Raw genomic sequence first — 71730 nt, 5'->3', positions numbered from 1 at the left:
TCCGGACCGTGCTCCACAGGGGGATGGGCTCCGGAAACCGGGTGGCATAGTCGACCAGGACCAGGATGTATTGAAAAACTGCCACACTCCAGGGAAGTGGGCCTACCAAGTCCATGGTGATGCGCTCAAATGGAGTTTCAATTAGTGGCATGGGGACCAAGGGTGCCTTGGGTGTCCGGGCTAGGGCGGCCAACTGACACTCCAGGCAGAAGTTGCAGTATTACTTCACCTCTCCGTCAAGCCCTGGCCAGTAGAACCGAGCCCGAATTCGGGACAGGGTGTTCTCATACTCCAGGTGGCCCGCGGCTGGTATATCATGGGCCAAGCTCATTACGGCCCGCCGATGGCATTGGAGCACGAGGAGTTGCATCCGCAATTCTTGTGTGCGGGGGTCCCGCTCCACCCGATAAAGCCGGTCCCTGCAGAGCTCAAAGTGGGGCCACTGCGTAGCCCGACCGGGGTCGATAACGGACCCATCAATTGCCGCAAGCTGCTCATAGGCCCGGCAGAAGTCTGTGTCAAAGCGGGGCGCAGGGGGAGCTCCTTCGATTGATCCCTCGGCCTCTGGGGTTTCTAGTCCTGCTTCCTCGGTGTCCGTCTCTGTTTCCACCGGGGGTTCTGGGGACTCGGCCGCTAGGGCCGGTATAGACTGAAGAAGCCCGACAAAGGCGGACCAGTCGCGTCCTAAGATGACAGGGTAGGCCAGTCGAGGGGCCACGCTGACGATCAGCGACCGAGTGAGGCCCTTGACAGTCAGCCAGGCCCGAGCACTGGGGTAGGGCCGAACATCTCCGTGGATGCATTGCAGGTGAATGGGCCCCAGACCGGGATCGATTGGGGGCGCTAGGGCCTGACGGACCAACGTTTGACCACAGCCTGAGTCGACCAAGGCCGTGGTGGCCTGGTCCCCCACGAGTACTGGGACCGTGAGTTGGGGGGCTGAGGTCGCCGGGCCCGGCCTTCTCCTGCACAGACTTGCCCAAAGTCACACTCCATCTCAGGGCAGTCCCATTGTAAGTGGCCGGCCTTCCCACATCTAAAGCAAGGTCCTATTTCCGAGTACCTGCGCTTCGGACTGGTGGCCCGAGGGCTTCGAGGGCTTCGGCGGGGCTCCGACAGACCCGGGGGGAGGTCCCCGAACCCACATGCGGGCCAGGCTTCGAGCGTTGGGTTTGAGGGGCCGGCCCGTGGTCCTGTCCGTGGCTTGGCCGCCGCGGCCGATACTCTCCTGCCTCCGCGACTTTGGTCGGGCACCAGGGCAGGTGGCCGGAAGGCCGGCCACACGGGAGCTTCCGCAGCGAGGAAATCCTCCATCAGGGAGACTGCTGCCCCCAGGGTGGCAGGCCAGTGGCGGAGTACCCAGGCCCTTCCTCGAGCCGGCAGGATGTATACAAATTGTTCTAGGACCATCTGCTCGGTCACTTCCTCTGCCGTATGGGTTTCTGGCTGCAGCCAGCGGCGGCAGGCCTCTTTCAGGCCTTGTGCAATCAAGCGGGGACAGGGGACGGTCGGATAGGTTTGGCCCCGGAACCATTGTCGGAAGGTTTCGGGGCTGAGGTCCAAGGCGTCAAGGACCGCCGCCTTCACTCGATCATAGTCCTTGGCATCTTCCGTGGCCAACCCGCGGTAGGCCAGCTGGGCGGGCCTGGTTAAATACGGGGCCACAAGGGTGGCCCACTGGGCTCGGGCCCATCCTGCGACCAGGGCCACGCACTCGAAGGTGACCAAGAAGGTCTCAGGGTCATCCCCAGGGCCCATCTTGGTCAGGCGCAGGGGCGCCGGCAGCCAGGGACCCACGGGGTCTTCCCCCGTGGCCCCATCAGGGAATCGGGCGGCGGGCCCGAGAAGAGTCTGTAGCTGGGCCCTGAGTTGCTGGATGAGTTGCTGCTGGTGCTCCAACTGAGCGGCATGTTGCTGTCGTTGCTGCTGGAGGTGGGCAGCATCTCGCTGCTGCTGCTGCTCGAGATGGGAGGCCTGCTGCTGTTGCTGCTGCAGCAGTTGTGCCGTCTGCTGCCACTCCTGGCTCTCCGCCAGCAGCTGGACCAGCCGTTCGACATCCATGTTCCCGGTCCTGGGGACACCGGCTGCACTAGCATCCTTCTACCAGCCCCTTCTCACAGGGGCAAGGGGTTCAGAAGGTCCCTGGTCAGGTGCCAGTTGTAGACGAGGTTCCGCCGTGGCTCGACCCTCCCTGAGGGGGAGGGGAGCCACACCGGCCTCTGGGCACCAAACACAGTACAATCAGCTCTGGCCCTTTGGAGCAGGGCAGAGCAGTGGCAAAGTCAAAAGGGGCCCAGCCCTTGGTTCGGGCGGGGCACAAAACACAGTACAATCAGCTCTGGCCCTTTGGAGCAGGGCAGAGCTTCGGACCTTAGGCTGGGAAGAGGGGAAGTCTGCCACCCGCTTACGGGTGGCAGGGGGAATGCAGGCCCACCCAATCCTCTGCATTCCAGCCCAGGGCCCTGGTAGCAGCTGTCACCGCTACCGGTGGTCAGTGGGGATCCTGACCGAAACACACTGACATTGGCAAGGTAAGCTCTGCAGCCTGACTGGAGTCAGGTGCCCCCGGGCTACTTCCTAGCTCCCCCTCTACTCCTACCTGGTCCAGGGCCTCCATTCCGGGGATGTCCAGGACCATTGGTTCCTCCCAATCCAGGCTGGGCGGCAGGTCCGGTAATGTTTCAGGGAATGCGGGCCAAGCCTGGTCTGGGGGCTCCTCGGGGCCGTAGTAGGGGTGAGGCAGCTCTGGCAGCTCCTCATCGTAGCAGGGGCGAGGCAGCTCTGGCAGCTCCTCGTTGAAGAGGCCTCGAGAACGCTCCGGCGGCTCCTCGTCGTAGTAGGGGCGAGGCAGCTCTGGCAGCTCCGGGTCTCGGCCTTTGGCTTGGGCAGTCTCCCAGTTACGGGCGTTGGCAGACACGTCTGCTCCTGCCAGTGGCAGACCTGCAACTGAAGGCTGGGGCCCGGCTTTTATTCTTCCGGGTTGCCGCCTGACCCTCTGAGGGGCAGGACTTCCGCTCAGCAGCCCCACCCCCGTGGATGACTGATGGGGCTTGACCCTCCCTGAGGGGGAGGGGAGCCACACCGCCTCGCTACATCCTCCCTGACGAGGGGAGTAGCATTGAAATCAGTATTGACATGTCGGATTAGGGTTAGTGTGACCTCAATTCGACGGTATTGGCATCCAGCCGCTATCCCACAGTGCACCATTGTGGCCGCTCTGGAAAGCAATCTGAACTCGGATGCACTGGCCAGGTAGACAGGAAAAGCTCCGTGAACTTTTGAATTTCATTTCCTGTTTGCCCAGCATGGAGCGCCGATTAGCACAAGTGACCATGCAGTCCCAGAATCAAAAAAGAGCTCCAGCATGGACCACACGGGAGATACTGAAGCTGATCTCTGTATGGGGAGATGAAACTGTTCTATCAGAACTCTGTTCCAAAAGACAAAATGCCAAAACATTTGAAAAAATCTCCAAGGCTATGATGAACAGAAGCCACAACAGGGACTCAACACAGAGCTGAAACTTAAGGAGCTGAGACAAGCATACCAGAAAGCCAAAGAATGAAATGGATGCTCACGGAGGGAGGGCGACTGATGACTGTATCTATCCCACAGTTCCCACACTCTCCGAAAACCATTTGAATTCTTGGCTGAGCTCCCAAAGCCTGAAGAGTCACAAACATTGTCACGGGTGGTTCAGGGTATATGTCATTCCCCTCGTGAAAGCAAAGGGAAAAAAATCATTTCTCACCTTTTTTTAATGTCAACGTATGTCTACTGGATGCTGCTGGCAGACGTGGTGCTGCAGCACTACACAGCAGCATCCCCTTCCCTTCTGGATGGCAGACGGTACAGTAAGACTGGTATCCGTCATCGTCATCCTGTGAGTGTTCCTGGCTGGCCTCGGTGAGGTCAGCTGGGGGTGCCTGGGCAAAAATGGGAATGACTCCCAGGTCATTCTCTTCTTTAATCTTTGTCTAATGGAGATTCAGTCCTGCCTGGAATATCATAGCAGCTGGAGGCTGCGCTCCTCTCCCCACTTTGAGCTCTGCTTGCAGAGGCAATAAAGTCAGTGTTGTTTCAAATTCCTGCATTCTTTATTACTTCATCACACAAATGGGAAAATAACTGCCATAGTAGCCCAGGAGGGGTGGGGGAGGAGGGAAGCAATGGGTGACGTTGCAGGGGCATCCCCTAGAATGGCATGCAGCTCATCATTTCTGCGGGATGTCTGGGGCTCTAACCCGGAGCAGCCATTTGCCTTTCTGGTTCTTTAGTAGGTTTGCCTGATATTCTAGACAGGACTGACTCTCCCTTTACACAAAACTCAAAGAAGGGAATGACCTGGGGAGTCATTCCCATTTTTGTCCATGCACCCCCAGCCGACCTCACTAAGGCTGGTCAGGAGCACCCATGACAGCAGCAGATGGTACAGTGAAACTGGTAACTGTCACTGTCAACTTGCAAAGCAGCAGACAGGACAATATGGCTGGTAACCATCTTTGCTAACTTGCAAAGGAAAGGGGATGCTTCTGTGTAGCGCTGCAGCACCGCGTCTGTCAGCACCATCCAGTAGACATACGGTGACGATGAAAAAAGGCTGAATGGGCTCCATGGTTGCCGTGCTATGGCATCTGCCCAGGTAATCCAGGGAAAATGGCTCAAAATGATTGTCTGCCATTGCTTTCACGGAGGGAGGATTGAGTGACGACATTTACCCAGAATCACCCACGACACTGTTTTTGTCCCATCAGGCATTGGGATCTCAACCCAGAATTCCAATGGGTGGGAGAGATTGCGGAAAGTATGGGATAGCTACCCACAGTGCAACGCTCCGGAAATCGATGCTACTCTCGGTACATGGACACACACCGCCAAATTAATGTGCTTAGTCCATCCACGTGCACTCGACTTTATACAATCTGTTTCCAAAAACTGGTTTCCGTAAAATCGGAATAATTGCGTAGTGTAGACATACCCTGTGATTAACAACTTTGGTGGCTAATTGAAAGGCTGAGGGTTCAAACTCAAGTGAAGATGGAGGTGTTTTTTTTTAGCGATGAGAATCCAGTATATTTTAACAGGCCAAAAAGCTCCTCAATGCTGCTCTAGCCTCACTGGGCAAGCATAAACAGCATTTTTGCCAGATGCATTGGTGGTATAGTGGTGAGCATAGCTGCTTTCCAAGCAGTTGATGTGGGTTTGATTCCTAACCAAGGCAATGATGCAATGTCTTCTTCCCTGGGAATGAGTTTAACTTCAGTCACATTGTATCAATTTATCAAAGGAATGAGACAATCAATGTCCTGCAGGTCATTCAAAACTCAGTGGAGGAAGAAAGGGGTGGGACTATACAATGAGCTTTTGGAGTCATCCTTGTATTATGATGCTTGGTTTATTTTTTTAAAAAAACTTCCTTTACTTCCCTCTCCCTTTTAGACTCAGAGCCTTTAAGGTCAGGAGGGACCAATGTGATCATCTAGTTCGACCTGCTGCACCTTGCAGGCCAAAAGACTCCCCTCCCCTCCTGTAATAGACCTGAGAGGGGAGGCAACTCTGTGCACTGCCTCTACCCCAGGCAGTACATGGATGACCTCTGCTCCCCTCCCCCAGTGGGCGCAGAGATGTGCCAACAGCACTAAGGTGGCTCCCTGCCCACTCTGCCTCTGTCCCTCCGTGCCACTCCCAGAAATGGCCGGTACGTCCCGGCATCCCCTGGGACAAGGGGAGTGTCTCCATTCATTGCCCCTGCCCTGAGTCCCGACTCCGCAGCTCCCATTGGCCAGGAACTGCAGCCAATGGGAGCTCTGGGGGCGGTGCCTGCAGGCAGCAGTGCACGGAGACCTCTGGCATGGCCCACCTAGGAGCTGCTGATGCAGGGTTGTGTGTACCGGTCACTTTGGGAGCTGCACTGCCTGGGGTAAGTGCGACCCCTCCTGCACCCCAACCCCCTCCCCCAGTGCAGAGCCAGCATCCCTCACCCAAATTTCCTCCCATAGCTTTGCTTGTCTTCCTTTCACCCAGAACCATCCTTCTTCTCCTGGGATGCAAGTAGCCATACCTGGGAAGGCAAGAGGCAGGCACAGGATTCTACTTCCCAGTAGCCAACCACACGTCCCCAGGCTTTGCAGAATGAATGGTGATACTCTACTAACCCCACTTAGCTGCACTGAGACTCTTAGCTTCTGCCCTGCCTTCCTCAGCTTGACTTTCCTCATTTCTGCCTCACTCCCTCCTTTGGCAAGTCACACAAAGAAGGCCAGCAGGAAGAGCCAACCTCTGTAGGCCGACCTCCAAGGGCAGAGGAAGCCAAGCCACAAGGCTTCAAAAGGTGACTGGCCAAGATCCTCTAGCTTTCCCCTGCTGATGCCAAGGCATTTTCCTCAGCTCATTTCACCACCTTCTGCCATGCAGGGGTTGGGGTTATCGCAGGTATTACCCAAAATTGGGCCAGCTAGTAAGCTTAGGGAGGACTAGTGACCCACTAGAGTTTAGCAGAAAGCACCACAATTATTATACTGACAGCTAAGCACAAAATAAGCGGGGGAAGGGGTCACACTCGCACTCGCATACTCATGCTCCCAGGACTGGCGTGGCACTGGAGATGTCAGGATCCTGCAAGGTAAGTGTCCCACAGCGCAGCTATGGATGGTGTGATGAAGGTAAGTCTTCCTGAGGCACAATGAAATACAATGCAGAGAACCACTGGCCAGGCGGTCTGGGCAAAGGACATTCACTGGAGGCACAAGCTTGTGAGTGCTCTCCTGAGCACATGACCCCTTCCCCTTTTAAGGGCCTGCACCTCATGGCCTGCAACTAGAGATGACTTGGCTGCCTCTGGTTGGTCACACTCCACCTTGGGCAGCGTCCATGCTCTGGGTGATCGCTGCCTAGTTAGATCCCAGACACCTTGTCTACCTGGGAGCTCTTCTGCTCTTCAACCAGAACATTCATCCCACGAGCAGTCCACGAGGGAAAAAAACCACTTCACAGGCATTTGGAGAGGGAGAGGAGACAAAGTAGAAAGGGGGAAGTATAACAGACCTATTGAGCACAGAAATCACTGCTGCTCCTACAACAGCAGGGACAGGGCAGTAGGAGCTGGGAAAATTAAGCCATTATGTTTCTGCCTGGTTTCAAACCAGGCACCTTTTGCATGTTAGACAAATGTGGTAACAACTACATTACAGAAACTCTGTTGCAGTATTCTGCCCTTCCCTTCATAAGAACATAAGAATGGTCATACTGGGTCAGACCAAAGATCCATCCAACCCCGCATCATATCTGCCAACAGTGGTCAATGCCAGGTGCCCCAGAGGGACTGAACCTAACAGGTAATGATTAAGTGATCTCTCTCCTGCCATCCATCTCCACCCTCTGACAAACAGAGGCTAGGGACACCATTCCTTTCCCATCCTGGCTAATAGCCATTCATGGACTTAACCTACATTAAATGATCTGCAAAAAGAAAGAGGAGTACTTGTGGCACCTTAGAAACTAACAAATTTATTTGAGCATAAGCTTTCCTGGACTAAAACCCACTTCATCAGATGCATGCAGTGGAAAATACAGCAGGAAGATAGATATATATATATATATATATACACAGAGTACATGAAAAAATGGATATTGCCATACACACTATAATGAGAATGAGCAGTTAAGGTGAGCTATTATCAGCAGGAGTAAAAAGCTTTTGTAGTGATAATCAGGATGGCCGATTTCCAACAGTTGACAAGAAGGTGTGAGTAACAGTAGGGGGACAAATAAACATGAGGAAATAGTTTGACTTTGTGTAATGACCCATCCACTCCCAGTCTTCATTCAAGCCTAATTTAATGGTGTCCAGTTTGCAAATTAATTCCAATTCAGTAGTCTCTCCTTGGAGTCTGTTTTTGAAGGCTATTACTTGTAATATTGCGACTTTTAGGTCTATCATCGAGTGACCAGGGAGACTGAAGTGTTCTCCGACTGGTTTTTGAATGTTATAATTCTTGACATGTGATTTGTGTCCATTTATTATTTTATGTAGAGACTGTCTGGCTTGGCCACTGTACGTGGCAGAGGGACATTGCTGGCACATAATAGCATATATCACATCGGTAGATATGCAGGTGAATGAGCCTCTGAGAGTGTGGCTGATGTGATTAGGTCCTATGATGGTGTTCCCTGAATAGATATGTGGACAGAGTTGGCAACGGGCTTTGTTGCAAGGATAGGTTCCTGGGTTAGTGTTTTTGTTGTGTGGTTGCTGGTAAGTATTTGCTTCAGGTTGGGGAGCTGTCTGTACGCAAGGACTGACCTGTCTCCCAAGATCTGTGAGAGTGAGGGATCGTCCTTCAGGATAGGTTGTAGATCCTTGATGATGTGCTGGAGAGGTTTTAGTTGGGGGCTGAAGATGACAGCTAGTGGCGTTCTGTTACTTTCTTTGTTGAGCCTGTCCTGTAGTAGGTGACTTCTGGGTACTCTTCTGGCTCTGTCAATCTGTTTCTTCACTTCAGCAGGTGGGTATTGTAGTTGTAAGAACACTTGACAGAGATCTTGTAGGTGTTTGTCTCTGTCTGAGGGGTTGGAACAAATGCAGTTGTATCTTAGAGCTTGGCTGTAGACAATGGATTGTGTGGTGTGGTGTGGTCTGGATGGAAGCTGGAGGCATGTAGGTAAGTATAGCAGTCAGTAGGTTTCCAGTATAGGGTGGTGTTTATGTGACCATTGCTTATTAGCACTGTACTGTCCATGAAGTGGATCTCTTGTGTGGACTGGTCCAGGCTGAGGTTGATGGTGGGATGGAAATTGTTGAAATCATGGTGGAATTCCTCAAGGGCTTCTTTTCCATGGGTCCAGATGATGAAGATGTCATCAGTGTAGCACAAATAGAATAAGGGCGTTAGGGGAGGAGAGCTGAGGAAGCGTTGTTCTAAGTCAGCCATAGAAATGTTGGCATACTGTGAGTCCATGTGAGTACCCATAGCAGTGCTGCTGACTTGAAGGTATACGTTGTCCCCAAATGTGAAATAGTTATAAGTGAGGACAAAGTCACAAATTTCAGCCACCAAGTTTGCCATGACATTATTGGGGATACTGTTCCTGACGGCTTGTAATCCATCTTTGCATGGAATGTTGGTGTAGAGGGCTTCTATCTCCATAGTGGCCAAGATGGTGTTTTCTGGAAGATCACCAATGGACTGTAGTTTCCTCAGGAAGTCAGTGGTGTCTCAAAGACAGCTAGGAGTGCTGGTAGAGTAGGGCCTGAGGAGGAAGTCTACTTAGCCAAACAATCCTGCTGTCAGGGTGCCTATGCCTGAGATGATGGGGCATCCAGGATTTCCAAGTTTATGGATCTTGGGTAGATGATAGAGTACCCCTGGTTGGAGTTCTAGGGGTGTGTGTGTGCAGATTTGTTCTTGTGCTTTTTCAGGGAGTTTCCTGAGCAGATGGTGTCGTTTCTTTTGGTAACTCTCAGTGGGATCAGAGGGTAATGGCTTGTAGAATGTGGTATTAGAGAGCCGCTTAGCATCCTCTCGTTCATATTCCGACCTATTCATGATGACGAGAGCACCTCCTTTGTCAGCCTTTTTTATTATGATATCAGAGTTGTTGCTCAAATAAATTTGTTAGTCTCTAAAGTGCACAAATACTCCTCGTTCTTTTTGCTGATACAGACTAACATGGCGTCCATTCTGAAACCTATATATTTATCTAGTTCTCTTTTAAACCCTGTTATAGTCCCAGCCTTCACAACCCCCTCAGGCAAGGAATTCCACATGTTGACTGTGTCTGTGTGAAGAAGAATTTCCTTGTATTTGTTTTAAACCTGCTGCCTATTAATTTCATTTGGTGGCCCCTAGATCTTATATTATGGGATCAAGTAAATAACTTTTCCTTATTCACTTTCTCCACACCACTCATGATTTTATATACCTTTATCACATCCCCTCTTAGTCTTCTCTTTTCCAAGCTGAAAAGTTCTAGTCTCTTTAATCTCTCCTCATATGGGACCCATTCCAAATCCCTAATCATTTTAGTTGCCCTTCTCTGAACCTTTCCTAATGCTAGGATATCTTTTTTTGAAATTAGGAGACCACATCTGTACGCAGTATTCAAGATGTGCGTGTACCATGGATTTATATAAAGGCAGTAGGATATTCTCTATCTTATTCTCCTTTTTTTAATGATTCCTAAATCCTGTTTGCTTTTTTGACTGCTGCTGCATACTGCGTGGTTGTCTTCAGAGAACTATCCATGATGATTCAAGATCTCTTTCCTGATTAGTTGTAGCTTAATTAGCCCCCATCATATTGTATGTATAGTTGGGGTTATTTTTTCCAATGTGCATTACTTTACATTTATCCACATTAAATTTCATTTGCCATTTTGTTGCCCAATCACAGTTTTGTGAGACCTCTCTGAAGTTCTTCACTGTCTGCTTTGGTCTTAACTATGTTGAGCCGTTTAGTATCATCTGCAAACTTTGCCATCTCACTGTTTACCCCTTTCTCCAAATCATTTATGAATAAGTTGAATAGGATTGGTCCTAGGACTGACCATTGGGGAACACCACTAGTTACCCCTCTCCATTCTGAACACACCGATGGGCGAACCTGGAAAGAGAGGTGGCAGCCCTTCGATAGGTCAGCTGGTAGAGCAAAGGACTGGAGCCGGCGCTCAGGAAGTCATCCTGATGTCGCCCTTCTGATTCCAGCTTGAAGGAGAACTTCTTTTTCTTCTCCTTGCTGACAAAGAGCAAGAGAAGAAAGAAAGGTCAGGTGTGCCAACTTGGCGCACAAGCCTATGCTGTCTTTTCTTGCTTGGGAGCTTGAAATGAGGGACTCGTGGTGGGTAAAGGCACTGTTGTTCTTCCAGAAAAAAGCCCACTGCTGCACACAAAGAGAATACCAAAGCATAGGAGCGAACCAAGAACCTCTAGATTGTCAGCCTAACACTCTTCCAATTGAGCTAAGTCAGCACCTAAACAGCACTTTTTGGGCCTCCTGCTTCTCTGTCTGGGATGCTTTTGTCAGCCCTGGCACACAAAAAGGGCATATTTGCGAGCGCCCATGAAGGCAAGATGAATTTTGCCTGCCTTGCTCAGCTTGACTTGCTTCCTCACTCCATTCCTGCCTTAGATCCTGGGTTACCTGGTGGCTGAAGATGGTCCATTGTCTCAAGCGTTGCCAGAGCCTGACACAGTGCCCCTGGGCAGCCTTTGCTCTGCACATGCTGGCCGTGCACATTTGCAAATACTTTAAAGCACCTGTCAGTAAATTCTGGGGACAGTTGCTCACCTTCAGAAGAAGCTCTCTAAAATTTTCTTATCACACTCAGTGGTACATTGACCTCTGTTGAGATTGCACCAAAGGAAGGAGGCCTCGCTGCTGTAGCTGCCGCTGCTGTGAGGGCAGCCACTGTTGCAGATGAAGCCATCCTGCAAGCACCTGTAGGGTGTAAGGTGGGAATAGAAGAACACTGGTGGGGGGACTTCCTAATCTCCTAATCAGCAGGTAAGTATGCCCAGTGGTCTGGGATAGGATGTTAGATGGGTTGGTATCTGAGTTACTATAGAGAATTCTTTCCTGGGTGCTGGCTGGTGAGTCTTGCCCACATGCTCAGGGTTTAACTCATCGCCATATTTGGAGTCGAGAAGGAATTTTCCTCCAGGGCAAATTGGCAGAGGCCCTGGTGGTTTTTCGCCTTCCTCTGCAGCATGGGACACGGGTCACTTGCTGGAGGATTCTCTGCAGCTTGAGGTCTTCAAACCACGATTTGAGGACTTCAATAACTCAGACGTAGGTTAGGGGTTTGTTGTAGAAGTGGATGGGTGAGACTCTGTGGGCAGCTTTGTGCAGGAGGTCAGACTAGATGTTCATAATGGTTCCTTCTGACCTTAAAGTCTATGCGTCTTTGAATCTACTCCTTCCCCTTCTGCCACCATCAGCCATCCCATACCTGGTGCTGCATCCGGTGGGGTCAAAAAAAATACTGCCATATCGGAAGAGTCAGTTGGGTTCTTTGCGGTTGCCCACCATTCCCCTGGGGCCTGACCTTCCCTCCAGCTCAGCCACCACTGAAAATTGAAACACAACAAGGTAGAGCTGTACAAGGCTTCAAAGCCCACCAGGCCCAACCCCCCTTCTAATACGGCAGAAAAGCCGCACTTCTCCTGACTAGGTAGGGATGTCCTATTGCCCCACAAGAGGTGGAAGGCCATCGTGTTCAGTCTCAGTAGCACTCGTGGAGCAGGGGAAACACATGGCCGAGGAAATTCCCCACAGATGGGTCTTGAGCATCACAACCTTGTAGGTAATGACAAGGTCCGTTTATGCCACTGGCTAAACCATTCCTCAAAGACCAGCAACCATTTCTCCCAGTTCGCATTCCCCACCATGTCCCCAGCTGAACACTAGAAGGCCCAGCCATCAACCTGCCCACTCTTGCAGCCCTCCTCTTCCGCCCTGACTGATAGAGGGGGAGTATTGAGCCTCCCTCCCTTAAGCCCTTCAGCATTCCTGGGGAACACCAACACCGCCCAAGTGACTTTGGGCCAGTAGATCAACCAATAGGGCTGCCTCCTAGGCCAGGCTGCAGCCCAGCTTCAGGACTCAGAAGAAATGCAGCTTGCATCCCTACCTATAAGACTCCAGGCATGGCCAGGCTTCTGGATCAAACGTCCCCCTTGTACTCAAGTCACAATAGCTAGTGTGCAAAAGACGGCCTTTCATGGCCTTTGAGAAAGCAAGATAGAGTCTTGGAAGACACAGCAGGGTCTATGGCACAGGAATTGTCCTAAGATCCCACCAAGACTTCAACTCAGATTGCAGGATTCAAAGTCTTGAGTGCTGGCCCTTACACCGTGGGACCAATAGGCAACCCCAAGACCTCTGCTGAGTTCTGGAGTGAATGACTCTGTGTAGGCAGCCCTGCATTTACTCACCAAGTTGTTATACAGCAGTTTGCTGCAGCTCCCAGAGGCCTTTCTTAATGCAGACTGAGAGGCCAGTGGGCATGTGAGGTAGTTGCCCCTTCAGTCCCAGGCAGTACATGGCCCTGCCTAGGAAAGGCCAAGTCCTGAGGAAAAAAGGTGATGTCAAGTAACATCCTGGAGAGATGCCTTCTTTCATTCTGAGGGGAAATGGTTCCCTCTTCACCTAACCAGGGACTAGGACCCTCAGATTAACAGTCTAATGCTCTACCAACTGAACTAACCAGGCTCACATGTGACAGAAACAAATTTAGTGCACAAGAGAAACTAGTCATGAAAATGAAGGCAGGAAACAATACAGAAAACCTGCTACTCTCACTCTCTTAGCAGTCCTAGCCCCAGCCTGCTCCTCCATCCGGTGCCCTGAGGCCTTATTCTTTTTTTAGTTAAATATCAAATCCAGGAGAAAACACAGTTATAAAAAGCAAAATGAAATCACAAACAGAAATGTCATTGGAAATACAAAAATTAAAAAGGAAAATGCAATCCCCATCACTTTATCGTGTCTGGGCCATTCCTGTATCGAGAGCACCCCCAAAGGTCCCTGTGTGCTTATGAGAAACCTGGAGGAACTCATACCACAGCCTGAACATGAAACTCAGCTGCTCCCAGGTGCTGCAGTAAAATCCTTTCCCTGCTGTGACATTGCACTCCATGTGATTTTATGAAAATATGCTAATGAGTGTGAATATAAAGTTACTGGATTATGCTCCATGCATAAGGTATCTTGTAAGGTATCATTATGAAGCTTATAATCTACTGTGTGTGTTCATTCTATTTGTATGAACCGATCATTCCTGTATCTGAAACTAGAAATATGAACTATAACTCTGAGGTCCTGTTGTAATGATGCAAAATGTGGGCCATTAATAGTGGCCTGGACTCTTGATGGCTCCCATTAACCAAGACAATTGACTGGAGATGGCTCTGTCCTGCACCATCTGTGAATCTGGCCAGGAAGAACGAAGGCTTGGGGTCTCCCAGGACATGTGACCATGTCACAGGGTACAGGAATCCATCTTAAACCTGGGGCTTTTCCCCAGGAGAGAGACAAAAGATTCCTGCTTTGTAGCAAAGCTGTATAAGGGGATGGAACAGAAGAAAGGTGGGTGCAGTCATGAGACATCCTCTAGCTATCACCTGAGCTGGAACACAGACTATACCAGGTGAAAAGATTGGGTCCAGACAAGAAATAAATCTAGTCTGCAAAAGAAGCTTATTGGAAGATCTCTGAGGGTGAGATTTTATCTGTATTGAGTTTCATACTGTATTAGGCTTGGACTTGCATATTTTTGTTTTATTTTGCTCTGTGAAGAATACAAGCTCCATAGAGAAGGAAAAGTTAATGCCCTAGAAAAGTCTCTGTGTGTGTGTGTGTGAGATGGGTGGGAGGGTGTCCAGAAACCACTCTCCTCTAGTTTTTTTTCTCTGATTTCCTGTAGAAAATCTGAAGCAGGGAGCAAAAGCCATTACCTTCTCTGAGGCTTGAGTTCAGGACCTTCAGATTATGAGACTGACATGCTGCCAACTGCGCTAAGGCAGCTTGGAAAAGCCTTAGGCTCAGTGTATATAGGACCCTGCTATAGCAGTAACTGAGCCAGAGATGGGCTGGAAGAAGCAGGGAGCTCTGGTGACCAGAGACTTTTCCTGGCAGCTTTCACAGCAGCAAAGAAATCAATTCATGCCGCCAGTGGACAATCTACTAGAACTAATGGCAGCACAGGGGGGATGTTTCTGAACTACGCATCTATTTCAGAACTTTTTCTCCTTTTCCTAATAGGGTATTTGACATGCAAATTAAGCAACACAAGTTGGGGAAACTACACAAGGAATAGAAACCTGTGCTCCACATAAGGCTTGAACTCATAACCCCAGCATTAGCCCCTCTGCACTAACAAGTTGCACTACTGCAGGTATTTTTTAGACAAAGCTGGTAAGCAGGCAGTTATCAGTCTCTGTGGGTCACACTTTTGCCTGGCAATTGAAAGGTTGATGCATCAAACCTAACTCAAGATGCAGCTTTTCAGCCATGAGACTCCAGGACATTTTAATAGGAAGAAAATCTCCTCTATTCTGGTTTAGCCCCATTTGACTCCTTCTGCCTGTCTTCTCCCGACCCTCCAGTCTCTTTCCTTCCCCACGGGGGCCATGCAGAGAGGAGCCTCACTCAATCTCTGTCACAGAGTCTGTATCCCATAAAGAGAGGGAGGGGTCGCTCTAAAACACTGATATCGGGGAGGGGAGGGGTGTCTGTGATTAGGGGGAGAAAGGATGGAGAACTAACAGTGGGGCCCAGAGAGATTCCCCCAGACTGGGGAGATCCCCTGCTGCCCCCCATCAGCCAGCTGTGTGAAGAACAACTTGGGATTGCTTGGGGAAGCCACCTTTAAAAACACAAGTGTAATGTGCTAGTTACATTTTAATAAGACCAAAGCCTCCTCAAACCCAGGGTCACGATCACTGGAATGATTTTGTCCTGATATTTTACTGGCTGCAGACACAAAGTGAGTCAAATTACAGTTTCCGTTTGGAGTCAGTGCACACACATGAATCCGGAGGCTTTTAATTCCTTAGGTGCTGCTGCCATTTCATTTCTGGCCTGTTCCAAGATTTATTGTTGTGCAAAGCAATGTTAGGCCCTTGGGAGTGTCCCTCCTGGTCCCACCTGCCACCCCTGGGCAATTTAAAAGGGCCCGGGGACCCCTGCCACCACCAGCAGCAGCACAAGGGGACTAAGGTGGCATCCTGCCCACCCTTGCTCCAGGTGGGACACCACTCCCGGAAGCGGCTGGTACGTCCCTGCAGCCCCTGGGGTGGGGGGGTCTCCACGCGCTGCGCCCACTCCAAGTGCCAACGCTGACAACTGTGGCAATGGGAGCTGCAAGGGTGGAGTCTATGGGCAGCCATGCTCAGAGATGCCCCCTGCCCTCCTGCTTAAGGGCTGCTGCCAGAGGCGGGTGCAGGTTGCTTTTGGGAGATGTCTGAGGTAAATGCTGCACCCCTCACCCTCATCCAAAACCCAGACCCCACATCTGCACCTAAACTCCCTCCAAGAGCCTGCCCCCTGCACACCCTCCTGAAGCACAGCCCCCTGACTGAGCCCAGACCTTGCACCCAAACTCTTTTCCAGACTCCAACCCCTTTCCTTCCCACACCCAAACTCTCTCCCAGAACCTTAAGTAGGTGTGTGTGGAGGGTGGGGCAGGACTTGGTACCATTCTGGGCAACACCAAAAATTATACAAACCTCTTGCCCCTGTTCAGCCCAATCTTCTGCTGATGTACCTCAACCCACACCCATGCAGGTTTGAAGCTTCCATTGCTTAAATTCCAGGACACTGAAGGATTTCAGCTCCCCTTTGCCCAGAGGGAACCTTCACCCCACTCCCAACCAGGTTCTTGTCCATGGGATCACTGTAGGGGGGCTGGGTCCCTCGGTGTCTTTTCTCTCTCTGTGACAGGCCAGGGTGCAATAACTGGGGCATCTGAGCACCCAGGACCTTCTGTGGGGCTGCCATTCCCCTTCCCCTTCTGTGGTCTCATCAGTCATTGACTCCAGCCTTTTTTCTATCCATCGTCAGCACCATTTGAAGCCACCTGCACTCACCTTAAAAAGACAGAGTCCTGTGGCACCTTACACAGTAACAGACATACTGGAGCACAAGCTTTTGTGGGTGAATCCCCACTTCGTCAGATGAATGTAGTGGGAATTTGCAGGGGCAGGTATAAATATACAGGTAAGAATCAGTCTAGAGATAAGGAGGTTAGTTCAATCAGGGAGGATGAGGCCCTCTTCTAGCAGCTGAGGTGTGAACACCAAGGGAGGAGAAACTGCTTTTGTAGTTGGCTAGCCAAGCATAGAATTCCCACTCCATACATCTGACGAAGTAGGGATTCACCCACGAAAGCTTATGCTACTGTACGTCTGTTAGTCTATTAAGTGCCACAGGACTCTGTCTTTTTACAGATCCAGACTAACACAGCTACCCCTATGATACTCAAAAACACAGTGTCCCCTGTTGGGTGTGCATCACTGACTTCCCTCCTCTCTGAGCACTGACTGCCCCTCTTTCCCTTGCCTCTCAGTCTGTGTAGATGGGACCTTTCCCTTCAGTGCCGGAGGATTCACTCTTCTCATCTACCATTGTCCCAAGTAGCACAGCTGGTGGGAATCTTAAATGTACCAAGGTGACTTAGGAGCAGAAACCCCGCTAGACCTTCCATGCATTTGGCACTTGCCCCTCACTCAGCAGGATTAAAACTCAGGCAGGGAGACTGCTGGGCCACATCCCAGCTGGGCATGAGCAAAGCAGCAGAGTGAAAGAGAACCTCGAAATCCTGGGGATTGAATCTATAACCTCACATGTGGAAAGCCTGGGCTCTACCACTGAGCTACATCCCCAGATAGGAAGCAGGTTACACTCAGAGCTGTCCTATTCCCAGAGCATCCAGTGGCCTAAGAGCAGCATAGGGGACACATTCCCTGCTCTGAGGACCAAACCTGTGGTCCTGGAGGCTGCTGGTTCTTAGGGTCACTTTTCAGCAGGGCCAGATTCTATGTGTGGGGCAGAGAAAATGGGTGCCCTGGACTCAGGGTGCAGAGATACACTCAGGCCTCTCCCCTGCATTGGGTGGGAGGGGGTGCTGCCACCTCCAGCTGGAAGGTAATGTGAGGGGAGGGGCGCTGTGAATTGCTCAACACCTGACCCTGGTGGCAGCAGTGGTGTGGGAAGCTTCAGATATTTCTAGGATCTGCTATTGCCACCTGCCTGTGAAGTCCAGCTTTCCCCAGCACATTCACTACAGTGCAGTTGGGTCACTGTTTCCATGGCTGAACAGCAAATAATTACTCTCAGTTTCGCTTCTATCTGCAGGAGGATTAGCCTGTGTCAGTGGTTAATGAGGTGGATCTAGTTGTAGATTGTTATTTATTCCCCACCTTGACAATTCACACAGTCCCTTTCCTACTCAAGTCCCCAGCACCTCGGTGATCCTGGGATCAGGGATTGGCTCCTGAGATTTTCAGGGTCCTTTTTATCCTTCACCTGGAGTGAACTCAGCTTTTCCCCCACCCAGACAATCCATGAAATAACAACAGGAGCATAAAGAAAGAGGGGAGGAAACATCTCACAGCCAGGGCTGGATGTGCCCAGGGCCCCCTGCTTGTCCATTGTTTCCATGGAATTTGGCCCCCTGCTTTGCACAAGGGACAGAGAAAGATCTTGCTGTTCCTGTGTCTGTGCAAGGAAAATTGTGCTTCTGTATGAAAGAGAGGAGGGAAATGGCCCCATGATGGGACAATATCCTCAGGATTAAGACCTAAGGACTCAGGCTGAGAACTGATTTAACTCCACTCATCTGGGATTTAACAAATGGTCTTCCATGGAGCAGGGCCAGTTCCAGCATTTTTGCCACTCCAAGCGGAAAAAAAAATAAAAAAGCTGCAGTCAGCAGCAGCTCTACCTCTGCCACTTTTGACGGCAAGACCTTCCCTCCAAGAGGGACTGAGAGGGCCAAATTGCCACTGAAGCCTCCCCAGGAACCTGCTTGCTTAGCTGGTGCCTGGAGCCAGCCCTGCTGTGGAGACACTGGGAAGATGGGGGAATCAGGAAAAAACATGGATTTATTTACATCGCAAGTGAAGAATAACTAAAGCTTTTTTGGTTTAAAGTCACTTTTCCCTGACTGAGAATTGAACCAAGGGCTTACCAATAAAAGTGTCAAATCCTAATCACTAGACCACCAGGGAGGTGATGATGTTGTTTTTCTTCTCGCTTATGCTACACTTTCTTAGACTACTTTCTACCCACTTTCTGAAACCACTCCACTGTTCACTCCCTGAGGGGCTAGGAGCAAGTACAGGAACCCCTGTACTCAGGGTCACAACCTCAGCCCAACCCAAGCCACTGAAACAACTCTAATGATGCTTCCTCCAGCAGAATCACAGAGCCACACACAAAACCCCATGAGGAACAATCCTCCTCTGCCTTCATTTACCCCTTCGCAACTCTCTCAGCAGCCAACTCTTGCAGGAAGGACACTGAGCTGATAGGAGCTCCGGCATAGAGACCAAGGGAGGGTTATTGCTCCCCCTCACTGTGAGCTGATCACATTCTGACTCCGTGGAATGGGGCTCTGAGCTTTGCCATCTTGTGAGTTCTGAGTGCTGAGCCCTCCGGACCCTTCTGCTGGGAGCATAGTGATTGCACAACAGATGCAAGGCCTTTTTCCCTCTCCTTGTCCTCCACAGCTTCCCCAGACTTTCCCCACAAATGGTTCTATCAGGCCCTGGAGGGATCTAAGGACCTGCAGGTTTTCCTCACCCATCTCTCAAAGCAAACAGTGATTCCCTTCTCTGACACTCCTGGATCTGGGCTTCTTTTGAGTTTTTCCCAAGGAGGGCCTGATTCCCTGTGAAAATGTGTGTGTGGCACCAGCTTGTCTGCTCCGTCTCTGGGAGCTGAGAAACTTTTTCAGATTCTCTCCCACTAGATGAGTCCAACAACACCTCCCCTTGATGGAAGAATCTAAATTCTGACCTTCCGCCTTGGTTACTCTGACCAGCTGATGGCGGCAGCATGCTAAATTAACCCCAGCTCTCTGATCTAGAAAGCAGCATCTAACCAGCCTTGTGACAGCTCCGGTTTGCTCGCTGGAGACATAACAAACCAGGAAAAAAGGCAAATGTCAGACAGGGAACCTCAGCTCACAAATAAACACCCTCAGGGCACCTTCTACGCTGCGACTGGGCAGTTGACGGACTTTAAATCTAGCTAGCTCTGTTGGTAGAGCATGATGCTCTTAATCCCACCATCATAAATTCAAGCCCCATGGTGGGTGGTAGTGACAGCCTGTCATGGTATAATCCCCACTCTGAACCTTAGCATCCAAAAGATGGGGTACCAGCATGAATTCCTCTAAGCTCAATTACCAGCTTAGTACCCGTAGCGCTGCCACCAACCAGGAATTCCAGTGCCTGGTACACTCTGGTCCCCACAAAACCTTGCCTGGGGACCCCCAAGACCCAGTCCCTCTGGATCTCAACACAAGGAAAGTAAACCCTTTCCCCTACCGTTGCCTCTCCCAGGCTTCCCCTCCCTGGGTTTCCCTGGAAGATCACTGTGTGATTCAAACTCCTTGAATCACAAAACAGAGAGGACAATTCACCTTCCTCCCTCCTTCTCTTTTCCCCTCCCAGACTCTTCCTGAGAGAAGGTAATTCTGGCACAGAGAGAAATCAGCCTCTCTCTCCCTCTTCCCTCCTTTCTCCCCACCAATTCCCTGGTGAATCCAGACCCAGTCCACTGGGGTCTCACCAGAATAAAAAAAACAATTAAGTTCTTAAACAAGAAAAGCTTTTAATTAAAGAAAGAAAAAACAGTAAAATTATCTTTGTAAATTTAAGATGGAATAGGTACAGGGTTTTTTAGCTATAGGCACTGGGAACACCCTCCCACCCTAAGTATACAAGTACAAATTAAAATCCTTTCAGCAAAAATACAAATTTGAACTTCTTCCAACCAAATACACATTTGCAAATAAGGAACACAAACATAAGCCTAACTCGCTTTATCTACCTAGTATTCACTAGTCTGAACTTATAAGAGCCTGTATTGGAGAGATTGGAGAGAAACCTGGTTGCACATCTGCTCCCTCTGAGCCCCTAGAGTGAACACAACCAAAACTAACAGCACACACAAAAACTTCCCTACCTCAAGATTTGAAAGTATCCTGTCTCCTGATTGGTCCTCGGGTCAGGTGACAGCCAGGCTCACTGTTCTTGTTAACCCTTTCCAGGCAAAAGAGATATGAAGCAGTTTTGTTCTATTAACTCTTACTTATCTGTTTATGACAGTGTCACTCTTCTGCTAATAGTCATAGATCAAAATGAAACAAACTCTCTATGCTCTTTGGCAGGTCATGTTTTTTCTTCTCTCTGAGCTTCAGTAAAACATGAAGAGAGAACAAATTGACATTTGCATCCTATGTTAAGAGAGTATTTTCTCCTCTTCCATTGTACCCTGGGCAAGAAGAGGGGATAGTAACCATTTAACGGGTGATTGCAGAGGGAAAAGTTTGGTCTTTATAAATAGGACAATGATCATTTGGTCTCCATGTCCACTGATGGTAGGACAAGAAGTAATGGGCTTAATCTGCAGCCAGCGAGATTCACGTTAGATATTGGGAACAGCTTTCTAACTCTGAGTGTACTTAAGCTCTGGAATAGGCTCCCAAGGGTGTCTGTGGAGTCTCTGTCCTCGGAGGCTTTTAAGAACAGGTTGAACAAACCTCTGTCAAGGATACGCTGCATATACTTGGTCCCATAGACAACCTGCTCTGGCTCTGCTTCCCTCCTTCTGCTCCCTGCCTGGGCCAGCTGCTGTGGGCACTTGACCCACATGCCCCCAATGCATCGTCTCTGCTTCACTCTGCTTCAGCAGTGAGGGCTGGATTTCATGACCTCTCCAGGGCCCTTGCAGCCATACAGCTCTATAATTCGATGCCATCGCAATACAACATAAACAACAACAAAAGTGGAAACACCCCAATCTAACATCTAACAATTCAGCGTGAACTGACATTCCACAGCACAAAGTGACAACACGTAGGAGTGCAAAGCCCGACAATTCAGCACCATGCAAATGAACGCCCCAGGGGGCAAAATGATGCACTCCAAAAGAGCTCAGCTCAAACCAGTGCAACACAAGCAAGTGCAAAAACCATACAACACGAAACAGTGCATCAGAGTGCAAAGTGACACTGTGCAAAACAGCTCAGCATGGAACAATGACACAGCACAAACCCACGCAACAGAATCATATAGAAAGGTAGGGCAGGGAGGGACCCTGAGAGTCAGGACCAAGTCTCCCTAGGCTGTCCCTGACAGGTGTTTGAAGAACAAGGAAACAAAGGGCACCACAAACTTATGTTTTTTGGATGAGCAAAGAAAAGGGAGTAGCATTGTCCCCCTTGGGTAGCCCCTGTTCAATTCCAGGTCAGAAAACAAAACTCTTCTGCAAGAATATCCAAAAATATTGTGTTTCACTTTACTTCATAAGTACAGTTGTGTGGCAATTAAATGATGACTCTAAAGTTTCATAAAAGTGTGGGAAATATGGATGTATCTGAGGAAATGGCTTGGAATGAAGGAAGACAAAAACTGATGGGTCGAGAGAACAGGCCCTGTTCCCCCTGGTTTGGAACTTCTCTCACAACTACTGGAAGAGAAAAGCTAAGCAAATGGTGTTCTATTGTTGCAAAGGAGATTAAAGTGAGGCCATTTTCTGCAGATAGAATTAAATGGTCATGTCAGGAGTGGGATTTGAAACCACGTCTCCATGCAAAGACCAGAACACCCAATGGATTGGAAAAGAAGATGCTTATAACTAGCACTTTAGACCAGTCCACCATCCTGATACTACAAAGAATGCAACTTATCAACCCTAGTTTTCATTAATAGTTGATGAACTCTTTAGGGAGGTCAAGATGGCACATCTCTTTCAACTCCTAGAGACCTCCTACAGCACAGCTGATTTTTAGACACACTCACCCGGACCTAAAGTTACACGTTTCCTGGAGCTCCATGAGTTCTGCGGTGTTGGAATCTCCCTGTTCGCTTTTTAAGTGAACAAAAGATGGGTGCTGGCATTCTGAGAGAGTAATGGTGAACCTCAAAATCCTGCCCTGTGCGCCAGATAGTTAAGCAACCAGCACCCACAACCTCTACTATGATAGCATCGTATCTGGCAGGAACTCACTTATCAACAGCTGAGGGTGAAATCCTCATTTCTTTGTTGCTGTATCACTGTAGTCCCCGCTTTCCTATTGCTTGTCTGTATAATCTCTGATTCTGTAACTGTTTGTGTCTGCTGTATAATTAATTTGTTGGGTGCAAACCAATTAAGGTGATGGGGTATAATTGGTTAGATAATCATGGTACAATATGTTAGGATTGGTTAGTTAAATTTTAGTAAAATGATTGGTTAAGGCTGACATAACCTTATTCCCAGATTCTGGACCTTAGCGTCCAAAAGTTGGGGGTTAGCATGAAAACCTCCAAGCTTAGTTACCAGCTTGGACCTGGTACTGCTGCCACCACCCAAAAAATTAGAGTGTTTTGGGGCACTCTGGTCCCACTGAAAAACCTTCCCTGGGGACCCCAAGACTCAAATCCCTTGAGTCTCACAACAAAGGGAAATAATCCTTTTTCCCTTCCCCCCTCCAGATGCTCCTGGAGAGATACACAGACACAAGCTCTGTGAAACTACACAGAGTGATTCCCCCTCTCCGTTCCCAATCCTGGAACAAAAGCCCTTTCCTCTTCACCCAGAGGAAATGCCAAATCAGGCTAGCAATCCAACACACAGCTCTCCCCCCTGATTTCTTCCTCCCACCAATTCCCTGGTGAGTACAGACTCAATTTCCCTGAAGTAAAGAAAAACTCCAACAGGTCTTAAAGGAAAGCTTTATATAAAAAAGAAAGAAAAAATACAAATGTTCTCTCTGTATTAAGATGATACAACACAGGGTCAATTGCTTAAAAGAATATTGAATAAACAGCCTTATTCAAAAAGAATACAAATCAAAGCATTTCAGCACTTATATTCATGCAAATACCAAAGAAAAGAAACCATAGAACTTACTATCTGATCTCTTTGTCCTTACACTTAGAAACAGAAGACTAGAAAGTAGAAAGTACTTCTCCAAAGCTCGGAGGAAACAGGCAGACAGACAAAAGACTCAGAGACACACTTCCCTCCACCCAAAGTTGAAAAAATCCAGTTTCCTGATTGGTTCTCTGGTCAGGTGTTTCAGGTGAAAGAGACATTAACCCTTAGCTATCTGTTTATGACACGCCCCCCAAATTGCAGACAGTGGGGAAGCTCACTGGCGGCAATTTCCTTCTAGAACTTGAAAATAAACAGATCAATACAACACATGCACCTTTACATATACTACTAAGTATATAACTAACAGACTTTTACATGTTAAGAACACTTTTTAACTACTGGATTCTGGGAAACTCTCACGGGAGAGTGCATCAGCAACTTTGTTAGAAGCTCCTGTGATGTGTTGAATTTCAAAATCAAAATCTTGGAGAGCTAAACTCCAACGAAGAAGTTTCTTGTTGTTCCCCTTGGCAGTATGAAGCCACTTTAGTGCAGCATGGTCAGTTTGTAGTTTGAACCGCCGTCCCCAAACATATGGGCGTAGCTTTTCCAGGGCGTACACAATGGCATAGCATTCCTTTTCACTGACTGACCAGTGACTTTCCCTTTCAGACAGTTTTTTGCTGAGAAACACGACAGGATGGAAGTTGTGATCTGTTGCTTCCTGCATGAGTACTGCTCCTATACCACGCTCAGATGCATCTGTGGTTACTAGGAATGGTTTGTCAAAATCCGGGGCCCTGAGTACAGGGTCACACATGAGCGTTGCCTTAAGCTGGGTAAAGGCTTTTTGACACTCATTAGTCCACTTAACGGCATTTGGCTGGGTCTTTTTGGTTAGGTCGGTCAATGGGGCAGCGATTTGGCTGTAGTGTGGTACAAATCGCCTGTAGTATCCGGCCAAGCCTAAGAAGGATTGGACCTGTTTCTTTGACCTTGGGACAGGCCACTTTTGGATAGCATCCACTTTGGCCTGTAGGGGGTTTATGGTTCCTCGACCCACCTGGTGCCCCAGGTAAGTCACTCTGTTTTGGCCTATTTGACACTTTTTGGCCTTAACAGTTAGTCCTGCCTGCCTGATGCGCTCAAAGACCTTTTCCAGGTGGAGTAGGTGTTCGGGCCAGGAGTCTGAAAAAATGGCCACATCATCGAGGTAGGCAACTGCAAATTTTCCCAGTCCAGCTAGTAGACCGTCTACCAGCCTCTGGAAGGTGGCGGGTGCATTTCGAAGGCCGAAAGGAAGGACATTGAATTCATACACCCCCGTATGGGTGACGAATGCTGACCTCTCCTTGGCAGGTTCATCTAGCGGTACTTGCCAGTACCCCTTGGTTAAGTCTATGGTAGAGATGAACTGGGCACGTCCCAACTTTTCCAATAGCTCATCAGTACGTGGCATTGGATAGTTGTCCGGACGAGTTACAGCATTTAGCTTACGGTAGTCCACGCAGAAGCGTATTTCCCCATCTGGTTTTGGTACCAGAACCACTGGAGATGCCCATGCACTGGTAGATGGGCGGATTATACCCATCTGTAGCATGTTCTGGATCTCCCGTTCTATAGCAGCTTGGGCATGAGGAGACACCCGGTAGGGTGGGGTTCTGATTGGGTGAGCATTACCTGTATCAATGGAGTGGTATGCCCGTTCAGTCCGTCCTGGGGTGGCTGAGAACAATGGGGCGAAGCTAGTGCACAGCTCCTTGATTTGTTGCCGCTGCAGACGTTCCAGGGTGGTTGAGAGGTTCACCTCTTCCACGCCACCGTCTTTTTTTCCGTCATAGTAGACACCGTCAGGCCACTCAGCATCATCTCCCTGGACTGTAAACTGACAAACCTGTAAGTCTCTGGAATAGAAAGGCTTGAGAGAATTAACATGGTACACTTTAGGCTTTAGTGAGGAATTGGGAAAGGCTATGAGGTAGTTTACAGCTCCCAGGCGCTCTTGGACCGTGAATGGCCCTTCCCATGATGCTTCCATCTTATGGGCCTGTTGCGCCTTCAAGACCATAACCTGGTCTCCTACCTTGAAGGAACGTTCTCTGGCATGTCTGTCATACCAGGCCTTTTGCTCTTCTTGAGCATCCTTTAGGTTTTCTTTAGCAAGGGCTAAAGAGTGTCGGAGGGTGCTTTGTAGGTTGCTTACAAAGTCCAGAATGTTAGTTCCTGGAGAAGGCGTAAACCCCTCCCATTGCTGCTTCACCAACTGTAATGGCCCCTTAACCTCGTGACCATACACAAGTTCAAATGGTGAAAACCCTAAACTGGGATGTGGTACCGCCCTGTAGGCAAACAGCAACTGCTGCAACACTAGGTCCCAATTATTGGAGAATTCGTTGATGAATTTTCTTATCATGGCCCCCAAAGTTCCATTGAACCTTTCCACCAGGCCATTGGTTTGATGGTGGTACGGGGTGGCAACCAAGTGATTCACCCCATGAGTTTCCCACAGTTTTTCCATGGTCCCTGCCAGGAAATTAGACCCCGAATCTGTAAGGATGTCAGAGGGCCAACCTACCCTGGCAAAGATGTCTGTTAGGGCCAGGCACACAGTGTTAGCCCTGGTGTTGCCTAGAGCTACTGCTTCTGGCCATCGGGTAGCAAAGTCCACTAAAGTCAGTACGTACTGCTTTCCTCTGGGCGTCTTTTTTGGGAAAGGGCCCAGAATATCCACAGCTACTCGCTGAAATGGGACCTCAATTATGGGGAGTGGCTGGAGAGGGGCCTTGACCTGGTCTTGAGGCTTACCTACTCTTTGGCATACCTCACAAGACCGGACATACTTGGCAACATCCTTGCCCATCCCCTCCCAGTGGAAGGACTTCCCCAACCGGTCCTTGGTTCTGTTCACCCCAGCATGGCCACTGGGATGATCATGGGCTAAGCTTAAGAGCTTCCCCCGGTACTTAGTTGGAACCACCAACTGTTTTTGCGGCTGCCATTCTTCCCGGTGTCCACCAGAAAGAATTTCCTTGTATAAAAGTCCTTGGTCTATAACAAACCGGGATCGATTAGAAGAGCTGAGAGGCGGTGGGGTGCTCCGTGCCGCCGCCCACGCTTTCTGAAGGCTGTCATCTGCTTCCTGCTCAGCCTGGAACTGTTCCCTTGAGGCTGGGGTCACCAGTTCTTCCTCAGACTGTGGACTTGGGCTTGGTCCCTCTGGAAGCGATGTAGGTGATGGGGTTGTTTCCGTTGCTGGTGAACCGCTCTCCGCTGGTGCACCTGAGGGTATTTCAGGCTCTGGCTGAGCCTTTTGGGTATGGCTGTCTGTTGCTTCTGCCAGTTCTGGCTCGCTGGCGCCCTCGGGCGTTGAGTTTGAAGATGTGGTTGCACTTGCTGGTGCTGGTTGCTGTTCCAGTTCCGGGCCTGGGACTGGAGATGCTGTGGCTGTTTCAGTGGTAGGCATGGAATCCGGGTCCACTACCTCTGTCTGGGTCTCTGGTAACACAGACGGGGCGTCTGTGGACGGCTCAGGAACAGGAATGGGTCTGGAAGCTTGCCTGGTTTGGCTACGGGTAACCATTCCCACTCTCTTGGCCCGCTTCACTTGGTTGGCCAAGTCTTCCCCCAGTAGCATGGGGATAGGATAATTGTCATATACTGCAAAAGTCCACATTCCTGACCAGCCTTTGTACTGGACAGGCAGTTGAGCTGTAGGCAAGTCTACAGCTTGTGACATGAAGGGGTAAATGGTAACTTTGGCCTTTGGGTTGATGAATTTGGGGTCAACGAAGGATTGGTGGATAGCTGACACTTGTGCCCCCGTGTCTCTCCACGCAGTAACCTTCTTTCCGCCCACTCTCAATTTTTCCCTTCGCTCCAAGGGTATTTGAGAGGCATCTGGGCCTGGGGATCTTTGGGGTGATGGTGGTGTAATGAATTGCACTCGCATGGTGTTCTTGGGACAGTTGGCCTTGATATGTCCCAGTTCATTACACTTAAAGCATCTTCCATCTGATGGGTCACTGGGCCGAGGTGAGTTACTGGAGACTGGTGAGGTTGAAGAGTAGGGTATCTGTGGCTTTACTTGGGTGGTATGTAGGGTCTTTGGCTGTCCTCGGTTGTAGGGTTTATGGTCTGTGTGCCCCCTGGGGTAATCGTTCCCCTTGACAGTAGCTTTTTTGCTTTCTGCCAGTTCCATCCATTTGGCTCCAATCTCCCCCGCCTCAGCGATAGTTTTGGGATTTCTATCTTGTATGTACCGTGTGATGTCTTCAGGAACACCATCCAAGAACTGCTCCATTTGTATGAGGAGGTTCACTTCTTCCAAGGTTTGAATGTTGTTTCCTGTTAACCAGGCCTCATAGTTTTTTGCAATGTAGTAGGCGTGTTTGGGAAATGACACCTCTGGTTTCCATTTTTGGGTTCTGAAGCGCCGACGGGCATGATCTGGGGTTATCCCCATCCTGTATCTGGCCTTGGTTTGAAAAAGTTTATAGTCATTCATTTGTGGCTTGGGCATTTCAGCTGCCACCTCTGCTAAAGGTCCACTGAGGTGTGGCCTTAATTCTACCATGTACTGGTCTTCGGGGATGCTGTACCCAAGACAGGCTCTTTCAAAATTTTCCAAGAAGGCCTCGGTGTCATCACCTGCCTTGTAGGTGGGAAATTTTCTGTGCTGTGGAGCAATAATTGGCGCCGGGTTGTTAGGGTTGGCTGGCACATGCAGCCCAGCTTTTGCCATCTCCAGTTCATGTTTTCTCTGTTTTTCCTTCTCTTCATTCTCTTTTTCCATTTGTTTTTGTTGTTTTTCCATTTCTTTTTGGTGCTTTTCCATTTCTCGGCGGTGGGCTGCCTCATCTTCTGCTTGTTTCCTTCGGTAGGCCACCTCTTCTTCTTCTAGTTTTCTTTTGTGTGCTGCCTCTTGGGCTGCCTGTTCTCTTTGGAAGGCTGCCAGTTTGATGCTTTCTTCCTTTTCTTTTATCTCCATCTCTTTTTGTTTTATTTCCAGTTGTCGCCTGTGTTCAGCTTCTTTTAAATGGTCTTCGGCCTCCATTTTTGTCCTAGTAGACATGGTTCCTGTTTTCTGGTGTTGGGGTGCCCTCCGGTGTTTATCTTCTGAACTGCAGGCTCTCTGTTGCCTCCTGAAGTCTGCCTAGCAACAGTGCTTTTTTTCCTTTTCTCTCTCTAGCTAATGTTCAATTAAGGGAAACCAGAAAAACCACTTTATTTGCATGCATATAAGTGCTGCTACTTGCCTCCTAATGGGAGGGCTATTGCATGACAAAAGACCCTTAACAGTCTTCTCGCTTAATATGCAAACCACAAACTGCTAGAGAGAGCAGAAAAAAAAAAAATTCTCTCTGGTTCCCTTTTAAAACCAAACTGTTTCTCTCTGCTAAAAAGCCCTTAGCAGAGAAAAGAAAAATATAATATTCCTACTGGCTTCTGGATTCTGTCTATATCCCACCGCTGCCACCATGACATAACCTTATTCCCAGATTTGGACCTTAGCGTCCAAAAGTTGGGGGTTAGCATGAAAACCTCCAAGCTTAGTTACCAGCTTGGACCTGGTACTGCTGCCACCACCCAAAAAATTAGAGTGTTTTGGGGCACTCTGGTCCCACTGAAAAACCTTCCCTGGGGACCCCAAGACTCAAATCCCTTGAGTCTCACAACAAAGGGAAATAATCCTTTTTCCCTTCCCCCCTCCAGATGCTCCTGGAGAGATACACAGACACAAGCTCTGTGAAACTACACAGAGTGATTCCCCCTCTCCGTTCCCAATCCTGGAACAAAAGCCCTTTCCTCTTCACCCAGAGGAAATGCCAAATCAGGCTAGCAATCCAACACACAGCTCTCCCCCCTGATTTCTTCCTCCCACCAATTCCCTGGTGAGTACAGACTCAATTTCCCTGAAGTAAAGAAAAACTCCAACAGGTCTTAAAGGAAAGCTTTATATAAAAAAGAAAGAAAAAATACAAATGTTCTCTCTGTATTAAGATGATACAACACAGGGTCAATTGCTTAAAAGAATATTGAATAAACAGCCTTATTCAAAAAGAATACAAATCAAAGCATTTCAGCACTTATATTCATGCAAATACCAAAGAAAAGAAACCATAGAACTTACTATCTGATCTCTTTGTCCTTACACTTAGAAACAGAAGACTAGAAAGTAGAAAGTACTTCTCCAAAGCTCGGAGGAAACAGGCAGACAGACAAAAGACTCAGAGACACACTTCCCTCCACCCAAAGTTGAAAAAATCCAGTTTCCTGATTGGTTCTCTGGTCAGGTGTTTCAGGTGAAAGAGACATTAACCCTTAGCTATCTGTTTATGACAAAGGCATAGCTAAGCAGAACTCCAGTTTTACTATATAGTCTGCAGTCAGTCAGGAAGTAAGGGGGGCAATGGGAATGGGAGTAGGGGAATTAGAATTATGTTTTGCTAAGGGGGAAAAAGGAACAGGGAAGGGAAACCGGGACACAGACAAGCCTCTGTGGTGTCAGAGCTGGGAAGGGGGATACTGAGGAAGGAAATTGGAATCATTGCTTGCTGGAAGTTTACCCCAATAAACATTGAATTGTTTGCACCTTTGAACTTTGTGTATTGCTGCTCTCTGGTCATGCGAGAAGGACCAGGGAATGGGAGGGTGATGGGATAAACTCTGTAACAAGTATGTCTTTCAGGGTGTGAAAAACCCCAGAGCCAGTATAATTAAGCTGACCTAAGCCGTGGTTAGATAGTGCTAAATGAAAGGAAAGATTGTTCTGTCAATGTAGCTATTACAGGGATGGAAAACTCCTCCAGTCACTGTAGCAACTGTCTACTCCACAGTGCTACAGCAGCATTTTAAGTGTAGCCAGCCTCACAATGAGACCAGATCTGGCTCTGTAGATGCTCAGGCACTATGACAACAGCACTGACAACACACTAATTTTACATAAATCGGTTTTGTAAAACAGATTGTATAAAGTCGAGTGCACGCGACCACACAAAGCGCATAATTGGGCGGTGTGCGTCCATGTACCGAGGCTAGTGTCAATTTCTGGAGCATTGCACTGTGGGTAGCTATCCCGTGGTTATCAATAGTTCCCGCAGTCTCCCCCGCCCACTGGAATTCTGGGTTGAGATCCCAATGCATGATGGTGCAAAAACAGTGTAGCGGGTGATTCTGGGTAAATGTTGTCACTCATTTCTTCCTCCATGAAAGCAATGGCAGACAATCATTTTGCGCCCCTTTTCCCTGGATTGCCCTGGCAGACACCATAGCATGGCAACCATGGAGTCTGTTTTGCCTTTTGTCACTGTCACCGTATGTGTACTGGATGCGCTGACAGAGGCAGTACTGCAGTGCTACACAGCAGTATTCATTTGCCTTTGCAAGGTAGTAGAGATGGTTATCAGTTGTTCTGTACCATCTGCTGTGTTATTGTAATTTGGCAATGCAATGATGGTTATCAGTTATCCTGTACTGTCTGCTACTGTCATGGGTGTTCCTGGCTGACCTTTGTTGAGATTGGCTGGGGGAGTAAAGACAAAAATGAGAATGACTTCCTGGGTCATTCCTTCCTTTATGTTGTATCTAAAAATAGAGTCAGTCCTGCCTAGAATATGGGGTAAGTGTACTAGAGAACCAGAGAACACAGCCACTCTGTGTCAGATCTCACAGAAATGATGAGCTGCGTGCCATTCTAGGGGCTGCCCCTACAACAACCCCACCTGTTGCTTCCCTTCTCCCCCAACCCTCCTGGGTTACTGTTATAGGGTCCCCCCATTTGTGTGATGAAGTAATAAAGAATCCAGGAATAAGAAACACTGACTTTTTAGTGAGATAAAATGAGGGGGAGGCAGCCTCCAGCTGCTATGATAGTCCAGGCAGGATATTAAAGGGGAAGGGGGAGAGGAGCCCAGCATCCCACTGCTATGATAGTCCAGGCAGTACAGAATCTTTTCTTTAGACATGAAAGGGGGGGAGCTGATGGAGCTCAGCCCCCAGTTGCTATGATGAGGATAGTTACCAGCCATTCTGTACCATCTGCCAAGAATAACCAGGAGTCATTCCTATTTTTACCCAGGTGCCCCCAGCCAACCTCACCTGAGGCCAGCCAGGAGCACTGACAGGATGATGGCAAGGATGGCTACCAATCCTACTGCACTGTACTGTCTGCCACCAGGAAAGGAAGAGGAGACAATGCTGCTGTTCAGTGCCACAGCACCGCGTCTACCAGCAGCATGCAGTAGACATATGGTGACATTGAAAAAAGTCAAGAAATGATTTTTTCCCTTTTCTTTCATGGTGGGGGGGAGGGGAAGTAAATTGATGAGATATACCCTGAACCACCCTGGACAATGTGTTTGACCCTACAGGCATTGGGAGTTCAGCCAAGAATGTAAATGCTTTTCGGAGACTGCAGAGACTGTGGATTAGCTGGAGTCCTCAGTACCCCCTCCCTTCCTCCATGAGCATCCATTTGATTCTTTGGCTTTCCGTTAACACTTGTCACACAGCACTGTGCTGTGGACTCTGCATCATAGCCTGGAAATTTTTTTCAAATGCTTTGGCATTTCGTCTTCTGTAATGGAGCTCTGATAGAACAGATTTGTCTCCCCATACAGCGACCAGATCCAGTATCCCCAGTATCACATTAACACCACCCTATATCGAAAACCCACCGACCGCTATGCCTACCTTCATGCCTCCAGCTTCCATCCCGGGCACATCACACGATCCATTGTCTACAGCCAAGCACTGAGGTACAACCGCATCTGCTCTAACCCCTCAGACAGAGACCAACACCTACAAAATCTCCACCAAGCATTCTCAAAACTACAATACCCGCATGAGGAAATAAGGAAACAGATCAACAGAGCCAGACGTGTACCCAGAAGCCTCCTACTGCAAGACAAACCCAAGAGAGAAACCAACAGGACTCCACTGGCCATCACATACAGCCCCCAGCTAAAACCCCTCCAACGCATCATCAAGGATCTACAACCCATCCTGGACAATGATCCCACACTTTCACAGGCCTTGGGTGGCAGGCCAATCCTTGCCCACAGACAACCTGCCAACCTGAAACATATTCTCACCAGTAACTGCACACCACACCATAATAACTCTAGCTCAGGAACCAATCCATGCAACAAACCTCGATGCCAACTCTGCCCACATATCTACACCAGCGACACCATCACAGGACCTAACCAGATCAGCCACACCATCACTGGTTCATTCACCTGCACATCCACCAATGTAATATACGCCATCATATGCCAGCAATGCCCCTCTGCTATGTACATCGGCCAAACTGGACAGTCTCTACGGAAAAGGATAAATGGACACAAATCAGACATTAGGAATGGCAATATACAAAAACCTGTAGGAGAGCACTTCAACCTCCCTGGCCACACTATAGCAGACCTTAAGGTGGCCATCCTGCAGCAAAAAAACTTCAGGACCAGACTTCAAAGAGAAACTGCTGAGCTTCAGTTCATCTGCAAATTTGACACCATCAGCTCAGGATTGAACAAAGACTGTGAATGGCTTGCCAATTACAGAACCAGTTTCTCCGCTATTGGTTTTCACACCTCAACTGCTAGAACAGGGCCTCATCCTCCCTGATTGAACTGACCTCGTTATCTCTAGCTTGCTTGCTAGCACACATATATATACCTGCCCCTGGATATTTCCATTACATGCATCTGAGGAAGTGGGTATTCACCCACGAAAGCTCATGCTCCAAAACGTCTGTTAGTCTATAAGGTGCCACAGGATTCTTTGCTGCTTTTATATATCCCCTGTACGGTCCATGCTGGAGCTCTTTTTGGATTTGGGACTGCATCGCCGCCCGTGCTGATCAGAGCTCCACGCTGGCCAAACAGGAAATGAAATTCAGAAGTTCGCGGGGCTTTTCCTGTCTACCTGGCCACTGCATCTGAGTTCAGATTGCTGTCCAGAGCGGTCACAGTAGTGCACTGTGGGATACCACCCGGAGGCCAAGACTGTCGATTTGCGGCCACACTAACCCTAATCCGCTATGGTAATACAGATTTCAGCACTACTCCCCTCTTCAGGAAGGGTTACAGAAACTGGTTTAAAGAGCCCTTTATATCCATATAAAGGGCCTTGTTGTGTGGACAGGTGCAGCGTTAAATAGGTTTAACGCTGCTAAAATCAGTGTAAGCGCATAGTGTAGACCAGGCCTAATGCATTCAAAGCTGGCAGGATTCAAATCGGGGTGGGGAGACCCCGAATAGATTTCTAGACTATCGCCTTAACCACTCAGCCACAACTACTTGAAGTAGGGCTGCTTCCCTACACAATGTTTCTGTTCTCACTGAACTGTCACTTCAAATTGTTTGCTCAGACCAGCTCCCCCGCACACTCACGGCTGCGCATCAAAAAGAGACACAGGGAGGTTTTGCTGTTCATGGATCTGTGCAAAGGAAATTCTGTCTCTGTGTGAAATTGAGGAGGAAAATGAAATGTCCATATGGTGGCCCAATGCCCTAACGAATGTGGGTGAAGGACTCGGGCTGGGAAATGATTTTACAGGAGTTCATATCAATTTATTGCCCTGATTAAAAGCTATGGCTAAAAGGCAGCCACTGTTGTTAGTACCTGAACCTGTGTAGGGACACCCGAGTTGGTATCAAGTCCATTGCCTTAACCAGGGGTAGTCGATTAATTTTTCAGGATCCAAATTTCTTGGTCAAGATATAGTCAAGGTCTAGATTCCAGAGAAAATAATACATTGATGATAATAAGAAGAATTTAGAAATAATTTGCAGTCACTATGGGCATAACTATGATGATTATCTCGTGTTTCACTCATTATATCTGGCACCATCACCTTTCCCTTTAGTCTTGTAGTTTACCAGGGGTAAAACTAAACATCTCTTCAGATACAAGGGAGTGTTTGTGTTCATTCCTGTTAGCTACACAGGGGTTTGATGTAGCTGATTTCAATACTCCGACTCTGCCCTGATAAGTAACATTTCAGGGTGTCACTGAACTGAAGGAGGGAGATCATTTTTTGACAGATGATACCTCCTCTTAAAGGTGTTTGTCTGGCTGGCAGCCCTGGTTCCCAGGTCTCTCCTAAGGGAAGAAAGTTTCCGTGCAAAATATCAAAAGTTTTAACAGAGAGGAGGGAAAGGCGATGGCCACATGATGGGGCCAGTATGTATGACAACATGGTTCTTTTATGTGGGATGACTCTGAACACTGACTGATCTCCACTCCCTTGGATTTGAAGAGATGTTTAGTTGTGTACTTAGGAACCTATAAGGCTGAAGCAATTTTATGGACGGTGACACTATGATTGAAGGGTTTGTTAATGTTGCAGAAATTGTTAAAAACACTTAGCTTAAACTGGAACTGCCTGTTATTAAAGGCTGGTTTCCCCACGTCAGTTCCATAAGCTCTCCCAGAAACATCCTGGGTTCTTTCCTGCCTTGGTGGGAACTAGAGGGAATCGTCCCCTGCTGCCCTTGGCTCCAGGCTGATTTTTCTGTGGAGGGGATGTAGAACTGATTTGTTAGCTGTTGAGAAGGGACCTGGGCCAGTTCTCAGGGAACGAGAACTCCCAGAATCTTCCCAGCCCAACCCAGGCTGTTGCCCTGTCCCAGCCTCTGTTCGCCTGGGGGTCCTGCATGTTTGACTCAGGCCGGGAGCAGCAGCTGAGGCAGAGGACAGCCTGGGCCGGGCAGATAAGAAGGAGTTTAGCAAGCAAAAAAGGTAAAATGGCAGTGGAGTATTACCTTGGACTCAATGGCATTTCTCCATTGGTCTGTCTGTTTTGGGGAAGGGACAATAACATGTCCTACTGCATTCATTATTTCAAAAGGCAGTTGAGGATTTTCATTCTCACACACAGTGCACAAAGCAGGACTCAACCTTTGACGTAAACTAAACAAGTTCCTCACAGATTCTGGCAGTCACAATGAGCATTTGGGTGAGAGCTCAGACCTGTCCCAGAGGGAGAGGGTCATCTGTGTGAGGACTGGACCACTGACCTACCAGCTCCTAGCTCCCAGACTTTCAGTAACTCTATTATCAGTGCCTGTGAGTGTTATTTAAACCATAAGAAAAACCACACTGAGCTAGACCAAAGGCCCATTTACCTCTGAATCTTGTCTTCTGCCAGTAGCCAGTGCCCCAACAACCAGTCAATAAGGCACCACTGGAAGTTGAACCCAGGATCTCCTATTTACGAAAAAGATGCTTTAACCATCCAAGCCATGGTGCCTATGGGTGGCTAAAATACACTGTCTGCCGACACTTGACTCCCTGCCATAGCCACCAGGGTCTGACAAGCTTTGCTTGTGTTTGAATTCTGCAAAGCAGAGGAGCAGGTGACATTTTCCTTACAAGTTGTGTGTGAGTGAATCTTTGGCCAGGTCTGCACTACAAAGTTGTTTCAGCGGAATTATATTGCTCAGGTGTGTGAAAAACACACAACGCTACCTCGGTCAGCAGCTTGTGGTTGGTGTACATGCTGCAATGCCACGTCTGGTGACAAAACTGCCCTGTTTTGCTGACAAAGTAAAATAACTTCGATGAGAGGTCTAGAGATTTTTGCAGCAAACTTTAAGTGACAGAGTAGACACTGCTGTTCATTATATCACCATAACTGGCCTCCTCCAGTATCCCACAATGCCCGCCGTGAACTTGCCTGCCCTGCACTCCTGCTACAGAGCCATGGGCTCCTCCCCTTTCATAGCTCTGGGAAGTTCTGACAGCTGAGCTTGCTGCTCTGCTCTGGCAGCCAGGAGCAAATCACTGCCGTGAAATGCTGCTCTCTCCCGCACTGCGAACACAGAGCAGGGTGGCGAGCTTCCTAATAGCATGTGGGGGCCACCGGCATCCAAACTGTGACACCCCTAGGACACCCCTTCCGTCGAGGAGGCTCTTACCTTCTAAACAAGGATGGCTGTTTTCTAATAAAATCAGGAAACAGAAAGGAGAAAACTCAAAAGAGGTTCCTCTTGGCGCTCACTTATGTGAACCCAAATACTCTCTCAGTCCTCAAAGAGAGACCTGGAGAAGGAGACTTGCTGAAGCAAAGCCACAGGGGTCTCTGAGGTTTCCCCTGCCCCTCGCCCCTGTCCTGTCTGGCTGATGTCAGCATCTCTCTGTGAGGTCACCACCTCCCCACCACCTTTGACCAATAGTCTGAGGTCCTGCAAAAGGCCTTTGTGATGTCACTGCCACACCCCTCCCTTGCTGTTCTAATGTCCTGCCCTTGGCCAGGCACTTTGAAGATTTCAGCTACTCCCTGTGCAGGGCCGGTGCAACCATTTAGGCAAATTAGCTGGCTGCCTAGGCGCCTAGTGGTTAGTGGAGCCTAAAAGTCCTCTCAGGCAAGGAGGTGGAGTGGAGGTGAGCTGAGTAGGGGGGCGCATGGGGAGGGCTGCCTGCAGTAACGAGGGGGTGCGCACAGGGGAACAGCTCCCCTCCCCAGTTTACCTCCACTCTGCCTCTTCCGCTGAGCACACAGCCCAGCTCTAAGTCTCCTTCAATCAGCGCCGCAAGCCTGGGAGTGGAGGAGAATTAGAGCTGCGCCGGCGTGCTCAGTGGAAGAGGCACAGCCGAGGTGAGCTGAGGTGGGCTACCCAGGCAGGGTTAGCTGGTGTGGCAGGGGAGAGGAGGGGGGGAAGTCTCGCCAGGCAAGGTTAGCTGCCATGGCAGAGGAGGAGAGAGGGGAGAGATCTCCCCAGGCAGGGCTAGCTGCCGTGGCAGTGGGAGAGAGAGGGGAAATCTCCCCAGGCAGGATTAGCTGCCGATGTGGGCGGGGGGGGGGAGAGGGGGGAAAATCTCCCCAGGCAGGGTTAGTTGCCGTGGTGGAGGGAAAGGGGGGAAGTCTCCCCAGGCAGGGTTATCTGCCATGGCGGGGGGGGGGGAGAGGGGGAAATCTCCCCACGCAGGATTAGCTGCCGTGGCAGGGGAAGAGAGAGGGAAAATCTCCCCAGGCAGGATTAGCTGCCGTGGCAGGGGGGGGAGAGGGGGAAATCACCCCAGGCAGGGTTAGCTGCCGTGGTGGGGGAGAGGGGGGAGGTTTCCCCAGGCAGGTCTAGCTGCCGTGGTGGAGGGAGAGGGGGGGAAGTCTCCCCAGGCAGGGTTAGTTGCCGTGGCAGAGGGGAGGAGAGGGGGGAAGTCTCCCCAGGCAGGATTAGCTGCCATGGTGGGGGAGAGGGGGGAAATCTCCCCAGGCAAGGTTAGTTGCCGTGGTGGAGGGAGAGGGGGGAAGTCTCCCCAGGCAGGATTAGCTGCCGTGGCGGAGGGAGAGGGGGGAAATCTCCCCAGGCAGGGTTAGCTGCCATGGCGGAGGGGGAGAGAGAGAAATCTCCCCAGGCAGGGCTATCTGCTGTGGCAGTGGGAGAGAGAGGGGAAATCTCCCCAGGCAGGATTAGCTGCCGATGTGGGCGGGGGGGGGAGAGGGGGGAAAATCTCCCCAGGCAGGGTTAGTTGCTGTGGTGGAGGGAGAGGGGGGAAGTCTCCCCAGGCAGGGTTATCTGCCATGGCGGGGGGGGAGAGGGGGGAAATCTCCCCAGGCAGGGTTAGCTGCCGTGGCAGGGGAAGAGAGAGGGAAAATCTCCCCAAGCAGGATTAGCTGCCGTGGCAGGGGGAGAGAGGGGGAAATCTCCCCAGGCAGGGTTAGGTGCCATGGTGGGGGAGAGGGAGGGAGAGGGGTTAACGGTCGAGGTGGGGAGGGGTAGCTGCTGCAGGGGGGGCTCACTGGGTCAGGGGCTGAGTTAGCTGCTGTGCGGGGGGCGAGGTTAGCTGGGTGGGGGGTGCAAAGTGGAAATTTCGCCTAGAGCGCGAAACTTCCCTGCACCGGCCCTGTTCCTGTGAATCACCTCAGTCTAGGAGCGTTCGTTCTAGGCAGCAAGCCAGCTAGACAAGAAAACATCACACTCTGATCCCAATTCTAAACTCAGTTTTTCAGAAACTAGTCAACTTTATGGCCAGAAGAGACCATTAGAGCATCTACTCTGACCCCCTGCATATCACAGGCCTCCTGTATGACACAATAGCTACTTTTGGGGCAAAAACATTCCGGAAAGGCATCTAGTCTTCATTAAATGACATCAAGAGATGGTGAATCCACCACTTTCCTTGGTAGCTTGTTCCTGTGGTGAATCATCCTCGTTGTTGAATATATGTCTCTTATTTGTAATATGAATTTGTCTCTTTTCACCTTTCAGCCACTGGGTCTTGTTATGCCTTTCGTCTGCTAGATTAAAGAGCCCTTTCATATACAAACTTTTCTCTCCATTAAGGCCCTTCAACACTTCAGTGAAGTCACCTTTCAATCTTCTTTTGATAAGCTAAACAGGTTGAGCTCTTTCAGTAGCTCACTAGAAGGCATTTTTCTCCAGCCCTCAGAACATTTTTTGGCTCTTTGGTCATCAGACTCCTCAACTGCAGCTGGATATGGTTCTTGTTCTTCTGCACAGCACAGCTCCTGGAGAAGAGGGATCTGCAAATGTACATTCATATGATACTTTTGTTTAATTGATGAAAACATAAACTAGACACTTAGAGGATTGAAACTGATTTCAGCTGATGGACAGCTTTGCTAGGTTTTTATGCATTTGAACAGCAAAATGTTTAGTGTTTACTTTCATATCAAGCAGCCCTGTATAGTGGAGCTCCTGAACATAAAGGAGAATGGAAATGAAAATGTTTCCCTTTTTTTAAAAAAAGAAAGAAAGTTATAAGAGAACACTGCGGTTTGAACCAAGGGCAACTTAATCTATAGTTAAGCACTCTACCACTGATCTATACCCCCATGACAACAAGTGTATAGAATTGTGATCTCCAGGACTCTGAAGGACAGACCTTGCTATATCGAGCTCCTTTGCCATTCCCAGACCACAGGTGGTTTTAAAAATGGGGTTTCATTAAACTTCTTAAATGTGGTAAACACCACAGCTTCACACCCAGCGATATAGCTTCTCCCACTGACATAGCTGGCACCTTTTGGGAAGTGGATTAACTACAGCCACAGGAAAACTCTCTCCCATCAGCATAGAACAGTAGTTCTCAAACTGTGAGTCAGGACCTCAAAGTGGGTCATAACTCTGTTTTAATGGGGTTGCCAGGGCTGGCATTAGACTTGTTTGGGCTTGGGGCTGAAGCCAAAACTCTGAGCCCCACCACCCAGGGCTGAATCCCTCAGGCTCTGATTTTGCCCTCCCCTAACTTGGGCAAGGCTCAGGCTTTGTCTCCCCTGCCTCTGCCCAGGGTGGAGGGGCTTGGTCCCTTTTTCCAGGGCCATGTATTAAGGGTTTTTTTTGGCAGAAGGGGGTTGCAGTGAAAGGAAGTTTGAGAAACCCTGGCATAGAGCCTCTGAATATGTCTAGACTTGGCTCCCTGTGGCATTGGGGTGATCAAACACTGAAAGTACAGCCATGAAGACACCACACACCAGCCTTGCCTAGCATGCAAGAATCAAACCTCCACAGAAAGACACTCCTTGCTTTCTAACCCATCTCCCTAAGCACTCAGTCATCACCACTTAACAAAGGGACCTTTCTACACTATGGTTCTGTTCTCACTGAATGGCCATTTCCAATTGCTCAGATCAGCATTAGGGAAAATGGTGCCCTGGGCAAAGCTTGTACTTTGGCACTTCCCCATTGCCCCTGGATGATCCCCACTCCCCCTTTACTACTAGCTCCTGCACTCTCAAACCTTGCACCTCCTTCACTCCTAATTCCTACCCCTCCTGTGCCCTCTTTGCCCTTAACTCCCTGTGCCACCAGCCATTGACCCTCTCCTGCAGCCCCTTCACATGGTTCCACTGCAGGGGGCCCCGCACTTGTTCTCCCTTTGCCTGGTCTTTGGCATCAATAGCCCTTGATTAGTGAGTAAGGTTCAGTGGTCCCCAAATTATGGGGCATGACTCCTAGGGGGACACAGAGGAACTTTCATGGAGGCACCTCAGGGCCTTAGCCAGCCCCCATGGAGGGAGCACCGCTCAGCCCCACTCTGTCCCAGCTATTTCCCAACCCCACCCTCAGCCTGGGTCTCTGGCTCCCAGCTTGGCTTCGACCCCCTTACCCCTGTCTGCATCCCTCTCCCCAGTAAGCAACAGCTCCACTCCCAGCCTTGATTCTTGACCGTGGCTTCCAAGGGTCCCCAACCATGGATAAGAGGGCACAGTGTGAAATGTTTGGGGACCACTGGTTTAGGATGATGTTCTCAATCACTTCTATGCAGCCCAATTACCTCACCCACCTACCCCTCCATCAGGACCGACTAGGTATGTTTTGCTGCCCTTCACTCATGCAGGAAGGATAACAACATTTCATTCCACTCAATCCTAAAGTGATTTGTAACCCGCCACCAGCCAAAACTGGTCATTTTGGGAAAGTGGCCCCCTTATGCTGTATACCTAGGCAGAGTAGGTGTGTCTATGCGAACACAATCTGTTCCAGAAGTCTTTCCCCCAGCTCCTCACTAGATATGAGGGGGGAGCTCATTCAGCCCCTGCTTCCACTTAGTATTTAAAAACTCCATATTGTCCCTATCTCTGGTGGCCTTAGATTGCTCCTCCTGTCCCTTTCCTAACAGCTCAGATGAGGTTGCTGTGTGGTTAAAGTGATAGATTGCTAATCCATTGTGCTTTGCATGCATGGGTTCAAATTCCCTCCTTATCAGATGCATTTAGTTTTCATCTCTCCTTTATAGACAACCATCTCCCCCTTTGGTACAATGACAGATTAAACAATGTTGCTTCTTGCAAACAAAAACCCTCTCAGAAACTCAGACTTCCCCTTGATTTAAATAAAATATCTAAATCCCAGATTTCTAAAAAAAAAAAAAATTCTCTAGTCCTTTATTTCTTAGTTTTTGTCTCTAAAGGTAACATCCTCATCATCTCCCCCAAACACCCTGAGACCTGCCCAAATTATTAAAATACCCTCAACCCGAGCCAGGCCAGAACAATGAACCAGAGCTAGTGTCTAGGCCAAGCTGTTCTGAAGGAGGCAACTCAAACATTTTCTCCCTGCTTCCTTTGGCAAGGTCTGACGGAGAAACCAAAATTCTCCAAACTGAAAATTTTCTGCTGAAAAACAATACTTGTCTGTTTGGGGACTTTGGTTTGAAAGTATTATTATTATTATTCTCTTCTGATTTCTGAATCAGTTCAATTCAGTCTTTGTCCTCCAGGTATGTTTCCAGCTGCTGAGTTGTGGGGAGAGAGGCCAAGCCATGATGTCTCTTCCTCTCTTTCATAGTTTTCCAACTTGCTAGGAAGCTCCTTTGCTACAATGTGAGTCAAGCAGTGTCCATTGTCTCTGTGCTATCTCTGCGAAGTCTGCATTGTACATGGTTCCTGGGATAGTCCTTGGGTGTGTGGATACCTTCAATGGGACAGCAGCGAGTCTGGCTCCTCCCTGGTCGCAGCTGAAAGGCTGGTGGTGGGCATTTCCCAACCTCATAACATATTTCTATAATGCACACAGAGCAAACTTCATAACTTCATTTCCCAACCAATGCTAGCACACACAATCCAACAAGATATTAATGTTCAGCAGATCAAGACTTTTGAAATCATACCAAACCAGGCAGACTTTGTACAAACCATGTCATCATTATATGAGAGTTCTGAATATGGGACTTCCAGGGTGCTGCTTTGAGCAGAGCGTGCCACACACAGGAATTGTCCTAAGATCCCACTGAGACTTCAACTCAGATTCCAGGATTCAAAGCCCTGAGTGCTGTCCATTACACCATGGAACCTGCTGCCATTTTAGTTTCTAGATCCCTGTGACTCTTGGCTGGCTGGCTTCCACTCTACACTTATTGCTTCCCACCAGCGGCTTCCTCTCACGGGACTCTCTCTCCTCCTCCAGCGACTGTGGTCCTGCACTATCAGATCGGTGGGGTCCTGCCCTGAGTCCTAGTATCCCCGCTTTGTCTCCATTCCCGGCAGTCCACAAAAATGTCAAGGGAGGCTGCCCCTCCCTTCACTTGGTGGTCCTGCTCATATCGGCCAGCTGCAGACTCATCTCCTGGAACTCAGCCAGCTGTCGCTTGATCCGGTCATACAGTCACACACTGACTGGCTCCGCAGCCTGGATGGGCTTCTGGAAATCCCACAGGCGACACTGCAGGACTTGGCACTGTTCGTTTCTTTAATGTTGCGGTGTTTGCCCGACCACGAGAACAAAGCCTCCAACTCCTCCCTCCTGCCTCACCGACTCCTACCAATCCCCCTGGTTGTCATAGAATTCTCTGATGCTTTCCCGTTCTGCCAACACCGCCAGACCTCGCCCCCCTGCTCCTTTATCTTGCAAGCTCTGGATGTTCAGCTTCCAATATTCTCTGCTATGGGTCAGGGAAATGCCCACATTGAGCACATGGTGAGAGCTGTGTGATCCAAAGAGTCCATTAGCACCACCCTGCTCTGGGCTGTGAACATGCTTTCCTGCACGTAAATTCGGATAATGCAACTCCTGGCCTGTCCCCGCAGAAAGGTGTATCCCCTCTGCGGCTAGTGTGAACTCGGGTCAGAGGAATAGGAGGCTCCCACCCGCCCTCCACTAGTTCCACTATGGAGAAACACGTCTTCTAAGCCAATCTCACTACAGACCTGCGCCAGGTAGTGCTCATCATAGAAGAGTTTCCTCTGATGGTCAGGAAAACAGGACTGACAGTCCTCAGACCAGCTGCAACAATTGAAATCCCGCCCCAACACCAAACACCATGCGGTCCAGAAGAAGGGAGCCAGTTCCTTCCATAGAACTTTCCTTTCACGCCTTAACTGGGGGACCATAAACACTAATATAACAGTAACCAGTGTCACAGAGCACAAAATCTACCAGTAATGCCCTCCAGAACCTTCTGTACTTGTACTGTGAATGTGAAGAACAAGACTCCAACCCCATCCTTCTTCCCTGGCCAGGAGGACCAGAGAGATGAGCCCTTCCTCCTATCACCCTCTGCCTATTGAGCTATTCTAGAGTTGTTAATGTGCATTTCCTGAACATCCACCATGTCCAAGTCCAGCTGCTCCAAGGCACTGAACATTAAGCACCTCCTCCTGGGCCCCCAAATCCCTGCCACCTTCCACATGGCCACTTTTACAGATGCCTCTTCCCTGGTACTACCATTGCTAAGTTGCATAGAGGAGTTTTCATCCCTAATCCCTGCCCAGCAGCCCTCTGGCACTATTCCTGAGGGTCATCCTGCCTCACTCACTTCCTGCCATGTTGGGAAAGACAGCTCCCATTCTTAAAGGTCAGGTGGGCCAACTAGGAGCAGAAGCCCATTCTATGTTTTCCTACTGCAGAGCACAAGATCAGGAACTCATGTGGGCTGCAGGCACTGCTGTGTTCCCAGAAAACATGCTGCCACTGCACAAACAGGAATGAAAGGGCCTGCTGAAGCCTGAGACTGAACCAGGGACCTTTAGGTCTTGCAGTCTAATGCGCTCCCAACTGAGCTACTTTAGCAGCTGCCTGGGAGTGTTTTGGCCTGTTGCTTCTCTCTCGGGGATGTTTTTGCAGCAGTTGCACACAAAAAGGACGTCATTGTGAGCGGCCTAGGAAGACAAAATTGACTTTGGCCTGCCTTGCTCAGCTTGACTTGCTGCCTCACCCGGTTCCTGCCTGAGTTACCGGTTTGACCTGGTGGCAGAAGGGGACTGGGGGCAAGTGGTGAGGGAGAGGAGTTGAGCTGGACCCTGAGCTAGACTAGACCCTGGCGGTGAGAGTCTGGCCACCACTTGTCGCCCCACCCTGTTGTCCTGGATTCCTCCACTGGGTGTCATTTCCGGAGGGAAGTGGGGCTTCTGCCTCCCCTCCCTGATTTTCACACTGCAGAGGAGTGCAAACAGGAAAATGAACGGCTGCTACACACCCCCACTGGAGAAACCCAACGCCCTTAGCTGTGGTGAGGAAGAAGTGTCTGTTGGCTGACGGAGCCTGTCCCCGGGGAGCTGGAACAGCAAATGCCACCTCCCCCTCAGCTCCAGGCTGTGGGAAATGCTCATTGCCTGGCTGCTTGGGCGGATGCTGCTCCGTGCTCTGGAGAGCATCTATATTGCTCTGTTAACCCTCTGTCTTCCTTGAGTCAGTCTGGTAAGGTCCCAAGTGCTCCCTCCGGCCTGGCAGCTGAAAGTTTGTGCAGACATCAACCCCCCTGCCAACTCCAGAGCCAGCAGCAGCACCAACCCCCTCAGCACCACAGGGGCACTCAGTGCACTTCCTGTGGGGAAATGGCTCCTTGGCATCCAGTTGCTAGAGTGAGAGCCAAGAGAGAGCAGCGTCTGGCTCACCTTGCGGGAGAGAAGAGACCTGATGAGTGTGGATCTCCCTTTGAGTCCCCCGCAAGGCTGGTCAGTTTTATTGTCACTGTGATAGTCAGTGCTTCCCTTCAGGGCCAGCCATAGAGGGTAGGGGGTCCGGGACAAATTCCCCCTTTCCTCTCCAGGCCCTGCCCTCACTCTACTCCTTCCCCCAGCATCACCTGTGGGATTTCCACAAGGCCATCCAGACTGGGGAGCCAGTGAGCGTGTGACTATATGACTGGATCAAGCGACAGCTGGCTGAGTTCCAGGAGATGAGTCTGCAGTGGTTGATTTGAGCGGGAGCACCACGTGAAGGGAGGGGCGGCCTCCCCTGACATTTTTGCACACTGCAGGGAATGGAGACAAAGCAGAGGGATGCTGGGACTCAGGGCAGGACCCCACTGATCTGATAGTGCAGGACCACAGTCGCTGGAGGACGAGAGAGAGTCCCGCGAGAGGAAGCCGCTGGTGGGAAGCAATAAGTGCAGAGTGCAAACCAGCCACCTGAGAGTCACAGGAGTCAAAGTAAACTAGCAGCAGGTCCTATGGTGTAATGGGCAGTACTTAGGGCTCTGAACCTTGCAATCTGAGTTCAAAACTCAGTGGGACCTCTGGTACGTATGTTGGTTTGCTGCAAAGCCCTAGAGCTCAGTGTGCTTGGCCCCTCTCTTGCAGTGAACTACAGTGAGGTTTATTTCTCCCTCATGCTGGGTGACAGATGCCCACTGGAAAAAGGTCTTTGGGCTGGCCGCTATTGGTTGGGATCCTAGAACTTAAGTCTGGCTAGAGAGCCCTGTGGGTTGACCATATGGTTGTTTCTCACTGCCTCACCTGATGTCCACAAGTTTGGTCCCTGCAGCTGCCATGCTCTTCCTCTTGTGCACATGGCCTTTAAAAGAAGGAGTGCCAGGGCCAGGCTTCATAGTCAGGGAAAGGTGGGGCGGGGAAGAGTCCCAGGCTACCCTGGCACTGCTCTGCTGGCCACCCTCTCTGCTCTGGGATGTCTTGTGGTCCCACCAGGAGTGGAACAGGCTCCCTAAAAGCAGGGCCGCCCAGAGGATTCAGGGGCCTAAAGCAGGGGAGCGGACATAAAAAAGGAACCATTGGCTGTGGCGCTTGTACTGACTGGATGGCATCCGAGTCTTCAGTGGCAGCAGGTCCTTCGCTCACTCTGCGTCTTTAGCAGCACTGAAGGACCCACGGCTGCCTGCCAGCGCGAGAGCTCTTAAGGCGCTAATCCGGATAGTGGGGGCTGGGTGGGAGGGGAAGGGTTGAAGAGCCAGCAGAAGCTTGCTGGGTCCATAACCCAGAGGTTGATGGATTGAAGCCATCCTCTGCTATGCGTGCGCTTGTTTCTTTTCCTTCTGGGCCTTCAAGGGAGGTGGTGACCAGCAGAGCACCAAGAGCCTGGGCCATGAGGCAAGAGGTGCCTGAGGCGAGGCCAGAGAGCTCCCCGGCACCTCTTGCTGCCTGGGCTGAAGGCAAGAGGCAGGGCTGGGCATGGCGAGGACCTCCTGTCCTGCAATGAGGCCGCACTGGTCCCCTTTTCCCACTCACACCAGCAGGCGGCTGCTGTGGGAGAACACGAGGGAGGCTCTTGGGATGCCAGGCAGTGCTGTGTGCGTGGCTGTCAGCGGAAAGAGCCGGGGCTCCCGACTCGACCTGCCATTGACTCGCATGGCTCTGCGCACCATCAGTCGGGGCGGTCGAGGCTGCGGACGTGACTCAGGCTTGAGCAGCATGGCTGCGCTTTCCTGATGAGGCATGAGGCGCAGCGTACAGGGAAGTGGGAGGGAGGTATCTTCGAGCCAGCGTATCTCGTCTGCTTCTCCCTTGCCCCTTGGGTGGAGGCAGGAAGGGAGCGAAACGATCCCGGCAGAAAGCTTTGTGCTCGACCTTGAGGATTAAGCCTGAGGCTCTGGCACGGCTGCCAGGAGATGGGTTTCTGAATGGCAAACAGCCCGCTCTTCAGGCCACCAGCTGAAAGCACTGAGGCCAAGAGGCAGCAAAACAGGACCTTTGAGGCTCTCAGCAAAGCAAGGAAGTAGCACAGCCTTTCCACCATCCCTGGGTGGGCTTGAACCACCATCTGTTCAGTTAACAGTCAAATGTGCTGACCCATTGCACCACAGAGACAGGTACAAGCCAGCCTGTATTGAGCACAATCAGCTCAGGGTCTGGTATAGCACATGCATGCAGCACTTAGACAAGAAACAGCAAGGAACTGGACTGTATGGAGTGAACGTTCTGTGTGAAGGAACCAAAAAGAGCATTGGGGCTGCGTTCTAGTGCTTGCATACACTTTCTTTGGCCTGTTTTCCTCTAAGAGTTAGCAGGGTTAATTTCTTAGTCACAGCTCAGTGGGTGGGTTTATGCAAATTCTAGACTCTGAGGCTTGGAGCTCGGGTGCACAACTTTCAGGGTGCATACACCACCTCAGCAACTAACCTTTGCTACCTCACTGCAGAATACCCCCCACACAGCAGCCTTTTACACATCAGGACCAAACCGTACCAGGACACAGGTGTAGTCACTTCAACCTAGGGCCCACAACTTCAGCACTAACAACAATTCAAAGACATTCAAACTTGCCTCCGTCTTTACACACCAGGGACAGCAGGAAGGAACTCAGCCAAGGTGAGACACCCCACAACACATACAAACAAACATCCATTCCTACCAGGTGTGGGCATTTGCTCTGATTTTTAGCCTGCTAACACAGCAGTGGGAGATTGTCCTCTGGCTTTCCGCCCGGCTCCCTTTGCCATGTGCCTGGGCGTCAGCAGGACTGTCTCAGGAGAGCAATTCTGCCCCACACCCACCATCCCTGAGAAAAGACTCCTTTGAGCCCGGGGGCCCGGCCAGGGACTCCAATTTCCATAACCATGGTGCATTGCGTGCAGCGGAGCGAGTCACTGGTCAAGGTGCTGGTTTTGCTTCCAGTGTCCCCGGTTCCAATGATCACACTCGGGATTTAAATTAATTCAATTAAATTTTCTCTAAAACCGAGAGGCTTAGTGGGCAGTCAGTGTAGTCACTCTGCCTGTAGCATATCGTGCGTTTTCCCTGGCAGTGACTCTGCAGCAGTTTTGGGGTTTGTTTCAGATTTTATAAAAATTTTTCCTCTATTTTCTTCCTTTATTTTTTCCAAAGTTGAAGGGTTTCTTGGAGAGTGATATTTGTGAGTTTTTACCCAGTTTTGTGAGGTTGTTATCTCTTGTTGTGAAAAGAAAGCAGAATTCTGGTTGGACTTTTGCTATTCCTGTTCTGGGAGTCAGTGGCTGTGATACAATACTTATTGATGATGGCAGGGGAAGATCTCTCTCTTTTACAGTGATGCTGCAATTTTTTGTTGGGCCCTTTCTCCTCCCCACTCTCCTTTCCAACCAGGCAGGCAGGCTGGCTTGGTGGCCTGTGGAGGTGGGTCAAGCTGGGTTTCTTTTGGCAGACACCTGTTTGAGAACTGGTGCTGTATGGTATATTACCTTAGTCATTTCTTGTCTAAACTGACCAGCCCTAATGTCTGTAGTCTCGTCTCATACTTTGGAAGCCTGCTATTTACCCCTTTTTGTTGCAAAAACAGACTATTCCTATTCTTTCTTTCCTATCTGCTAACCAGTTACTGATCCATGAGAGGGCTCGAGCTGTCTGGAGTAGCTCGTGACTGAGAGTGGCAACCTCAGGGCAGACTGTTAAGAAGCAGGGCACAACCCCCAAATCAGTTGTGTGCTCTAGACTTAGAGTTCACCAAGTGTCAGATTCAGGATGATGTGTCTTTTATGACTTTTTAAACCAAACTTGCTATTTTTGCATAATTTAAGCATTCTATGCAGAGGACTAGATAGGTTTTTATTAACCTGTATATTAGATCATTTTAACATTGGCTGGAATCAAAATGTTAAATCTGTTCTTATCACTTTAATAACAGATACTTCCTCTATCTCAGGACTAGCTATTAAACTGATTTTTGGAATAGGGACATGGAGTAGCAGCTTCCTCTACCCAGTGCACACATCACCCTGTTATTGTGGCTCTGAACCTCTAGGAACGGTGGACCTCCCTATGGGGAGAATATCATGGCTGAAGAGCAGCGAAGAAAAGTGGTGTTGTCTGTGTTCCTGTTTGGTTTGTACTAAGTATGGTTTTGAGTCATTTGTAAATTTTTGGTCAGTTATTAGTTACATCTTATTATTAGGCCTCTGAGTTGAAAGGCTGCTCTTGCAGATTTTACTTTCTCATTGTAGGTCAGTTAAACAGCTGCTTTCTTAGTCTATTCTGTGTCAGTTCTTAAACTGCTCTCCTTAGTATACCTTCCAGCATTAATTGCATGGTTTGGATCGTTCTTTCCCTCGTCTCCCCACAGAAGAGAAATTTTCCATCCCTTTCCCGTTGGGAAAACGCCACCGTTTTAACCTAGAGAACAGTCTCTGTAAATGTTGTGCCCCGATGAGGAGGAAAGTCGGGTCCCTTTGAGTCACATTCCTAGAGTTTAAGGCTGGAAGGAACCAGCTGATCACCTCAGAGGGATTGGGGTCCACCAATGCCCGAGGCTTTACCATGGCAAGGAATTGACTTGATGCCATTGACTGTACGTTTGAGGTAGTTCTGTGGGAAAGGAGCAGAAAAGAGCATTGGGGCTTAGCACTTGCATAGGCTTTCTTTGCCCTGGTTTGCTGTAAGAGTTAACAGTGAGAGATTGCTAGTCTCAGGTCAGTGGGTGGGTTTGTGCAAACTAGGAGTGTACAGGGAACTATCTTTGAACAGAAGGAATGAGAGGAACCAGCGAGAGGAAGGAGGATGAAAGACTTCTCTGTCTTTGAACAGAATTCTGTGTTAATGGTTCTTGCTTTGAATTCCTCTATTGGTGTCATTTCAGGGAAGTGATCCTCACTTAGTTACCTAGTTCTCAAAGTCATGTGAATGGTGTTTGGTGCATGTCTGGGAGCTCGTCATGGTGAGGTAGAAAGGGTGGGGGGCAGAGGGGCTGTGTAACATACAAGGGTGTCAGCATTGTTTTTTGTCTTTTTAGAGTTTAGATCAAAGGATATATTCCCACTGGCTTAGTAGGTAATAATTGGTTTATTAGGCTTTGGTTTATTGTGTCTTGTCAATAAATCAATTCCCAGATATGTTTCTGTTGACTCTAGAACTTTGCTAGAATAAGAGGATGAGGTGAAGTGAACGGGGGAACCACAGTTATCAATCCTGTGTTGTGAAGACAGGAGATAAGTCAAAATAAGATATATCAAGTTTAGCTACACTATTCCTATAGCTGAAGTTGTGTATCTTACATTGATTCTGTCCTCCTCAGTGGAGATCAGTCCAAAGTATAAGTAGTTTCTTAGCCAATCCAAGACTGTGATCAAGTGTCTTGGGGTATATCTACACTATGAAATGAGGTCAAATTTATACAAGTCATTTTTTTAGAAATTGTTTTTAGACAGTTCATTGTGTGTGTCCCAACACAAAGTGCTCAAAGTGCATTAAGTCGGTGGACTGCATCAACAGTACTGAAGCCAGCATCGACTTCCAGAGCATTGCAATTTGGATAGCTGTGCATAGCTTTCCCACAGTTCTTACAGTCTCCGCCGCCCATTGGGATTCCAGGTTGAGATCCCAATGCCTGATGAGGCAAAAAACAGTGTCGTGGGTGATTCTGGGTACATGTCATCAGACTCCCCTCTCCCTCCCTTCTTGAAAGCAACAGCAGACAATCATTTCATGCCTTTTTTTCTGGGTTACCTGAGCAGATGCCATCCCTCGGCAAGCATGGAGCCCGCTCAGCTCACTGTCACTGTACGTCTCCTGGGTTCTGGCAGACTGTGATGAACTAGGAATGTTCTTAATGTTTTCTCTGAATACTGTGTTGGTGCCTCAGTGTCCCCATGGCAGTTCTTAAGTATCTGGCAGAGCAAAGGGCCAATGCACCTAAATGCCTGACACTCTGTCTCCTAGCAACTGATGGCCTGGGACCCCCCCCTGCAAAGGTGCCAACTGAAGGTGTTGGAGACAAAGCGATCAGGAGACCTCGTGTCCCGGGAAAGAAACGGAGCGGAGGAGGAGGGGATGGAGGGGTTGTTAGTCTGGAGCTGGCTGGGGTCAAGGAGCGAAGTGCAGACGTGGGGGGCCTGGTTCACTGCCCCCCAGAATGGACTCCGCCGAGGGGTCCGGTTCGCTGTATCTACAAGCTCTATTTTAGACCCTGTTCTTGTCATCGAATAAACCTCTGTGTTACTGGCTAGCTGAGAGTCACGTCTGACTGCAAAGTGGGAGTGCAGGACCCTGTGGCTTCCCCAGGACCCTGCTGGGTCGGGCTCCCTGTGGGAAGCGCACGGAGGGGCAGAGGATGCTGAATGCTCCAAGGAGAGACCCAGGAGGTGAAGACGTGTGAGCTTCTTGCCCTGAACAAGTCTGCTCCAAGGAGAGGAGGCTCCCCAAAGTCCTGACTGGCTTGGTGGGGAGCAGTTCCAGAGCATCGCCCGGTGACTTCGTGACACAGACATGGGACTGTATTGCTACAGAGCAGCAACTCATTGGCTTTTGGTGGCAGAAAGTGCATTATGATTGGTAGTCATTGTTGCTGTACTCCTAAGTGCTCTCAGGGAGGTCAGCTGGGTCACTTGGGCAGACATGGGAGTGACTCAGCCAGATCATTCCCATCTTCCGCCAAGCAGCCAGGAGATGACAATGGCTAGTAGTTGTACTGCACTGTTTGCTCTCAGCCAAAGATATAAAAGCTAGATGGGTCAAAACAAGAAATTGACCTGATTTATTTTGTGAAATCAACAGCCTGCTAAACCCAGGGTTATGAGTTCAGGGGGCCATTCTGTGTGGCAGTTGTTTGTGTTTCTCCTTGATGAAAAGCCACCCCTTTTGCTAATTTAAATTCCCTGTAAGCCATGCCATCAGTCACCCCTTCCTCCATCAGAGCAACGGCAGACAATTGTTTCATGCCTTTTTTCAGCGCAGAATCAGAAGCTGCAAAAGGAAAACCAGGCAAGGAGGCGACAGCAATGCGGTGACAAGAGTGATGAGGACATAGACATGGTCATAGACTTCTCACAAAGTACGGGCCGAGCAATGTGCCCCGGCAATGCGCACATCATGCTGATGAGCTCTGCATGGTCACCTGTGCTGATCAGCTCGCCACGCTAGCTGAACAGGAAATGAAATTCAAAAGTTTGTGACCCTTTTTCTGTCTACCTGGCCAGTGCATCTCAGTTGAGAACGCTGTCCAGATGGTCACAATGGAGCACTCTGGGATAGCTCCCGGAGGCCAATACCGTTGAGTTGCGTCCACACTGCCCTAAATTCGACCCAGCAAGGCCGATTTCAGTGCTAATCCCCTCGTTGGAGGTGGAGTAAAGATATCAATTTAAAGAGCCCTTTAAGTTGAAAAAAAAGGCTTTGTCGTGTGCATGGGTCTAGGGTTAAATCGAGGTTAGGGTGCTAAATTCAACTTAAAGTCATACTGTAGGTCAGGCCTCAGAGGGATTTTATAGCTACTGGCTGGCTGAGTGTCCAATCAAGGGAACTACCCACCCACCCTTTCATTGATCACACCTGGTAACTACTAAGTAGAAGCACAGACTCATAGATTGCTTTGCTGAGTTTCCTGCAGGCCCTCCTAACGGCGCAGCAGGGCTGCTCTTGGTTCTGCACAATGTTGTTTCGTTTAGCAGTGACTGTGAAGGGACTTCCAGTTATTTGGCCGTGGGAACTCTGGTATTAAGTGGACACCCTGTCTTAGCTGTGTATGGCTGTATTGCTTGTAGATTTATATATTCTGTTACCAAATGTAGTATTTTGTAGCTGGCTGCTATAATTTGTTTAACTTGTATGAAATATGAATATGCTCCCTCAGACTTAACCACCCACCTTTCATATACTCCCTGCCCCTCACTCTCTGGGGTGGGAACAAGCCACCAGCATGTGTGTCCATTGGATTTTTTTTATTTAATTACTTCTCATTGTTAAATTATTTATGAGTGTTTTTTAAATTTCATTGCAGTGTGTTTTCTTCCTGCCACGGTCACCTGGCAGCTCAGGGATGTGAGATTCTCCTCCATTGCATTTCTGCCTGTGGATAAAAGAAGCGAGATCACATGTCAGTACCTTTGGAAATAAAAGCAACCTGGAACCAAATCAGCTGTCTCCTCAGTGTGCAGTTTGTCTCTTCCTTGTTGCAGTTGATGTGTGTGCAGGGGCACTGTGTGCTCACATGGGAATTCACTACCCTTGGTGTAGCATTTAACTTCTTCCTGGAGTGAATGTGGTGCCGTGGAATGTCAAGTACAGGCTGCATGACCCCCTCCATTTATCCTTGGTGCAGATACAGACCATGTGCAACCTCTCCTCCTGCAGCCCTCCACCATCCCCTGCACAGCCCACCTGTCAGGATAGGAGGGGAATGTTGCTCCATGGATCCTGATTCTCAGATGGGACTGCCCTGGGATGGGAGTGTGGTTGCATCCGTACATCACCAGACTGAGCCTTCTAATATTCTTGGTGATTGTTGCCAAGATCTAGGACATTGTGCTAAACATCTCCCAGCTTCCTTGCTGAAAGGAAGACCAAGGTTTCCTTGCAATATACAGGAAGAAAGTAACTTTTCATCTTACATGCGACTTGAACCCACAATCTCTGGTTTCAGAAACTAATGCCTTATCCATTAGGCCATTGATAAATAACTAAACAAACATTGGAAATTCCCTCTCATAAATGCACATTCATTGCATTTGCTTCAAAGCCAAACGGCCTCTTAATGTGCCTTACAGAAATGTCTGCATCCCCTGGCAGTGAGGCCACTGGGCAGGTCGCTGACAGAGCTGAGCACCACCTTTCTGCGCCAGCCATTTTTAGAGAAGAACCCCACTCTAGAGTCACCCCTCCCTCCTTCACCACCTCCACTTCTGTGGTTCTGAGTGGCAGTAGGATGATTAGGGGGCAAATCCAGGGCTGGAAGGGGGATAAGGTCGGCCCGTAAGAAGGAACCAAGTGGGGCAGACCCAAGAGGAGGCTGTGGGCTGCTGGTTGGTTGCTGGGATCTGAGCTCTAGATCAAAGCTGCACAACAACCTGACACCCAAGGTTATAGGGCCGACATAGTAACCCCCTTACTGGCCTCAGTGAACCCCAAATCCTTGTTACTAAGGGCATTTAGGATTCTCTCTCCCTTAATAACTTCTGGGATCTCTGCTGCAGGCATCAGCCACCTCCTGCCTCACAGATTGCATTCTTGGCACTGTGCAAGCCACCGATGACTTTTGCACTCAAGACAGCACCATCCATATGTGTCCCTGTGGTGCACTGAGTCAGTGCTTTTGGTTGTTAACCAAAAGGATAGCCATTTGAGCCCACCCAGGGGTAGCAATAAGTTTATGCTAGTCTCTTGCTCCACAAGACCAGCTGGGAGCCTCAAAGGTTTTGAGGGAGCAAAGGGAGCCCCTTTTGTCACCTCAAACCCACCCCTCTTGGCCTCAGTGCTTTCAGCTGGTGGCCCGAAGAATGGGCTGGATGTCATTCAGAAACACATCTCCCAGCAGCTGTGCTGGAGGCTTAGGCTTAATCCTCAAGGACGAGCACCAAACTTTCAGCCAGGAAAGTTTTGTTCCCCTCCAGCCTTCACCCAAGTGGCAAGGGAGAAACTGACTAGATACGCCAGCTCAAAGATGCCTCCCTCCCACTTCCCTATAGGCTGTGCAAAGCTATTGGCCTGCCTCATGCCTCGTCAAGAAAGTGCGGCCATGCTGCCCAAGCCTGAGTCACGTCCGCAGCCTGGCCCCTCCCGCGTCTGACGGCGTGCAGAGTCATGCAAGTCAATGGCAGGTCGAGTTGGGAGTATCTGCTCTTTCCCCTGACAGCCACACAGCACTGCCTAGCATGCAGAGAGCCTCCCTTGTGCTCTCCAGCAGCATCCGCCTGCCAGTGTGGGTGGGAAAAGGGGACCAGGAAGCACCGCAGCCTCATTCCAGGACAAGAGGCCCTTGCCACGCCCAGGCAGCCAGAGAGCTCCCTGGCAGGCCATCACCTCACCTCAGTCACCTCTTGCCTCGTGGTGCTCTGCTAGTCTGTGCCTCACTTGAAGGCCCAAAGGGCTAAGAAACAAGCACCCACACAGCAGAGGATAGTTTTGATCCATTAATTTTTGGGTTATGGGCCCAGCACACTTCCACTGCATCACTCTGCTGACTCTTCAGTCCCCTGCCACCCAGCTCCCATTATCCGGATTAGTGCCTTACGAGCTCTCGCACTGGCAGGCAGATGCACAGGCTGCTAGGCGCTGCCCTAGTAACAGGATTTTACAGCTTATACAGGGTAAAAGGGAACTATTTGGGGTTTGGACCCAATTGGGAGCTGGGTAGCTGAGTGCCAGAGAAGGCAGCACTTCTTAAATTGTTTTCAGCTAAGCCTGCAGCTTGTGGGGGACGAGGTTCAGACTTGGATCTGTGTTTGCAGCAGGGAAGTACATCTGGCTCAAACAGGCTAGGTACTGAAGTCCTAAGCTGGCAGGGAAAACGGACTCACCGGTAGGCACAGCAGGTGACAGTCCCAAAGGGGCTTCTGCGACCCAACCTGTTTTTAAAAAGTGTGGGTTTTTTGCCTTCTTATCTGCGCTAGCCTCTGGGACGGAGATGATAGGGGGAGCGTTGAAACATTTGCAGCTGCAGGGGGAAAAAAGGAAGTATAGTATTTAAAAAGACACATTTTTAAAGAACAATGGGTAGACTCTTTCATGGTGAACGAAGCTATTAATATTGCATAACACATATGCTTTCAGTACAGGGTTGCATTTTACCTCTGAATGTCCCTGTAATAAAATTTCCCTGTTTCAACCAGGAGACCATGGATGATATCGCTCTCCTGAGGATAACACAGAGAGATAAAGAATGGATGTAGCTTGAATGCATTCCAGCAGCTTTTATTTACAAAGGTACACTCACCAGAGGTGCCTTCTCCACCTTCAAGGTCCAGGAGCCCGCGTTGGGAAAAGTATTGTCACCAGGGTGATAAATAGTTCCTGGCTGTTGGGAAGAACACTTCCTCCACTTTCCTGCTGTGCGCTACCCTCCTTCTCATCTTCCTCATCCCCAAAATTCCCATCTGTGTTGCGTTAGACTCCTCTCTTGCAGGAGTCCATGAAAAGGGGTGGGGTAGTGGCGGGGGCACCCCCTAGAATTGCATGCAGCTCATCATAGAAGCAGCTTGTTTGGGGGCGTGACCCAGAGCAACCGTTTGCCTGTTTGGTTTTTGGTAGGCTTGCCTGAGCTCCTTAAGTTTCACGTGGCACTGCTGAGGGTCCCTATTATAGCCTCTGTCCTTCATACCCTTGGAGATTTTGTCAAATATTTTGGCATTTCATCTTTAGAGCAGAGTTCTAATAGCACGGATTCGTCTTCCCATACAGCGGTCTGTCATGGTATAATTCCCCACTCTGAACCTTAGTGTCCAAAAGATGGGGTACCAGCATGAATTCCTCTAAGCTCAATTAGTAGCTTAGAACCTGTAGCACTGCCACCAACCAGGAATTCCAGTGCCTGGTACACTCTGGTCCCCACAAAACCTTGCCCGGGGACCCCCAAGACCCAGACCCTCTGGATCTGAACACAAGGAAAGTAAACCCTTTCCCTCACCGTTGCCTCTCCCAGGCTTCCCCTCCCTGGGTTACCCTGGAAGATCACTGTGTGATTCAAACTCCTTGAATCACAAAACAGAGAGGACAATTCACCTTCCTCCCTCCTTCTCTTTCCCCCTCCCAGACTCCTCCTGAGAGAAAATAATCCCAGCACAGAGAGAAATCAGCCTCTCTCTCCCTCTTCCCTCCTTTCTCCCCACCAATTCCCTGGTGAATCCAGACCCAGTCCCCTGGGGTCTCATCAGAATAAAAAAACAATTAGGTTCTTAAACAAGAAAAGCTTTTAATTAAAGAAAGAAAAAACAGTAAAAATTATCTTTGTAAATTAAAAAAAAAATGGAATAGGTACAGGGTCTTTCAGCTATAGACACTGGGAACACCCTCCCAGCCTAAGTATACAAGTACAAATTAAAAACTTTTCAGCAAAATACCAATTTGAACTCCTTTCAGCCAAATATACATTTGCACTTCTTCCAACCAAATACACATTTGCAAATAAAGAAAACAACCATAAGCCTAACTCGCTTTATCTACCTTAGACTCACTAGTCTTAACTTATAAGAGCCTGTATTGGAGAGATTGGAGAGAAACCTGGTTGCACGTCTGGTCCCTCTGAGCCCCCAGAGTGAACAACAACCAAAACTAACAGCACAGCACAAAAACTTCCCTCCCTCAAGATTTGAAAGTATCCTGTCCTCTGATTGGTCCTCTGGTCAGGTGACAGCCAGGCTCACTGAACTTGTTAACCCTTTACAGTCAAAGAGATATAAAGTACTTCTGTGCTATTAACTTTTCTTATCTGTTTATGACACAGTCAGATCCAGTACCTCCCATTCGGTCCATGTTGGAGCTCTTTTGTGATTCTGGGACTCCATGGTCACCTCTGCTGATGAGCTCTGCACGGTAACCTGTACTGATCAGCTTGCCAGGCTGGCCAAACAGGAAATTAAATTCAAAAGTTCATGAGGCTTTTCCTGTCTACCTGACCAGTGCATCTGAGTTGAGAGCGCCGTCCAGAGCAGTCACAATGGAGCACTCTGGGATAGCTCCCAGAGGCCAATACTGTCAAATTGCGTCCACACTATCCCAATTTCGACCTGGTGATGTCAATTTCAGTGCTAATCCCTTCATTGAGGAGGAGTACAGAAATCGATTTTAAGAGCCCTTTAAGTTGACAAAAATAGCTTAGTCATGTGGATGGGTGCAGGGTGTAGTAAGTGAAGGCCCTGATAAAGGCCCAGTATGAGGTCTGAGGCCTGAACTAAAATAATGGCCAAGACTTTGCTAACATAAAGCAAAGTGAAGCTGTGAGCCAGAGGCAGGCCCTGCTCACAGAAGCTGGCAAGGAAAGGGCTGATGCTGCAAGAAGATACGTACCTAAAAGGTACTGAACACTAGAGATCAGAACATTCACATACTTGCACATTCCACACAGATAACAAGGAACAGACTGACCCATCCCGATGACAGGGGCAAAAGGGTAATATGATGGATAGAGTTGTTTTGATCGAACCAACATGTACAAGGTGAGAGGCGGCACCTTACTACGTAGAGGGGTTGTACCTTGCTACGTAGAGGGGTTGTACCTCAATACATCAGGAGTGATGTGTAACTTGTTTGTACCTCTGTATAAAAATGTATCCCTGGGACGATGTCTTTGTCTGGCCGATGGGGCAGTGGAAAGTCCCGCCACCGACTGAGCCGGGTCCATTGCCAAGAGGCACTTTCTTGTAGTATGCCCGGTAGACTAAGTAATCTACGGGGAACTGCAACTGTTTCCGAGATCGCAATAAACCTGGCTGACATGCCTTTGTACCTTACTAGACTCTGTGGTCATTGGGGGTTCTCTTCGGGTCTGCTGTGTCAGCTATCTGCAGAGCTGGGGTAGCGCAAGAGGGAACACATGCACGCAGCCGAGTGATACCAACAGAGAAAGAGCAGAGCACCACACCGGTAGCATCTGACAACAACACACTTCCAACAACACAGGGTTAAATCGATATAACACTGCTAAATTCAACCTAAACTCATAGTGTAGACCAGAGCCAAGTAAATCCTGTTCTTCTCCTTTCATGAAGATGCCTGGGACACCATCTCACACTGTGTCCCTGAGGTGTCAGGCAAACTCTCAGTGCCTGAAGCTTCTGCCACTCACCTAGTGCCCCATGTCCTATAGATCAGCCATAATCCTGGTTGCTGCTCTATAGAGAGTGTGAAAGGAGCCTAGTTAGCAAACCCATAGGTGTTATGGGGCTGCAGCACTAACAGGGGAAGAAAAGGTTTTCAGCAGCCACTGACAGCCAGCTCTGCCCCTGCTACAGGCCTTGCCGACAAGCTCCTTCTCTTCCCCTTCAGCGCCTCCTGCCTGCCAGTGATCCTGCCTGTCTGCCTGCCTGGAGGTGCTGGGAGTGCTGACAGGGAGGAGCGGGGACAGGAGGATGTGGGGGAGAGATAGTAATGGGGCAGGAAGGTGCAGGGCAGGAAGAGATGGGACAAGGGTGAGGGATTGGGGGAAGTGGTGGAGTGGGGGAAGGGCCTGGTGCAGAAAAGGGGGAATTTGTTCCGGATCCTGCACCCTTCTAGGGCCAGCCCTGAAGGAAAGCACTGACTATTACAGTGATAATAAAACTGACCAGCATTGCACGGGAGACTGAGGGAGATCAACACTCATCAGATCTCTTCTCTCCTCCAATGTGAGCCAGACACTGCTCTCTCCTGGCTCTCACTCTAGCAGCTGGACGCCAAGGAGCCATTTCCCCACAGGAAGTGCATTGAGTGCCCCTGTGGTGCTGGGGGGGCTGGCGCTGCTGCTGCCTGTGGGGGCTGGAAGGGGGGCTGATGTCCGCACAGACTCTCAGCTGCCAGGCCGGAATGGGCACTTGGGACCTTACCAGACTGGTGCAGTGAAGACAGGGGGTTGACAGAGCAATGCAGATGCTCTCCAGAGCACGGAACAGCATTCGCCCATGCAGCCAGGCAATGAGCATTTCCCACAGCCTGGAGCTGAGGGGGAGGCAGCAGCTGCTGTTCCAGCTCCTCGGGGACAGGCCCTATTAACCAACAGACACTTCTTACTCACCACAGCTAAGGTCATTGGGTTCCTCCGGTGGGGGTGTGGAGCAGCCGTTTGTTTTCCTGTTTGCACTCCTCTGTCCTGTGAAAATTGGGGAGGAGAAGCAGAAGCCCCGCTTCCCTCCCTAAATGACACCCAGTGGGGGAATCCAGGACAACAGGGTGGGGCAGCAAGTGGTGACTAGACTCTCACTGCCAGGGTCTAGTCTAGCTCATGGTCCAGCTTATTTTCTCTCCGTGCCACTGGCTCCCAGTCACCTTCTGCCACCAGGTCAACCCGGGAATTCAGGCAGGAATGGGATGAGGAAGTAAGTCAAGCTGAGCAAGGCAGGCAAAAGTGAGTCTTGTCTTCATGGGCCGCTCCCAATGATGTTCTTTTTGTGTGCAACTGCTGCAAAAACATCCAGACAGAGAAGCAGCAGGCCAAAACACTGCTAAACAGCTTCTAAAGTAGTTCAGTTGGGAGAGCATTAGACTGAAAATCTGAAGGTTCCTGGCTCAATCCGAGGCTTTGGTAGGCCCTTTCATCCCTCTTTGCGCAATGATGGCTTGCTCTCTGGATGCACAATAGTGTCTGCACCCAAGGTGAATCTCTGATCTTGAGCCGTGCAGTAGGAAAAGATAGCGTGGGCTTTTGCATCTGGTTGGACCACCTGACATTTAAGGATGACAGCTGTCTTTCCAAACATGGCAGGAAGTGAGTGAGGTAGAGTGACCCTCAGGAATGGTGCCACAGGGTTGCTGAGCAAGGAAAGTACCAGGGAAGGGGCATCTGTAAAAGTGGCCATGTGGAAGATGCAAGGGATTTGAGGGGTCCAGGAAGAGGTGTTTGATGTTCATTGCCTTGGAGCAGTTGGACTTGGGCATGGTGGGTGTTCAGGAAATACACATTCATGAGTTTAGGGTAGATTGATAGGCAGAGGGTGATTGGAAGAAGGGCCTGTCTCTTTGGTCTTCCAGGTCAGGGAAGAATGATGGGGTTGGAGTCTTGTTCTTCACATTTGCAGTGCAAGTACAGAAGGTGCTGGAGCTCTGACCAGGGAGGACGTTACTGGTGAGCTTTGTGCTCTGTGGCACTGGTTAGGCCTATATTAGTGTGTATAGTCCCCAATTAAGAAAGGGAAGGAACTGGTTCCCTTCCTCTGGACTGTTTGTTGTTGGTGTTTTCCCAACTGTCAGAGGAAACATTACAGGTCTGTAGTGAGGACAGCTCAGTGCATGGTGGTGCCAATGGACAGTTCGGATGACACAGCTCTCACCGTGTGCTCAATATGGGCAATTCCCTGACCAGGGGCGGCGTTATATATTTTGCCGCCCCAAGCAGAGTCAGGTTGCACCTCTGGCTCTTACTATGAAGGTTGAAGTTACAATTCCCTGTTTGGGTGCACAATATGCTTAAGCTCCCACCCAGCAATCGGGGGAAACTAACCCTGGCCACTGGGTGCCTCTAAGAAGTGATGCTTTCTCCACTCACAACCACTGAGTGTAGAAAAGAAACTAAGAAAAAGGAGGAAAATCACCTTGTATTAACTTGGGAAAACACCACAATCAGGATTCATAACACAACACTATGAGCAAAACGCCAACCCATAGTGCGCTGGGCAGTGGCCTTTTGCCTCGGGCTCTTAAATCCAGACACCAAAAGCTCTTTGGATGTGTCCCTCCCTTCACTGCACCTCACCCACAGCTGCTGTCCTGGGTCAATGAAAATCCAGAGTTCACCTCTCAGCTCCTGAGGGAAAAGCCCCTTTCTCCCTCTGCTGTCTGGCCATGTTGCCAGCCACGTGCCGTTCCCCCCTGGCACTGCTCTGCTGGCCCCTCTCTGCTCTGGGATGTCTTGTGGTCCCACCAGGAGCGGAACAGGCTCCCTAAAACAGGACCGCCCAGAGGATTCGGGGGCTTGTACTCACTGGGCAGCGCTTCGAGTCTTCGGTGGCAGCGGGTCCTTCACTCACACTGTGTCTTGGGCAGCACTGAAGGCCCTGCTGCTGAAGTGCTGCTGAAAACCTGGAGTGAGTGAAGGGCCCGCTGCCAAAGTGCCGCCGAAGACCCAGACTGCAGCTGGGCGAGTAAAATGTAAAAAGGAGCCTTTAGCCAGGGAAGGGATTCTCGGCCAGGGCTCATAGGGCACCTGCAGGGCCCAGGGCCTGGGGCAAATTGCCCCACTCGACCCCCCCCGGGCAGCCCTGCCTAAAAGTAGCAGCCACCAGAGCCCAAACAGTAGCCCCATCCCTGTCACTTGAGGCCACATCCCTGCCCCCCCTTCTCCCCAAGGTCCCGCTGCTATGCTGCCTCTTCCCCCCCAAAACCCCCCACCTCCTGCTCACTGCTCTCCACACTCATTCACCCTTATGGTCATTACAAAGCGATAAGGCAGAGCTTCCCATTTTGAAAAGTCCTGGGGTGTTGTTCTGCCCTGTTCAGGCACCCCTGGGGCCTTGCACTTCACACAGCTCTCCCTGATTTCAGCTGTTAGTGAGGGAGCCTCACTGCTAGCACAGACTGGGCAGTTTCTTGCATGAGAGACGCTGTCCCAGAGCAGGACTAATGCTCAGACCTGGTGATCAGTGATTTCAGATCTGTTGGTCTGCAGCAAGACTCTGCAGTGAGTCTTAACCAGCTCTGTTATTACACAGGGAAGAACAAAAGGGTCAAATGGTGCCTGGAACCCTTAAGAAGAATCCACCCCACCAAGTACCAACACTTGTCGCTACCTGCTCTCAACCCCACTGAGAATGTTTTGGGGTCACTCCTCTCCTTTATCAACTTGGGGTTTTGGAGAACAGCAGCTAGTAGGTGCTTCAGTGGCACAACTGGCTAATGCATAGCACTTATGGGGCAGTGCTGAGAGGAACTATACTGAGATTGTGAGTTCAAACCTCACCTGGAGTACTAGTTTTCATTAACCAAGTGGTGTCACCCCCTCATTTGTTCTGTGGAAAGTAGAATCCACCCCAGGGGACACTGAGGAGGGGAGAGACAAAATTGCTCTTTTCAACTATTACCTCCTCTCCAGAGCACAGGTCAGAATCTACAATCCTTTCTCTCCCACCAGCCCCTGTGCCAGTATCCCTCCCCTGGCGTCTGTACTATTGACAAAGACTAAGTGACAGGGACAAAACACTCAAATCCCGCCTGGTGCGGGGAGCCAGGTTTGGCTCTTCCAATTCTGTCGTTGGTACATTTCCAGGCCTGGGAATGTCCCACAACAGCATTTAATGGGAAGCTGCCTGCAGAACAGTGACACTGCACAGAGCTCCTGTGGGGGAGGGGTGGGAATTAGTAACATTTTGAGGATAATTTGGAAAATGAGCCTTTGCTGACAAGGTTTGTCTCTGTTCATATTTCGCCTTCCGGTGTTATGTTGAGGGATCTTTAGTATATTTCTGTGAGGTTAATAACTATCTCCTCACCTTTATTTACTCAACTTAAAAATTTGTGTCACCTGACTTTTGCATCTCCCTGTGAAAATACAACTGACACGTGTGGCTTTCTACAGAGGGTCATGATGTTAAAGTTGGGGAATTCAGGCTCTGTACTTCTGGGAGCGGGGTTTGCTTTTTTACAGCTGCCTCACTGCCAGGCAGATTGGGCTGTTAGCTGCACCCACTGTCCTTGCCAGGGGCCCCTGCTGAACCCTGGGTGGCTGCACTGCCGTGCTGGGGTGACTCTGCGGGGAGAGAAGCTGCGGTGGAGCAATGTGGAGCAGGTGCAGGAAGGAGCCAGGGTCACTATTCACATTCTGAACTGCACAATTTTTCATATTTGGGAATGTCCAAGAACAATTCTAGGGGAATGTGAATGCAGAGCAGTGACACTGGAGGTGTCCAAACCTCCAACAGGGGCAGCATGGAAATTAATAATGGGAAGATCGTTTGCAAAACTTCACTTGTCTTCACTGACAAGATTTTTCTCTGTTCTTATTTCACATTGTGGTGTTATTTAGAGGAATCAGGATATATTTTTACTATATTAATTAAACACTTAATTTTATTTAATAAAGCCAAAAACTTAGTGTCACTTATTTTTTTCTCTGTCCTAGCAAGAATGAATTGAATTTTGTGACTTTCTGGAAAGTGCAGTGAAATTAAATATGGGAAATTCAGTCTCTGTGTTGGCGAGCTGATGTTTTCCTCTTGTTGCTGGCAGATAACTGCCTGAGGCCAAGCAACAGCGGGGGGGTCCGTCGCCTGGTGTGCCGCGCCAATAAACACACCAGAGTGGAGAAGCAAACCAAGTTTATTTGAGATCTCAAAGCGGTGCAGGGAGATTGACTGAGATCAAGCACACCTAAAACAAGCAGTCTGTTCCTTTATATCCATGAGAACTTTTCTCACTGACTAGCAATCCCCCATTTCCCCTCCCTCCTCCTCCTTCCTCCCCCTGTAGCAATTACGTAAGCGCAGGTGCATTAAGTAATCTTGGCCGCGGCAGCTCGTTAGTAAGTTTTCCTTCTGCAAGTTATCTTGTCCTTCTGCTAAAGGTGCACAGGCCTCATTATTTCCGCTTTAGACCAGTTAGAACTGTTGCAACTGATAACGGCTGTTACACCTGGCCTTTTAGGTTGATTAAAGTTCAAACATGGAGGGACTCTTGTCTGCTGAGGCCTAAAACCAGGAAGGCTCCATACTCTTGTGGCCTTCCACCCTCCCGAGTTACGTAGGGTTATGCTTAGTGACACCAACACTCTCACAGGTCAATACCTGCATTGAAATACCAAGAGGAATCTTAGGGCTGGTGTACGCTGGGCACTGAACTGGAAGAGCGACATTTCTCAGGGTGTGAACCCCCGCTCCCAAACCCATAGAGTTAAGGTGACCTAAGGCCTAATTAGATAGTGCTAAATAAAAGGAAGAATTGTTCTGTCCATGTAGCTTTTGCAGGGATGGGAAAACCCCACCACTCACTGTCTACTCCAGAGTGCTATAGCAGTGCCACAGCAGTGTTTGAAGTGTAGACAGAGTGAAACTAGATTTGGCTCCAGTTCACACTGTGGATGCTCAGGCACATAAAGTATGTCTACACTAGGGGATTATTCCGATTTTACAGAAACCAATTTTTGGAAACAGATTGTGTAAAGTTGAGGGCACACGGCCACACTAAGTACATTAATTTGGCTGTGAGCACAGTTATGCCCCAATGTCACAGAAACTGGTAAATAATCCCAGTGCCCAGACGTGAAGTCATCTGAACTACAGACCACAGCAAACCTGGCCCCCAAAGCACAGGGGGGGATTTGGGTTTGTTCTCTTTACTTAGCCATGTGCAGTAGCACAGAGAGCACGTTTAAAAGTCTCCTCTCCCACAGCGCAGGAATGGGAAATGATTCTCAACTTTAAAGCTTGATGTGAATGAGGATGTCTGGACCACCTATTGGTGCTGGGAACTAGCCAACCAACTCCCCCACCCCCCACCACCACACACACTAAGTTTTAGTAAAGGGCCAACAATCCCTCACACAAGCCAGCCCCCTGAGGGTCACTCATGGCCAGAGAAGGCAGCACAAGCTGTTTCCATGGTGTAATGAGCAACACTTGGGACACTGAATCCTGCAATCTGAGTTCAGCTCTCAGTGGGACCTGGTGTTGGCTTGTAGTAAAGCCCTGGAGCTCACAGTCCTCAACTTCCCTGTCTCCAGTTGTACAAGAGTAAGTCTTTTTCCTCCTGCTGGGTGACTCACCCACTGGAGCCAGGTCTTTGGTCATGATGGCCACAATGGGTTGGGGCTCTAAAACTTGCCACCCTGGTTGCTGATTCCTGCAGTTTGACCTGGTGGTTGGGATTCTCGCTGCTTCACCTGGTGCCCACAAGTTTGGCCCCTGTGCTTCCTGCCACACTTTTCCTCTGGCCCACATGGCGCTTGAGGAAAGGAGTGCCAGGGCTGGGATTAATAGTCAGGGCTTGGCAGGAGGGAGGAAGAGTCCCAGGCTAGAGCCCCACACACTTTCCCTCCTCCGGGCACCTGGAGCAGAGGCAGCCCAGCTCTGTCTACTGGATACCTCGCCAGAGTAGGTGAGTTCATGTAAATACAGTCTGGTCCCAAAGCCTCCCCCAACCCTGGTCATCACTAGCTGTCAGGGGAGAGCTCATTCACACCTCGCTTACAAATCATCATTTGAAATTCTAAGGTTGGCCAACATTGCCGAAGCCAATGCACCGACATTGTCAGCAAACACAACAGTTGGGTGAGAAAACCCAGCTTTGTCAAGACTTTCCAAACCTATTTTACTTTCTCAGGTACAAGTATTTTTCATACGTTGTATCTGCTTTTAAAATGTGTGTTAATGTTGCAATTGCCATTCAAATTTGCAACCAGTGACAACATTGGCAGCGCTGCATGTAACTACCTGACCACTGGGGGGTGTTGGGGAAATACGGGGGAGGGGGTGCACAGCCCCCTGGCTGAGGGGCATATAGGGAATGCCCGGTGTCACTGAATTGAGTCTCCTATTGCAGCACCTCAGTAGGTTACATTAGAGAGGAACTGCAGTGTCTAGGCAGTGGGATGCCTCTGCCTTTAAGAGCCCAGCCCTGGGAAGCTGATGCTGAGAGGTGCTGCCTGTGGGAGAGGAAATAAAAAAGCCACTCAGCTCCCTGCCCCATGTTTGCAAACACTGGAGTCTCAGCCCCCCGGGGTAACTGTTACCCCTCTGCCCCTGCCTGGATTTGACCCTTTGGCAGCACCTCTCCCTGGGTTTAAATCCAGCTCCTTCCACCATCCCTGATTTTGCCCTTCAGCCCCTCTCCTAACTCTGCCTCCAGCTGCTTGATCCCCCCCGACCAACCCATTTCCACCCCATACTCAGACCCTGGCCACTCCCTCCTCAGATTTGCTCCCCTTTTCCCCTTGTTAATCCCTGTAAAAAGTAAGGAGGGCTGGGTCCCATTCTTGGCAGAGGGGCACTGGGCACCTGGCCCCTGCCTGCCCAATGCTCAAAGCACCCCCCACGATCTTGCAGATGTTTGCCAAGTGCTGCAAGGTCACCTGCAGCAGGGAGAGAGACGCGGTTAGGGGGTGATGTAGCCAAGGATGCCTCACCCAACACTGAGATGCAGCCACCTCTGGGGTGGGTTGCAGAAGTCAGCAAATGAATTTGCAACAGGAAACGCGCTGAAAAAACCGAAGCAGCTGCAGGAAGCGGAGAAAAAGCAAGAGCTCTGGATCCCAGCCCTGCCCCTCCCCGACTCTACCCCCTAACCTCCACTCTCCTCCCAGAGTTGGGGGGAGAACCCAAGAGTCTTGATCCCCAGCCTTGCCCACCCCCATATTTCAATATGGCTCCATCCAATAGCTGCCCCCGCAAATTGCAGGCAGTACCACAGGGCACACCAGGGACCTGCCTGTTTGCACAGGATGGGCGATGCCAGTGCCCCAGGGTGGGGAGAGACGATGCTAAGGGAGAAGCAGGCAGCAGACAGCCTCCGTGACAGAGAAAGAAGTTCTAGGGGGTGCCATGCTGCAAGGAGTGAGGGAGGTTGGCAGGGAATGGAAGGATCTTCCCTCACAGCAGGTGCGTCTGTATCCGCAATTCCTTCCCAGCCCTACCCCGGCCCAGGCTAATCCCGGCCCAGTTACCAGGGTTAAATTTGGCCTGGATTCCCCAGCTGCTGGTGGAGGGGCATGGGGCTGGGGAACATGAGCCTCTACTCCCCCTTCCCCAGACACAGTTGCATGGGCACTGACCAAAGGAGCCTGCAGCACTGCTGCCTAGAGGAAACTGAGGCATCAGCCAGTGACAGACACATCATGGCTCTCCTCATCCCTCTTTTCCATATACAACCCGGGGGGCGTGGGGTTAAACTCAGGGCAGTTGCATAGTCAGCCAGAGGATGTTGTGAAAGCCAAGACTATAACAGGGTTCAAAAAAGAACTAGATAAGTTTATGGTGGATAGGTCCATCAAGGGCTATTAGCCAGGGTGGGGAGGGATGGTGCCTGTAGCATCTGCTTGCCAGAAGCTGGGAATCGGCGGCAGGGGATGGATCACTTGATGATTCCCTGCTCTGTTCTTTCCCTCTGGGGCACCTGGCACTGGCCACTGTCAGAAGACAGGAGGATACTGGGCTAGACGGACTTTGCCTCTGAACCAGTCTGGCCGTTCTTATGTCTCCCTTGGAGCAGCAGTGACACCCAGTGGGCAGTCAGAGTAATGCCCAGAAGGTGTTTTCCTTGGCGCAGCAGTGACACCTCGTGGTCATTCACGGTAATGCACAGAAAGTGTTTCCATTGATACAGCAGTGACACCCAGTGCTCAGGTGGTGTCATGCACAGCGTGTGTCTCCCTTCTAGGAGCAGTGACACCCACGAACCAGTCACGGTAATGCACAGAGCATGTTTCCCATGGAGCAGCAGTGACACCCAGTGACCAGCAGGGGTGGCATCAGACTCTTCTCGTTTGGTGGGGGAATGAGGTGGGCTAGACAAAAATAATTGGGGGGCTGTGAGCCCCATCACCTGGCCCCTCCCATGCCTCTGCTCCTTCTCAGTTAAAGGCCAGGCTCATCTCCTCTCCCCCCAGCCAGGGTTTACAGCAATACAAAAATAAAATAAAATCGTGAACAGGGTTTACTTTAAATAATCTAAATCTGTCCAAATTTTAGTATTAAATCCAAAGTTCTTAAAGATCCAAACAACCACCAAAACCTAAATGAAAATTTGAAACCAAAAACAATGCTTAATTTAAAACCCAAACATTAAGAACAACTTTGTTTTTAGAAATAAAGACTAACAAATACCATAAATTAATAATTTCAACATTTTATCAAAAAGATGTGCTACAGCAGGATGATAAAACAACATAAAATAAATAAGCCTGAACACTTAAACCTCCTATAAAAAAATTGAATCCTTGACTACTGGCCAAAACTGTATAAAATATGCAGAACTTTGTCAAAACTGGTGTTGCAGGTCAGCCATTTGAATCCAGAAAATGTCAATTAAAAGCTCCATTTCAACTAAAAAAACCCAGAAAACCCAATAAACCAAAATGGTCACAGCCTGAAACAAATCTACACAGAATCAAAATTAAACCTGTGCCAACACTGGAACAAACAATGTAAATGTCTTATTCTAACTTCTTGTTTCTCGCAGGAGGAAAGTATTTTGCACCCTAGTAACCAGGCTGTCACTGCAGCTTTCATTTCGCTAAATAAGATTTTTACCAAATATAAATTGCCCTCAAATTTCTCTAAGAGAAAATGAAATTGTATCTTTGCACTAATATCCCAAGTGTGCAAATCCATCCCCTCAGAGCAGCCCCACACCCTGCGATCTTGGAGCTTTCCGCTACCACCTGCTGGGAGCACAGGGAATTGACTGAGCAATGTCCTGGCTAATTTTCACCTTGTTCTCCACCAGCAGGCTCCACTGGAGAGCTCGGGAGTGACTTGACCATGGCAGCACCCTATTTACATATTATAAGCCTACATTTGGGGCCATTGGGGTGAAATGTGGGTACTTTTGGGGTTGGGTCCCAGATGCAAAGGGATGTGGGCAAATTGGAGAGAGTTCAGCTGCGGACAATACAGATGATTAGAGGGCTGGGGCACATGACTTATGAGGAGCTACAGGCCATATCCTGTATGGTAAGCTAAGGCAAAGTGAGCATATCTATATATGCTCTATCTATATCTGACTTTTTACTCAGAAAGCAAAGTTGACCTGTATCTTGTTTCTTAAATAGATAAGTATCCACACCTGTCTAAGACCTTTTCCTAGACCAATCGACAATGCAGACTGGCATAGGGTTTTTCTTCAGTGTTGGACCCACAGACTTAACAGGTACACCAAAAGGGAACTTATGTGCATATGTACATATCATCAACATGCACAAACATACTAGCCTGTGAAGTAAGTGTACCCTAACGTTTTGTGGGAGAGGAATGAAATTTGGGCAGAGGAGGAAGGATTTCCGGCACTTGTGCCCTATAAAAGAGGTAACCCACCTCGCTAGAGCACTTCACTCTATCATTCTGACTTACTTCCTCCACTCTCTATCTACTATCAGTAGGCTGTACTTGTCCTTAAATTTTAAGTTTCAAGGGAACTAGGCTAAGCTCCGTTTTCCTAAGTTTTTATTCTTTATTAGGTTTTGATTTTAAGTTTAACTTAGTCAAGTAAACCCTAAGTAACATTAGCTTTTTCTAAGAACTGCATCTTTCACTCAAGAATTGAGAAACCTGAACTGCAACACTGGTCCTGTGTCTCTTACCACCAGGTTAACAAGGAAGGGTGTGAGTACATTAACCAAAACTTTGTTGCATATAATGCTGTCATGGTATAATTCCCCACTCTGAACCTTAGCGTCCAAAAGATGGGGTACCAGCATGAATTCCTCTAGGCTCAATTACCAGCTTAGAACTTGTAGCGCTGCCACCAACCAGGAATTCAAGTGCCTGGTACACTCTGGTCCCCACAAAACCTTGCCCGGGGACCCCCCAAGACCCAGACCCTCTGGATCTTAACACAAGGAAAGTAAACCCTTTCCCTCACCGTTGCCTCTCCCAGGCTTCCCCTCCCTGGGTTACCCTAGAAGATCACTGTGATTCAAACTCCTTGAATCTTAAAACAGAGAGGAAAATTCACCTTCCCCCCTCCTTCTCTCTCCCCCTCCCAGACTCTCCCTGAGAGAGAAAGTAATCCGAACACAGAGAGAAATTAGCCTTTCTCTCCCCCTTCCCTCCTTTCTCCCCGTCAATTCCCTGGTGAATCCAGACCCCGTCCCCTGAGGTCTCACCAGAATAAAAAAACAATCAGATTCTTAAACAAGAATTAAAGAGAGAAAAACAGAAAAAATTATCCTTGTAAATTTAAAATGGAATAGGTACAGAGTCTTTCAGCTATAGATACTAGGAATACCCTCCCAGCCTAAGTATACAAGTACAATTTAAAATCCTTTCAGCAAAATACACATTTGAACTCCTCCCAGCCAAATACACATTTGCAAATAAAGAAAACAAACATAAGCCTAACTCGCCTTATCTACCTAGTACTCATTATTCTGAACTTATAAGAGCCTGTATTGGAGAGATTGGAGAGAAACCTGGTTGCACGTCCGGTCCCTCTGAGCCCCCAGAGTTAACAACAACGAAACACTAACAGCACACACAAAAACTTCCCTCCCTCAAGATTTGAAAGTATCCTATCCCCTGATTGGTCTTCTGGTCAGGTGACAGCCAGGCTCACTGAACTTGTTAACCCTTTCCAGGCAAAAGAGACATTAAGTGCTCCTGTTCTATTAACTCTTACTTATCTGTTTATGACACCCTGGAGATATGGTTAGGGGCCCCACTTGCAGGGCCCTTGGAGATAGGGTTAGGAGTCCCACGGGTAGGGACCCTGCAGCTAGGGGTTTGGGTCCCAGGGATATTGCCCCTGGAACAAACAAAAGCTTCCCTCCCCGAGAGATTTGAAAGTAGCTTGTCTTCTGATTGGTCCTCTGGTCAGGTGTTTGGGGTCCCTGTTTGTTAACCCTTTACAGGTAAGAGAGACATTAACCCTTAACTATCTGTTTATGATAGGGGCCCCTGGAGCTAGGGCTATGAGGCCCACGGTTAGTGCCCCTGGAGCTTGGGTTAGGGGTCCTAGGGGTGGAGCCCTTGGAACTAAGGGTTAGGGGCCCCACGGGTAGAGCCCCTGGAGCTAGGTTTAGCGGCCCCAGGGATAGGGCCCCTGAAGATAGGGTTAGGGGTCCAACGAGTAGAGTCCCTGGAGGCAGGGTGAGGGGCCCCATGGGCAGGGCCCCTGGAGCTATGATTAGGGGACCTTTGGGTAGGGCACCTGGAGCTAGAGTTAGAGGCCCCACGGGTAGAGCCCTTGGAGCTAGGTTTAGCGGCCACAGGGATAGGGCCAGGGGTGGGGTGCCTGAAGATAGGGTTAGAGGCCCTACGGGTTGGTCCCTGGAGGTAGTGTTAGGAGCCCCCAGGGTAGTGCCTCTGGAACAAGGATTAGGGGACCCACGGGTAGCAACACTGGAGCTAGGGTTAGAGGGATGGTGCCTCTGGAGCTAGGTTTAGGGGTCCAAGGGGTGGGGTCCCCAGAGACAGTGTTAGGGGTCTCACGGGTATGACCTCTGGAGCTAGGGTTAGGGACCTCGCAGGCAGGGCCCCTGCTGCTAGGGTTAGGGTC

At 49.5% G+C, this 71730-nt stretch overlaps 1 non-coding gene across 1 annotated transcript; it reads left to right on the top strand.

The window, feature by feature from the left end:
• The first annotated feature begins 48766 nt into the window (after positions 1-48766).
• LOC115656973 lies at positions 48767-48959 on the top strand. The gene has a single exon (XR_004001844.1). It is a non-coding gene; the product is annotated as a U2 spliceosomal RNA (small nuclear RNA).
• Positions 48960-71730: the final 22771 nt, after the last annotated feature.

Source organism: Gopherus evgoodei, chromosome 8, assembly GCF_007399415.2.
Source record: "Gopherus evgoodei ecotype Sinaloan lineage chromosome 8, rGopEvg1_v1.p, whole genome shotgun sequence".
In the NCBI taxonomy this organism is placed as follows: domain Eukaryota; kingdom Metazoa; phylum Chordata; order Testudines; family Testudinidae; genus Gopherus; species Gopherus evgoodei.
The sequence above is the reverse complement of the archived record's forward strand: the minus strand, read 5'-3'. Positions and strand labels throughout refer to the sequence as shown.